The sequence below is a fragment of the Poecile atricapillus genome, chromosome 10, assembly GCF_030490865.1.
Source record: "Poecile atricapillus isolate bPoeAtr1 chromosome 10, bPoeAtr1.hap1, whole genome shotgun sequence".
In the NCBI taxonomy this organism is placed as follows: Eukaryota; Metazoa; Chordata; class Aves; order Passeriformes; family Paridae; genus Poecile; species Poecile atricapillus.
The window spans coordinates 7,652,364-7,722,194 of NC_081258.1; the positions used below are offsets into that span (position 1 = coordinate 7,652,364).

General features: G+C 45.3%; 4 protein-coding genes across 8 annotated transcripts in view; 1 reads left to right on the forward strand and 3 right to left on the reverse strand.

The window, feature by feature from the left end:
• Window positions 1–1,944: 1,944 nt before the first annotated feature.
• C10H19orf12 (chromosome 10 C19orf12 homolog) lies at window positions 1,945–11,718 on the forward strand. 3 transcript variants are annotated; one of them, XM_058846186.1, is made up of 5 exons: window positions 3,767–3,847; window positions 3,960–4,067; window positions 4,522–4,697; window positions 8,336–8,512; window positions 10,637–11,718. In XM_058846186.1, the coding sequence occupies exons 4-5, from the start codon at window positions 8,353–8,355 to the stop codon at window positions 10,897–10,899; spliced, it is 423 nt and encodes a 140-aa protein (XP_058702169.1). In that variant the 5' UTR covers window positions 3,767–3,847; window positions 3,960–4,067; window positions 4,522–4,697; window positions 8,336–8,352; the 3' UTR covers window positions 10,900–11,718. The 3 variants fall into 3 exon arrangements, with proteins under 3 accessions (XP_058702167.1, XP_058702169.1, XP_058702168.1); XM_058846184.1 differs by lacking the exons at window positions 3,767–3,847; window positions 4,522–4,697 and adding an exon at window positions 1,945–2,079; XM_058846185.1 differs by lacking the exon at window positions 4,522–4,697.
• Window positions 11,719–23,715: 11,997 nt separating this feature from the next.
• PLEKHF1 (pleckstrin homology and FYVE domain containing 1) lies at window positions 23,716–31,994 on the reverse strand. Of its 2 annotated transcripts, XM_058846165.1 has the most exons (3): window positions 31,888–31,994; window positions 31,435–31,628; window positions 23,716–27,205 (listed from the first exon to the last, which is right to left on the reverse strand). In XM_058846165.1, the coding sequence occupies exon 3, from the start codon at window positions 27,191–27,193 to the stop codon at window positions 26,372–26,374; it is 822 nt and encodes a 273-aa protein (XP_058702148.1). In that variant the 5' UTR covers window positions 27,194–27,205; window positions 31,435–31,628; window positions 31,888–31,994; the 3' UTR covers window positions 23,716–26,371. The 2 variants fall into 2 exon arrangements, with proteins under 2 accessions (XP_058702148.1, XP_058702149.1); XM_058846166.1 differs by lacking the exon at window positions 31,435–31,628 and having other exon boundaries at window positions 31,888–31,952.
• A 16,429-nt stretch (window positions 31,995–48,423) lies between these two features.
• POP4 (POP4 homolog, ribonuclease P/MRP subunit) lies at window positions 48,424–51,792 on the reverse strand. Of its 2 annotated transcripts, XM_058846264.1 has the most exons (7): window positions 51,754–51,775; window positions 51,336–51,388; window positions 50,688–50,911; window positions 49,962–50,039; window positions 49,680–49,741; window positions 49,236–49,337; window positions 48,424–48,808 (listed from the first exon to the last, which is right to left on the reverse strand). In XM_058846264.1, exons 1-7 carry the CDS (start codon window positions 51,758–51,760, stop codon window positions 48,672–48,674), a joined length of 663 nt encoding a protein of 220 aa, XP_058702247.1. In that variant the 5' UTR covers window positions 51,761–51,775; the 3' UTR covers window positions 48,424–48,671. The 2 variants fall into 2 exon arrangements, with proteins under 2 accessions (XP_058702247.1, XP_058702248.1); XM_058846265.1 differs by lacking the exon at window positions 51,336–51,388 and having other exon boundaries at window positions 51,754–51,792.
• Window positions 51,793–69,227: 17,435 nt separating this feature from the next.
• Window positions 69,228–69,831, reverse strand: part of VSTM2B (V-set and transmembrane domain containing 2B) — a 20,133-nt gene continuing 19,529 nt past the window's right edge. The window contains exon 5 of the mRNA XM_058845881.1: window positions 69,228–69,831. This exon is cut by the window's right edge and continues 105 nt beyond it. The gene's annotated coding sequence lies outside the window, so the exon portion shown is untranslated.

Here is a 69,831-nt window from a genome sequence, read left to right on the forward strand (position 1 = left end):
TATATACCCTACACAGTTATCTTACATTTTGATTCTAGTTATTTCTATCATACTAAAAACCAGACCTAATAAACACCTACTGATGATAACCTGTGTGCATTTTTAACTGGAGTAGTGAAGTTAGGTTTCAGTTTAGCATAGTGCATAGTATAAAAATTCCCTCCTTTGACGGTTGGCAGACTTCATTGCTTTTAATTTTGCCCCTTGGAAAGCTGCTTGCAGCTGGAATTTGGGGTGTTACTTTTTAAAATGTACATGGCATTTAGGTTCTTTGCTCATTTTAGAAATTACATTTGTATTTTACATCCAAATCGTAAAAATCAAGAGCATCAGTAGACCTGTAACATTTTGAGTTGTTACACAGAGAGTTATTTTATGTGATCATATAAAGCATGGGGAGGTTAAGAAGTCCCCAGTGTAGCCACAGGAAAGGGACAAAAATTGTGAATTATATTTCTCCTTCATTTTTTGTCTTGCATTTTCGATTTCTGAACAAGGAACAAATGTGAGATGGTTTATCTTAAATCAGAAATGAAACCATAATGATGTCTGTTTACAAAGACAGAAACCTCTGTTATTAAACCATTCTTGAGGAAATGGCAGCATTTTTAACATTTGGCAGTAACTTCTCCAAGACTGTACTGGTATTAGGAACCAGTGTGATATTTCAGGAGCCATATGTGACACAGCTGTTTTAATGCTCGTTTGATTGCTCCTGGTGCTCTATCAGACTAGCACGCTGCATTTTACTGAGCTGGGGACTGAAACAAACCTGGATGACAAGAATGCAAAAGTGTCTTGACATTAAATTCTCAGAGTAGGGCCAGGCATGTCTGTGGCAGGCAGCCCCTTTCCTCCTTTATCCCAGCTCAGATGGGATTGGGATGTTCTGTTCCACAGCCATGTTTCTAAAATCATAGCATCATAGAATGGTTTGGCTCAGGAGACCTTGAGGAACATCTTGTTCCGACCGCCTGCCATGGGCAGGGACACTTTCCACAATCCCAGGTTTCTCCAAGCTCTGTCCAACCTGGCCTTGAGCACTTCCAGAGATGGGGCAGCCTGTCCTTCCCTATTCCAGTGCCTCACCACAATCAGAGGATTTTTTCCTAATGAAAGCAATGACAGGGAGGTGTCTTTACAAACTTACTGTGGGCCTGCCGGTAGATAAAGCCAGATACTGATAGGTGAAAAAGCAATGAGGGAAAACAAAAATTCCAGAGGAATTCCACTAATTGACACAGGCTGCTGCTCATCCAAGGCCATGCTAAATTCCTGGACTTAGAGAAAAAGATCAGGATACACATTAGAAGGGGGTCAGTATTAGGCAGTTCAGGAAGTCTGTAGCTCACAAGTGTCTCAACCACTGGGGAAAGACAGGGGAAATGCAGCTGGGAAATTAGGATAAAAAGGAGGCTGCATCCTTTAGCAATTTGAGAGACCCCAAGGCCTCTCCCTTTATTCAAATAAAGCTACAGAACTTTATTTACTCCTCTGTCTCCTTTTTGGACATAAAACTCTGGCATCGTGAAGTAATTTCCTGACACTAATCTCTAATCTAAACCTGCACTCTCTCTGTCATTGTGAACCCATTCCCCCTTGTCCTATCACTACACGTTCTAGTAAATCGCCTTGCCCCATCTTTCTCTAAGCTCCCTTCATACCCTGGAAGTCCACAGTTAGGTCACCCCAAAGCTTCTCTTCTCCAGGCTGAACGCTGCCAATTCCCTCATCCTTTCCCCGGGGGAGAGGCGCTCCATCGCTCCGAGCAGCCCGGTGCCCGCTCCGGACAGAGGCCGTGTCCAGCCGGGTCTCTCCCGGCCGCGCTGCGGCTCCTGGGGCGGGCGGAGGCGGCGGCCCCGGGCGGCGGAGCAGGCGCGGAGGGCTCGCTGCGGAGGGCTGGCTGCCCAGGGCTGGCTGCCCAGGCCCCGCTGCCCAGACCCCGCTGCCCAGGCCCAGCGCCCCGTGGCACCCGGCGGAGCTGAGGGCGGGCCGGGCCGGGCCCTCCGCGGGGCCCCTCCTCCAGCGCCAGCGCTGCTTCCTGCCCGGCCGGCGGAGAGCCGGGCGCTGCCGGCGGAGGTAGGCGGGGGAGAGGGGAGGCAAAGCAGGGCTCGGCGGGGCGCTGGAGGGCTCTGTCGCTGAGCTCCGTCCGTGAGGGCTCCGCGCCGCCGGCCCGCGGGGCTCGCGTGCCGGGGAGCGAGCGGCGGGGGAGCCCCTGCGGCCGGGCCCGCGCCTCGGGCCGCGCTGCGGGCGCGGCTCTGATGCCCCCAAAGACTTCAGGCCCCGCTGGAGCCGATTCAGCTGCACAGAATCCCCGAGTCATTGTGCTGGGAAGGGAGCTCTGAGATCATCCAGGCCAACCCTCCCGCCCAGGCGGGGTCACCCCGAGCAGGTGACAGGAACGCGGCTAAGAGCGTTTCCAATGAACATCTCATTTCTCCAAGCCACACTGCGGCTGGAACAATGCTTCAGCAGTAGTAAACCTGAAATTGACAGGCAAATAAATAAAGAAATAGCTATAGTGTAATTAAATTTCGGCTATTTGAAAGGATTTATAATTACGTTTTATGCTCAGCCTATTCTAGTCATAACATTTTTAATAAATTTTAAAACATTCAGAACATGTTGATTAATTTTAATGAGATGAAATTTTATGTTTTTGCAATGAGTCAGGGAAAACATCTTTAATTTTCAGGCTTAGTTCAGATTTTGAAGATATCACTGCCGTGTGCTGCGCTAAGTACCTCTACAGGGGAACAGCTCTGCTATTTGTGTTTCTGAGTGTCAGCCCTTTCTCTTCCCTGAAAGTCTGATTATTGGCTTCAGTATCAGCTGGCTGATGAAAGTGACCTGTAACTTTTTGAATATAGCCTTCAAAATGGAGAAACTGGCTAGGAAATGGGGTGGGGGGTGTGTGTGAAATCACTCTTAGTTTATAATTAGAAGGACTGTGAATAGGTCTATAAAAATTCAAGGGCAGTTATGGCCAGTCTTTCACGGACGCTTTGCAATTTAGCAGACCAGGTAAGCAGGGTATCCTAAGTGCCTAGACAGGTTAGGTGCCAAATTTCCTTTTATCTCAGTGGCATGAGATCATTCCCTGCATTTTTAGGCATCTAAGAACCTTGTAAAATCAGCTTCTAGGTCCCTAGAAGTAGTTTGCTCATCTAATGAGTAAATATATTACCTCTTGTGTTAAATAAACCAATTAAGTGCTTTGATTATGTTACATGCTTTGATAAATACACAGAAGAAGAGCAATACTCTTAAGGTCTCAGTTCTTACAAAACAATATTAAAATGCTCTTTTATGCATTTCAATTGAATCCAGGTTGTCTAGCAAATACAAGACTTTCTTACCAGCTACTTGAAACTAAAATCTGAGTAAATATATAGTTAGTAACATATTATTACAGCAAATACTTGTAGATATAGTGAATCCTTATGGTTAGGAAAGAAGAGTATGAAATGGTGAGGTGAGAATGGCAGTAAGCATATTTTAGCCTTTATCCCACCAAGCAGGAGAAAGCCCTTTCTAAGCAAAATAAATGAAAGTTGCAAATGCAGAGCAGGTTCAAACCTGCTGTATTTACTGGTTACTGATGCCAATCATGATTTATATCAGACAGACCACCTGCTTTGTTGGTTTCAAGTACTAGACCAGGCTCTAAAGGTAGGATTTTCAGAAAGTGATGATTTAGGAGCCAGATGTTGCTCATGCTTGCAGGATGCGTATGGACCAGTGATGAGATAGTCTTCCTTTGCAGATGGGAATATCTTGAGTCCCTATCTGTCCACCAGCTGTTACTGAAATAATTGATGGACTTCTGGCCCATTTTATCAATCAGGTGACATCTTGCACACTGTTTCTTGTGAAGCCATATTCTTTAGTCTGTCTCAGTGTCTGAGTACCTTGTGTTTGGATTTGCTCCAGTGCTGTTCTCTTATTTCTTGTAAAAGGTTGCAGGACACACAGAGCTGTCATTGCATGGTTGAGACAGAAGAAATTGTCGCCTCACATTCTTGTTCATCACCATATAGTGTCCACCATGATACACACAGCTCCAGGTAAGAGGGCTTAACTCTATATCTTCACAGCCTGGTGGGTTTGGGATGTGCAGTGTGGGTGGGTTTTTGTGCTGTGTACATGCATGTGGCAGAGATGTTCACTCAGCTACCTCAGTGAGAAGCTGTAAGGAGCAGTGAGGACAGCTCAGTGGTGGGGCAGGCTGGGTGCTGGTGAGAGCGGCTCCTGTGTGGACATTTGGGAAGAGGCTCATCTTTCTCTAAGTGGGAGAGTGAGCTGAGGGATAGGAGGGTTTTTGCTTGTCTGAAGTCATCATTTGGTGAAGGCGGAAGTAGGGTGATGAGATGGGAATGTTAAACTGGAAAGAGCTGAAATGAGCTTTACACCATAGAGTTATCTGAGGACCCTCTTCTATTATTTGTATTAGCAGGACTTTCAATGGGTTGGGTACAGTGTAATTAATTCCTTTAATTATTCCTCTTAATTTTTCTTCAGCATTTTTCTTCTCAAGAAAACCTGCTGGTTGCAGGTTCAAAGTTGAGGTGTTATATCATGATTTTACCATTCCCTTTGGATGGAGAGAGCAGGAGCATTGCTCACTTTGTTCCCCTGCCCTTGGGGTGAAAGTGAGAGAGAGAGCATCACCTAAACTACAGAATCTAAGACTTGGGGTGAGTGTCTGGGGAGACCACAAAGACATAAGGAAAGCAGCCATTGAATTGCAACAGAATAAAAACATTGCACAGCAAAGCTTGGTTTCTCAGCAACTTCACGTTCTAGAACTCTTGGGTTTGTTTGTTTTTTTCCCTTGAGATGCTGAAGATTCTTGGTACCATGTGAAGTCAGTAGCAGCTGTGGGGACTTAGCACCTTTGAAAGCTGCGCATAATTTTATGGATGTTGACATTTCTATCCCATCATTAGACCAAATCCAGTATTTTACAATCCTGGTGTTTCCTAATGTCTGGGTGAATTCACTAGGGAACAGTTTGGTGCTAGAATCAAATTGCACATTAAGTTACTTGTCAGTTACAACATCAGAGTTTATGAACGTTTTTGGCTGACATGTGATTGTACCTCTAACACACAAAGTTTACAGTTCCTTCTGTGCTGTTCTGGGGTAGGATCCTTGCTCCTTTGTAGCACCACTGGCATTTTGCAACATGCCTATCTTCCTCTTCTGCTTGCTTGTGATTCTGATCAATGGGTTGATGTCAGATGCAACTTTGTGCACATTCTTGTAGTTGGCTTCTTACAGACCTTACCAGTCTGTGAGGTGTCAGAGGTTTGCAGCTGCTTTATAAGCCTTTTGTTTGTCTTCCTGAGTGAGCTGGCTGGCTGCTGACAGTCATTTAGTTGTTTTTTTTTCGTGTGGGCTGCTTATCCTAATAGCAGGTTAAACACTTTTGTGGTGTATCTGTGCTACAACTTGTTAGTGTATTGTCAGAATATCCTTTAATGGCCTGTGGTGTGTGGTTAAATAAATATCTGCTCACTGAAAATTGCCTGATTGATCATCTTGATTCTTAATTGGAACTTAATTGAATTTTTTCAAGGAATTCATAATTCTATGTGCCAAAAGTAGGAATCTGGGATTACTTTACATGTTAGGACATGGATTATGCTTCAGTGCTTCTACTAGTGGTCTGTATGTAGAAAAAGTCTTACAAACCCTTCTTTGTGCTGTCCCTCAGGTGTTCACTAATGTTCTCTGCAGGACCTAAATTATAGTGAATATGACAAGAATTTATAGAAATATTTGTTAGAGTTTGGAGAAAATGAGTGCTTCTTGTAAAGTCTTTGAGAGTTTTGGGTGTGATGCTCTCATCCAGAATTAAGCAGGAGCCACTCTGCTATGCCAAGCACCTTGTTCAGTCAAGCCAAAAAAGCCCAAATAAATGTTAATTTTGCGAGTAGAAATTTCCTTTGGGGAAATTGTGAGGGGAGTGAAATGGTCAGTAATTTAGTATGGAAAAACTACTTTCAGTTTCTTAAGTCCCAGAAAGTTTCTGCCTTATCTAGGCTGGTTAATGAGTTACCAATGAGCTTGCCACAAATTCATTCGCAGAACACCGGACAGCAGTGTGAGTACTACTTTCATTATGCTCTGGATATTTTTTAACTTTAAGTCAACTGCACTTTGAAGGTAGTTATTGCAGAGTGTTTTATTTGTCCAGAGAAGCCAGGGGTAGCTGGTCACCTTTGCCATGGCACCTTGAGTGTTGGCCGTGTGGAGGATGGTAATGCAGGTGGACTTTGGGCAGCCAGCTTCAACCCAGTGCAGGAAGCTTGTGCTTCAGCTGTGGGCATGTCTGCTCAAAAAACATCATTTGCCATCTCTTACAATTAAATTGCTTTATGAAATTGTATCAGTTTGAGGGGGAAAAGCTGATCTCTTACTATCAGTGAGAGCCCTGTGTTATCAGCTCTCCTACTTGCATTGTCCCACCCGTGCTGCAGAACCTTCATGCTCTGGAGAACTTATTGTGAGACATTCACTGAATTTAGCCCAGAGAAGAGATGGAAATTGATTTCAGCACATTGTGCTAGTCTGAGAACATGCCACAGAGGTGAAGCACAAGCACAAATCAGTTTCTGAGAGGAGGGAGTGAATCCTGCAGCACTTCAGACTGTTCAGGGCTAGTGTGAATGTCATTCTGGGTGGAAAGCTGCTCACCTTTTGTTAGAAAGGTAAAAACAAACACTTCATTGTCTCATTTTCCATTGTTCCCAGGCCTGGCATGGGAGCTGTACCAGTTGTGTATTTTGGGGTTTTTTCCCTACTGATCTAGGACAGACAGAGCATTTGTTCATTACTTGGAGCTCGAGCCCTATTGAATGAGATTATTTGTAGCTCTGGAAGCAGAGTGTGTCACTCTGCTGTCACTAGCCAGCATGCACTGCCATTCTGAGCCACTGCTGTGTCACCAGCCTGCCAAAAACCCAAAAGCAGCAGTGGTAAAATGATGAACTTGGATGTTTTCTTTAGACTGGCACAAAGATGAATGAAGAAGTGAGAGAAATCAACTATTTGATGAATTTCCTACTGTGCCTCTTTGCAGCTATGGAGCATATGTGGTCCCTTCCCAAAACCAAGACTTTTGTTCAGTGTCAGCAGTGCTTGGATCCTGCCGTGACATGGATGATTTGCAGTCAGCCATTTTAGTGCAAAAGAAAGCTTTCTCTGTTGCAGTAGTTAATTTTTAATATGAAAAATAGTGTGATACCACTCCACTTTTGCTTTGCACTGAGGAGATCTGTTCAGGAAAGACTCTAAAAGAGGTTGGTTTGGGCTGGGAAAGTATTGCATACACAATAAGGGATAAGAGGTTTTCTAGAGGCTGAAAAAAACCCAAATGCTCATCAGTTCTATAGTGCTGACATTACATGTACAATAAGAAACCTGCAACTTGTGCATATGTGATTTTATTTTTAATCCTATTGAATACTTTTTGTTTGTTTTTGATTATCCTTGGAAGCCCTTTCCTCAGCTGGGGTGCATAGTGGGAAGTATTTATGTAATGAGCAGCAGCAGCAAGTGAATGAGGTGAAGTTTTGGTCTCAGAGTGCTTGTTCTCTGGGACAGGTCTCTGTCCCTTGCTAAGAACATGTGACAGCATTTTACAAGCTGGGGTCCTGAGTCTCTGCTTCATCCTACATGAGACTCTTCTGGCATCTCTGCTCTGAGTCCTGACTGCCTTATCCATCCACCCCTACATTTCTGATGGCCTGACTCAAGGGCACCCTGAGCACTACATCTCCCACTACCAGGTCTCTCCTCCAAAACTTCCTCAGGGACTTCTTGGTTGCTACAGACAACTTCAGAAAACAGCATGAGTATTTAAACATGTAACAAAGCAGGGAGAAGAACTGATATGTGAAAATAATTAACTGATTTGTGGTAAAAATTAGGACAATAAGAAGGTACCTGGGAGATTTGTCAATTATGATCTACTAGTTGTGGTATAGTGAAGCTCTGTCTTTTTTCTGGAGCTTTGTGTGATGCTGAACACACATGAGAGCTGCTCAAGCCAAAAGCAATGTACTGAAGAATTTGATATTGTAGAATTTGATATTGAATTTGTCATAAACCTGCTTTTTTCTTATCTAACCTGAGATCTCATTGGCAGTTCCAATAACCTTCAGTAATTACTGTAAAGAGTTGTTTTCTGAGAATCGAAACAGAAAGCAAATACAATTTCCTGTGTTTGACCTTAAATACCAGGGTATTGTTCCACTCAAATTCATTTAGCAGCTGGGTTTAGTCTCAGTTGCAGCGGTCAAAAGATAAGTTACAACATCTTCTGCAGGACTTGGACTCGCCGAGATGCCGATCCGTATTGATGATGTGATGGCACTGCTCAGCCATGTTGCCAAGGTGAAGGGCATGAAAGCTGCTGTCAAACATTCTGGCCGAGGAGCTCTGCTGGCAGGAGGATCAGCCTTTTTGGGAGGGCTGCTGGGAGGCCCACCTGGAATTGCTGTCGGTAAGTGTGCTTTGCTTTGGGAACAAGAGGGTGGTTAAATCCCTGAGTGAAGAAATGAGGAAGTCTGAGTAGGAGGTGTGGGTTGAAGGAAAGGAGCATTCAGTATTGAGATTTCCTGCTGTGATGGGGGGGTAAAGGTGAATAAGCCTTAGCATGGGGCAGGATCATTTTCCAAATTGGTTTACTAAAAATTATGCTTATTGCTGTATTTTAAAAGCTCCTGATATCCACGTCCTGATGAACTTGGTTTTTATCTGCTAGTTTCATTATTCCCTGTCACTTTGCCTTTCTTCTTGTTACGGAAAGTTACAGGAAAGCCAAAGTCTAATAGTAAAGAATTGTCCCTCCTCTGGAATTAAGAGTTGTCTAGTTTGGAAGCTGCCTTGTCACTGAAGGCATGTGAGCCCTTGAATGTTGAGCAGTTGAATGTCCTGTGAGCAGTTGCAAGAATTTCACAGGCTTAGTGATTCTGGAGTGAATTGCAGTGTGTTTTCATCAGGTTGAGTTACAAAAACAAGCAAATAATTTGGGAGGAGTGATAGCAGAAAATGCAAAGTGCAGCTGTGTATTTACTCCTATTACAGGTACAAAACTTAATTAATAGCCAGAATAATATTTTGACAAATATATGACTGAAGTTACCAGGAACAGAGAAGGGAAATTTAGCTTTTGTAAAAACTTCATAAGCTTAAAATCTGAAGTAAAGGTAATAATGGAAGTAGCCTCATTCTTGAGTGAGATGAAGAGAAATACTGAAGTTATTCTTGGATGTATTTTCCCTTTTAAGTGTTTGTTTAAGCTTTCATAGTGTCTCCCAGTCTTGCTTGATGTTCTTTAGCCACTGAGGAAGGCACTGGAACAAGTATACTTATTACTTTATACTGAAAGTATACAATAATAAGCATATATAATAAGAGTAAAAAGTACTAACTGAACTAAAAGCCATGACTCAATTACTGTGCAACTAAATCATAACCCTCTCATTTGACTTTTAAACTTGGAAAAATAAATAAGCCAAATAACTTTAGGACAGTTAGAGAGACATTTACAATCAAGTGTACTTTCATTTGCTCAGACAGCCCGGATAGGTGTGGGACTGGGTGGCCAGGGTTCTCCCTCTTGCTGCTTTGCACCAGGAATGTGGATGAGTTACCTGCCATGTGCAGCATTGCTGGAGAAGCTTGCAGTCATCATGCTTCCCAAGGACTGCCTGCTCTGAGCACAGTGGACTGTGGGCTTGTTGCTTGGGGAAAAAAGTGTGATTGTATAACAAATCTTGTCTCGATGGACGAGGAGCTTAGACATCAATACTTCCAGTGGCTTTTGCATTAAGTGCCCCTAAATCAGTTATTGATGTTCTCATAAAAATCCCTTGAAGATGAATTCAGCCATCGTAGGCTTTCAAGTATTTTTGTGGTATCATGGGGAAAATTGCAAACTGAGTAAAAGCTGCAAATTAAAAATTTTTGTCTAATGAAAAACTGCATCCCTGTGAGTGCATAGGTGACTTTGTAGGAACAGTTGCTGGGGTGGCAGTTTTGGTGGCAGGGTCAGTTCTGCCAGCTCTATTGTGAGAGTCACTTCTTTGCCTTCCTTGCCTTCCTGTGCATGGGGTGTGCATGTGGCAGATGAAAGCCTGAACGTGTCTAATGGGTTGGGTCTCTGAGCACCTGCAGGGGTGGGCTTCATGTGTGTAGCAGGCTGCAATGTGTGACTCTTAAAGAAGCAGAAAGCTTTGATCAGTCTGGGAGTATCTGGTAAGAGATTATGACACTGATAAGGCCACTGATGTTCTGGTGTTTTCCTTGAGCAAGGTTTTATTTAGTAGTAGAGTTTACCCTAAGAGAGCATTCCAAGGAGTGTTTTGTTTCTGGTTTCTAGCCTGAAGCTATTAGTGTTGATTGTATAAAGGGTTTCTTTATGATTATTGTGGATGTAAAGAGCTTCTAAAATCCTTTTTGGTACTTTGGATATCATGTATAAATCTAGTTTAAGCAGACACATATACAACACTATGTTGATTTCTAATCAAGGTGGGAACATTGTTGGTGAAGGCTGTTGATAGAATTTCAGGCTTTAACATTAACTGGTAAAAAGTAATGATTGATTCATTGTCTTTCCTAGGAGGAGCAGTGGGTGGATTGCTTGGATGGGCAACTTCCGGACATTTCAAGTCAGTCCCTGAGATTTTAATGGAATTGCCTGCTGCTGAGAAGCAGAAACTCTGTGCTGAAGCCATGGCTGTTGTCAAGAACTTACACTGGACTGATGCTGCTCAGCTGATTGGTTTTGTAATGGCAAATCCTACTCTCACAGACAAGGTGTTAACAGTGCTGACCAATTACCTTACCAATGAGATAAAAGCACAAGTCAAGTATGGAGAATAATCCTCTGCAGAGCAGGATTTTTATACTGGAACAAATTTTACTTCGATAGTTGCAAATCTTCAACACAACAATTACTAGTTATCAGTACTAATTATAAATATATGCTGAACTAAGTAATTCTGGGGTGTTTGGTTTTGGTGTTTGGGTTTTTTTAATTTTTATCATTATCATTTTTTATTTGTGTGGTTTTATAAAGATAGTATTAGGTTACTGCATTATCCTGACACTGACTTGCTCTGTAATTTTGGATTGCTCTGCACTAGGACTGATTCAAAACACTGAAGGGAATCATTCTGCTCTTAGGCCAATGTGCCACTTGTGAAAATAATCAAATTTTTAGGAGACTTGGTTCTATTTGTTAAAGTGCTTTGACTTTTTTCCCCTGTGAATGATGGATAAGTTGCCAAAGTAGCTGGGGCACTTTGAAGAATTTTACCTCTTGTTTGTTTCAGCCCTGCAAAGGAAAGTTTTATCATGAAGTATGTTACTCTACTGTGAATTTCAAGGACTCAATCCATACTTTGTTAGTCACATTTTTGTTGTAATTCTTGAGTTATCTTTTTATGTAAGAAGTGAGCAAATACTTGAACAAGATTTCAAGTAACATGAAAACAAACTGTGAATACTGTCAATTCAATTTTCACCAAGGTCCTGTGCCCTAGAACCGGGAGAGGGTGGCAAGCATTAAAAAAACGTAGAGCTGAATCTTCCAGTTTTACATTAGCCCCAGGATTAAGGTTGCCATTTCAGCATTGTTTTCTTGATTGAGTCTGTACAGCTGGTCCTCTGTTTTCATTAAAGTATTCATAAGAAGCCTCATAGTGATCTGTGTGTTACTTTAAATTAAATGAATCCTTTAATAGCTCAGGCAGGCCTGTAGTGGGCACCCAGCAGTTGGCAGCAGCAGTGCTGCTGGGGTGGGGTGATGTGCCAGCACCAAATGCCATGGTGCTGAATGTCCCAGCCAGTTGTTCACACTGGGTTTCAAGGCACTTGTAAGACAAGTTTGTAGGTATAAAAATGTGCAGGTGTGCCTTCTTTTTATGTAAAGCCAAGAGAAACTGCTCTGACAAGTTCATTTTTTTTGCCTAAAATAAAGATCTATCTCTCTGTGTGTGATGATGTTTCTACAAGTTAAGGTTTAAATGGTAAAGCTTTAAATTCAGAAGCTGCTGTTGCATGCATTTGATCAATTTACATCTGCAGGTACCATTTGCCTTTGATAAATTCAGTGGAGTGCGGGGCAGTGACTATTCCCAGCATTTGATAACACCTTTTCAGTAATGTGAGAAGGAGGTGGAAATGAATGGTAAGTGGGCACTCCTAACCTTGTCAGAGTTTCGTAATGCCAAGCCTGAAATCAGTGGGGTTTCAGTTTCATTGGCAGATTATACATGCTGCAACTTTTAAAAGATTTTAAAAACTTTATTCATGTAAAAAAACTACTTTTATGAATCCAGTTACTTTTATTTGCAATTTTCTGGTTATTTCACAAATTAAATTGAGTCTTTCCAAAACAACAGTTTTGGAAAACACCATCAGCAGTGGCAGATGATTGAACAATCCAGTGGGATGGAGTTGACATCCTATGCTCAGGTGTTCAAACCCGGAATGAACAGAGTTGACAACTGATTGTAAAGCAGGCCATAGGAAAAAATGGGGATTCCACTTCATCTGTAATAGTATTTAGTATTTAAACAGACCTTTACAAGTTTCAGTGGTTTCAGACATCAATATCATGACCCCCATTTTACAAGTATTCCTAAATTTGGGCCCAAACATAGGTAGTGAATTGATTTTTATCACCTGTTTCAGTGTAATAGATGTGGATGGAGTTCAGATCATTTTACTGTGATCCTTTGCTCTCCTATGATACTCTAAGAGTATTCTTTGAAATGCTTTTTATTATACCCTTAGAAATTGTAAACCAATTAGAATGACGCTCTTTTAGCCTTCACTGTGGTATAAAAGGGGCGTGTGTCATATGGATTGCAACAGAACTTGCATCCAAGCAGTTCAAAGTTCTGTACAGACCAGTTGTAACTTATGCCAAGCCCCACTTGTGCTGAGCTGCTGGGAAGCTTTATGGCACAGAGGAGCATGCTCTTAGTCATTACAATAAATTTAACTTCTAGAGGTATTCAGATGACTGGAGTAGAGAAGAAGAACTAGAAGAAAGGAATTGAATTCCATTTGTTCTCTGTATATTTAACAGGTTTGATGATCTTAGAGCTCCTTGGAAGGTGGCAGGTACCTGTTTTCAAAGTGGCAGCGATAGGTCTGGAGACTGATCTGAAACATTTCACTACTGGCAATGGAAGAACAGAAATGAGCTCAAGTGCTCGTCTTGTGTGAGTTTGGACTTGAGAGAATTAGGAAATGACCACTCCTGATGGACGCCCTGATACTGAACTACTGAGGGAGAATGAGCATGGCAGCCACAAAGATGATGTTGTTTGTGTTTCAGTGCTTCATAACAGTTTATATTGCTGAATGCTGCAGGAAGAGCAAATTGCATCTTTAGTGCTCTGACTGCAGCCCCATGCTATTGTATTGAGGTCACCATGATTTTTGATCTGTAGCCTTAAGTGGGAATTTGGGCGAGTTAAAAACACCCTTCAGCAGATTTGATCATCTGAGGGAGAAGAGCAGCTGCACGAGAGTGTTTTAATATCCATCTGTTGCTGTTCTTTGGTAGAGACATGGCTGTCCACCACTGCATCCCTTGTTGGTGTTGGAAAGAGCCACAGGCGGGGGATGGCATCTTCTGAAATCCATTCCAGCTGCATAATGTCCAGGCTGAGTGTGAGGCACTGCCATTGCCTAGGAAACGAGGTAAGACAGTGCCAGCAGTTTTGGGAAGCAGCTGAAAGAGTCACTGTGGGGAGATGTACATATTTATATAAAGAAACCATCTGCGATGCTGATTATTAACCTGGTTTGGTTGTAGATGTGACAGAATCAAGCTAGGTTTTCACTGGCAGATGGTGTATTTTTAGTTAAAAATTCTTTTTATTTGTTTTTTCATTTTTTAGCTATCTGATTTCAAAATAGAAAGCGACATAAAGTGTTCTGTTAGCAAGGACAGGGAATAGATATGCTTCTTTAAAAGGCAGTCCTGAATTCAGATACAGATTAGTAATTGAGATGTGCCATCTAGTGGCAATTATATTAATTCTTAAACTCAGCCTCTCAAGGCTGCCTCTGTATCTGGATAACACAGTTAGTTACCTTTTTCTATGAAAAGTAAGATTGCATTATTTTTTTGCTCTTGCTCTGTCAAATTTCTAGCTTTAGTGAATTTGTATTAGACTAAAAATATCAGCCCAGCTACAGACTAGACTAGAATTTATATGCATTCCCTGCTGAATTTGGCTCTTTGGTGATTATCATATGTGAGCTGTAACAGCACAAATATTTACTGCAGCTGCATGTCACATTTAATTACAGTGAGAAAATACAGAATCAGACAGAGGAGGGCAGTTTACTTCTTGATTACTGAAGGACAAGTGGATTTTGTGAGCTGAGCAGCAGCCAGTTTGCAAAGGCAGACTGTCCACAATGGAACTGGCAAGCCAGTGAGGAGTTTGTTACCTGGAGGGCTGCATTTCCTTGTGTCCCACAAAGGAGGGTGGCTCTTGGCTCAGCCTGTTCACATCCTGTTTGTCACATCATCTCTCACCTCTTAGGCAGTATGAAAAGCAACAGGGATTAGCATTCCGTGGGCAGCTTTTCCCAGGACAGCCTCTCTCCGTGCGGGGCTGCACACCCTCACCTGCACAGGGCTTTGCTGGGCACAGCATTCCCAAAGGAGACGGTCTCCTCTCTCCCGAGGCTGCTGGCAGGAGCGGGTGCTGTGCAGCCATCTGTGTGGGGGCACACACGGTGTCCTTGTCCTTCCTTTCCAGGGTGCCTGCTGCCCTGCTCGTGCCTGCTGGCTCCGGCCAGGCTGGAGAGCTGCTCTGCTGCCTGACACCTTTGTGTCACCCCCAGGCTGGGGGCTCCATGTCCTCCTGCAGCAGTAGCTTGCTGGGTGGCTTGGGACACTCACCCAGCTTGCCCTGGGTGTGAGGGGGTGAGGACAGCACCCAGCTGCTGCTGGGGGCTGTGTGAGCTGGCTGATGGTAACAGTGGGGTGCGATATCGCCAGCGTGCTGCTAGCGTTTGTTTCTCAGCATCATCTCAGATGCTTCCAGCAGTGTGGTGTGTGGTACTATGTGCTGTAGCCTGGTTACAGGCTGCTGTGCCCTGGCAGAACTCTTGCCTTTCTCATAATTTATTGCCCCTCACAATTTATAGCTCCTGCCATATGTGCTCCAGCACGTGGGGCACAGGTGGGGTGGAACGTCTGCCATCACCTGCTCCCACCAACATTCACCTCTGTAGGGAGGAAACCCTGTGCTTCAGAGGGCTGGGTGGGCCAGGATAGCTGCTCTTTTGAGGTACAATTCTGTTTAGCACACATGGCATAAAGCTATTGAGACCCAGTGTGTGTCCACATTTCTTTCAGATGACACCCCTCTGATGATTGCAACCCAGAGGAGATGAGCATGCCTTTTCTCACTTTGGCTGGTTTACAGGAAATTAGGGCTACAGAACTCACTGAAAGATTATAGGAAGGGGATTGTAGTATTCAGAGTCATTAAGCAATTTGATTTTACACAGCCGTACTCTCATGGCATACCTGCTTGGAGGGTCTGACCAGGTTTACTTGTGCACTTGGTGGATGAGTCAAATCCTCACTTCATCTCCTGGTTCTTGATTGTCAATGATTAGCCAACTTTTTGGACAAATCTTCTCTTTCTTTTAGGGTATCTTTTATATCCTACTGCTACTGCCTTCCTCTGAGGCCCTTGGACTGGCATGTGTGTCTTGCTGAAACTCCTGCGACTGTGCTGCTGTCAGTGCAGGGCGTTGTTCAGGAGCTGCCTGTGCTGTGTTCTCACATGTGTGGGGCCCTCTGGGGCTGGACAGCAGGAGTGAATCCTCCATTTGATGGAATGGCATCCCTCACTATCCAGAGAGGCCTCTCTGGTAGTTGTTCTGGTGCTTTCACGTACACACACTTCCAGTCACTTGTTCCAGAATTAATATTCCTGTTAAAAATTGTGCAGATTCATGTGGATATTAAATGTTCCTGTTTTTTCCTCACAGAGCTGCAGCAGCTCCAGCAGTGCTCGCTGGTGACACGGGGCAGGCCCAGGGGTTTGATCCTGTGTGGCTGCAGTGGTAGGACCTGCTGAGCTCCATCTTCACCAGCGGTTTGGCAGCGCTGCTGCAGCCAGAGGATGTAAAAGCAATGCGATTTTCCCCCCAACTAAAAGCTCTTACAGAGAAAGCAATAGCTTACACTGTCTCTGCTTGATCAGCTGATGTATAACTCCAGACTAATTGAGTAGCAGCCTTTCAGCTGGGTTGGAAAGCTTTTAAAAAACCAAAGGCCTTTGCATTGAAGTGAACTAAAGCTATTAGCCCCTAATTAAAACATGAGGTTTCATCTTTACCTTTCTAGACATCACAGAAATCTATGTATTTTTCAGGCTGTAAGCCAGAAATCAAACATTCATCATGTAATTGCAGTAAGTGTGGGCTAATACTTCTCATTAAGTGTGATTTATGAATTCCAGAATCGCCTACGAGGTAAATATATAAAATTATTCTGAAGTCTGCAGAAATGAAGGTATTCATTTCTTTGGATGACTGTTCAGAAGGAAGAATTTAATGTGAACATTACAGCTTTCAACATTCAGTACAGACACTGCATCTGGACACCTGTACCTTTGCAGTTCCCTCCAAGTCACTGCTCATCTTTCACCCGAGCTCACCCTTCAGCTGTCAGCAGGGAAAGCAGTGTGGCTTTGAGGCAAGCCCATTCTGCCGGGCCTTAGAAGATCTATCACCTTCTCTGGCTCTTCTGCTTGTTTGCTGGGTGACCTTGAGTAACTCCTCATCTAGATCCTGAATGCGCTTTTTGTTAAACACTTTGTAATCTATCAGTAGGAAATGGTGTGTTACAGAAATGTGATAGCTCTGTTCTATAGCTAACCAATCTCTGATCCTGCAGTCAGGACACGAGCATCAAAGAAGGAATGTAATAAATGTTAGTAGAGGTTCACAGCAATCAGGACAAAGAAGAAACTGCTAAGTTTTGAAATGTAGCAACTTTTTTTGTGGCAGGGGAGTGAAAGATTTACACTGATGTTTGACCTTAACTAATTAGACCCTGTACAGGAGTGTCTAACAGGATACAAATGTTCTGTATTCCTTATTTCCTGCTCAGCTTCAGTAGGCAGGAGTGATTTAGGGTGAAATTAAATCTGTCCTATGCTCTGACATGCTGCTTTGGAGTAGAGCACTCTCAGATTACTTTGTGCATGTAATCTGCAGACAGAATGAAGGGTTTGTTATTTCTGTATCAGTCAGTGAGACATGATGAATAATCTTTGTAATTTGGGTTCATTCTAAACACAAAAGCTTTGAAGGTCTTATTTTTACCTCGCCCTGCTGCAGCTCCCTGAGCAGCTCCTTGTGCTGAGATATTAAGGCAAAATAATTGGAGAATCAGAATCAGCTCCTGAACATTTACAGAGATCTGAGTGTTTGCAGTGGGGGAGCCAGTGGAGGTGTGTGTTTAGCCTCAACTACACCACCCCAGGTGCTGGCATTCCCTCATAGCTGGAGGAGATCTGCCTCTCCTTGCAAAATGGGTAAAGCCTGGCCTGGCTGTAGGTAAACTCATTCTTCTGATATTGGTATAGATTCCCAAAATTAGTTTTTGTTCTCACCCAGCTAACTGTCCAATGGATATTTCCTCTCCATTTCTGTCCTCTCTCTGGCAGACAATTCTGCTTGATACTAGTGGAAGTTTTCTGCAAGAAAGAAGCCCAGGGCAGCTCTGATTTTTGATTGCTATCTGCATTTACCCAAACCTCTGTAGCTCTACAAATCCTACTTTTTTGGGGCAAAAATGAGGGGGCCATCTCACTTTTCTACCTTGCTCTTCCAGGTAAATTTTAAACCCTACATAACTAGTTTTACAAAATCCTAAGTTAAAAAATTTACTCCCTTTTAGAGCAGTGAAGAAGACCTGAATGTAATATTCGAACTTGAGAGAGACAGGGTGCAAGAGCAAATGCTCTTGCAGGGGATAGAGCAAAATGGGTCCGAAAATAATAGATTGAAGCAGAATACTTGCTGAAGTATCAGTGGGAATCATCTGCCTGCTCTGTGCCTGTCTGTGAGCCACAGTTCATACAGCAGACTTTGACCAAACTGCAGTTTATTAATGGCTTATGCAGGAACAAAGTCAGTAATAAAAGGCTAACTAGGGTGGTGGTGAGGATGGCTCCTGGATATGATTTTGCTGGCTTCCATAAAAGGGGCTTGCATGCTTTTTCCCAGCCATTCTCTCCAGGAATCTGTGTATAAAAATATTTGTTCCATAACCACAGCGAGCAGCCTCCCATCGCCTGGCAGCAGCCTGCATACTTGAGGCTTTTTGCTGTCTGAAGTTTAACTCTGCAGGAGCCTGTGCTGACTCTGAGTCTAATCCTAATTTCAGACTTTCATGTCCTCAACCCGGCCCCGAGAGGCTGGGGCTGCTGACAATGGCAGCAGCACATCCCTGGTGAGTATGGGGTGAAGATCAGCCTTCACATTGTGCCACTAATGATAAGTACCAGCAAGGATAATAAGGAACACTCTTGTAGTGCTTTAAGTCTTCAAAGTGCTCTGCTCTTACTAACTAATTAGGCTGCCTTGTGACAAAGGTATGTATTTGTGTTGTGCCTAATGTAATTGTGCTGTATTGTTACGCAATAGACCAAGATTGGATGGTGTCTGCAGATAGCAATCAGGAAATCAATTAACCAACTATTGGCTGCTCACACCCCAGCAACCGAGCCAGCTTCAAAGCTGCCCCATGTCCTTTGGTTAGCCTTGGCTTGATTTTGGGAGCCTCGGATATTCATGGAAAGCTGCACATGCCAAGTGTTCAGCAGCAGCTCCATTTCCAGCTGCATCATCCCTCAACCCTGCCCAGAGGATGCAGTCCCAGTGCTCCTGAGTTAAACCCAGGCGCTGCTGGGCTTAGCCAAAGAGCTCAGCTCTGTGCTGCTGGTGCTGTGTCCCAAGTAGAGATCATCCTGGTGTGTACAGGTCACAAAGGTCACGCTGTGCAGTGCCACCACGGCGAGGAACAGAGGGGATGCTCTATCTGCAAGGTTTCAAAACCTTACTGGGCAGCACAGGCACCTTCCCACAGCACCCCAGTGCCTGCCAGCAGCTGTAAACATTGCCATGAGCCTGCAGTCCTGGGTGTTGGGAAGTGGCACATAACCCTGGCTACAGAGTGCTGACCTATTTTCTCTCAGGAAACAGCTTGAGGTCACTGGACAGATTTCTGACAGTACAAGGTCAGTGCTCAGCAGTGAGTCAGGAGGCAAGAAGGTTAGGACAGATGGGAAAGGAAACCAAGAGGTAAATGCAGTTAGGTCATTGAACAAATCCAGGTAGCAGCCACATCTTGAAGGGTCTGTGCAGCCTGCTTGGTCCACTCATATTTGTTCTTTTGGAGCCAAAGAGGGCATTGCAGAGCTGTGAAGGATACAGAGAAGAATAACACTGTATGGGAGGACACCTGTGTAAAGAGAGATGAGCTGGTTTAAGCTGTTCGACCTGGAAAAGGCATTAATGGGGGGGAGATTTTGGCACAGCTGTGACTGGCACAGAGGTGAATAGGAGGAACAATTCTGTGGTATAGAAGGCAGGGTGCACCCCCTGAACTGGCAGAGATCAGGGGAAGTTCTTGTACACACAGTGTGATGGGGAATTGTGGAGATAATTGCCACAGGATGCTCGAAGTGCCAAAACAAAAATGTGTTCAGAAAGGGATTAGGCAGATTGAGAGTGAGGACTGGTCACACGAGGCCAGGACCAACCACTGCCTCCACAGGTTTCTGACAAGAGACTGAAGCAGCAGAAGCTCTGTAGGTGCCTGTTAGGTGCTGTCCCTCATGGCTTTGGGATAGGAGAACTCTGGCTCTGGGTTGGTAAGACTGCTTTCATGTTCTCCCAATTCCTGCAGTGGTGTGCCAACACGTGCTACTGTGAGTAAAATACAGTGTATGAACTGCCAAAGCAATCGTGTTCTGAAAAAAGCATGGCATTTTTTGTGCTGTACAAAAGGGGTTTCCTGTGCTAAGGAAGACCTGCCCGTTTGCCTTTGTGTCTTTTATTCTGCTCAGGAGTGGAGCCTTCCTCTCTCACTGCCTTCCCATGTACAAACAAGTGATTAAGCAGAGGACCTGACCTCTCCTTGTCCATCAGCTGCAACCAGTTGCTTCATGATCTCAGAACTGCAATATCATCTTAAAAATTAAAGCAAATGCCTTTATTACTTGCACCACAGAAAAAATGTCTTCAAGCCACCAGAACCCAAAGCACTAGACCATATTTTTAAAGAAGGAAATATTTATTCACACCCTTTTAAAGTAGAAGCTGTATAAAGATATGGTCGTGCTATTGCTTTGTTTTGCACAATCTTTTTCTCCCTATATATATATATATTTATTTATATATATTAAAAAGCTATTTCTTTTCCTCTGTCTTGCTGTCATTCCTAAACCTGCAGCCAGGAGCTCTCCAGCTCACAGAGGTGCCTGTTGTGCAGGGCTGGTACAGCTGGGAGGGAGGCTCTGTTTGCTGCAGCCTCCTCCCAGTGTAGCTGGATGAGCTGGCCCCAGGAAAATCCAGCCTCCAGAGGCAAATTCTGGTGGAGAGAATGAGCAGGAGGAGAAAGTTCCAGTGCTTTGAGTGGGAGGCAGAGCTGTATGGGAGGTGATGAGCTTCCAGACAGCTGTCAAAACCACATCTGTTCTGGAGCAGCCTCTCAAAGTCTGTGTCCAGGGTGCTGCATTGCTTATGCTTGGACAATGACCAGCTCCTCTGCCAGCTTCCAGCACAGGACCCTTCCCCCGTTTCCCAAGGGGAGCAGCATTTCCAGTGCTGGGCTCCCCTGTTCTTCATGCACTGCCCAGATGGCTCTCCTGGAGGGTGAGGGTGCTGAAATGGGGGAAGCTCTGTGGAGCTCTAACTTGTAAGGGCTCAACCAACAAACACATCCTTTCAGATCCCTTCTTTGACACAGCCATGGCTGCACCAGCTGCATTCCAGATCCTGTTTTTACAGAGGTAACACACCTCTAACTGCTGCATTATAGGGAGCAGCAGCAGTACTGTTAAGTCCTGAAGTAGCCAAGTGTGACAGTCTCCATTTGTCATCCCCCCCAGACTAACAGCTCCTTGCCAGTAGATTTGGTAGAGCCTCTCATCATTAAAGCTGTTTCCTTGCAGACAGATGGCTGCAGCGTGTGACATCCTGAGTGCCTGTGGGACCCAGCACAGACTGAGGGGCTTGCTCAGCCCGTGGGGGTTGTATCTGCCTCCAGCCTGGTGCTGGTGAATGAAGAAATGCAGCTGCAGCCTCACACGCCACGGGACGGATGTGCCTGACACCAGACTGTCTGCTGAGGGCTGGGGGAAGCATCTGCCCTGCTTGAGCCCCAGCAGAAAGCTGTGCTGCAGAGGCCCCAGCAGAGCAGTGTCACTGCTCCCCTGGGCTCTACAGACATCTGTACCCAGCAGAGTGCCGGGGAGAGCAGCTGGATCCTGCTGAGGCAGTGAAGGGCAGCCTTTCCCCAGAGAGGAGACAGCCCTGCAGCAGCTGTGCAGGGGAAGGTGCTGCAGCCCCAGCCCTGCAGCAGCTGTGCAGGGGAAGGTGCTGCAGCCCCAGCCCCAGAGGACTGGCACTGGTGCCTTGGGAGCAGGGCTGGCTCACAGGGTGTGCAAAGCCCTACGCTACCTAGGAAAGACTTCTGGACTATGAACAGCACCTGGCTCTTAGAGGCTGCTCAAACAGGAAACAGCTGTGCTCAAGGACATTTTGGGGAGGATCTAGAGACTCACGTTAGTTTGCCTGGAGCTTGCTGCCGAGCACTCATCAGGTCAGAGGCTCTGACAGAAGCCAGGAAGCTGTGACCTGGGTGCTGGTGGCTCTGGTTTGTGGCTTGGTTCTGGCTCTCACCCTGCTATTGAAGCTGTTTGAGCCACCTGAGGATGACTGTGAGGGGCACTCTGGAAATCCTTTTTACATGAAGCCACTAAGACTCTGGTTTTACCTTATATGTAATTCTTACGGTAAAAAAACACATGCCTTTTTTTTTTTCTTGTTGCCGTTAGAGAGAAAGAGACCTGTCTGGCCTTGAGTTAATGCTTTTTCCTTCTCAAATCCATTTTTTCCATAGGTTGTCACCAAAACACATTGTGTTTATGATTTAAAAAAAGGAGAGGCTGCCCAAGGCTCAGCAATCCCTTTCTGCAGGGGGCAGTCTGGGCAGCAGGATTACAGCTAGCAGGATGGCTGCTGGCAGCAGGTGCTCTGCCCCAGCGTGTGTGCAACAGAAGGTGCTGCACAATACAGCTTTGCTAAAGTGAAACCTTTTATCTAGCTGCCCTCCTCCTTTTTCTCTCCCCTTCCTACACTAACAGCCTGGGGAGGTTGTGTAACTCGCTCTGGGCTGTGAGCCTCTCCATAAGAGGTTCACAGAAAACCTGCTCATTGCTCCTTTCATTTCCAGCCCTTACTGGAATTCAAGTGAAATGCCAGCTTTGGTGTTGCTCAGGATTCACCAGCACTTCACACCACCTCCCTGCCTGCCTCCTCTCCTCCACCTGTGGCACAGGACCGCAGCACTGGCTGCATTTGGAGGCTTTGTGAGCAAGGACACAGGCAGGAGAGGCTCCCTCCCACACACCTGCATGGCACTGGGGCTGCTCCTGCCTGTAACATTTAGCAGACCTGGCTGGGTATTGGCCCTGCAGTGCTTTATTTACACCCTGGTGTGCAGCCTGTGCTCCTCTCTGGGTGCCCTGGACACCATCTCCAGCACACAGGCCTTGGGAAAGGGTTTCTTACAGCTGTGTTGTGTCCACCATGGATGGGACAGCAGTGTAACATCTCCTTCCTGCCAGCACCATTCTTAAAGGTCCATGGCCTGGAGCAGAAAGAGTGAGAAACAGAAGCCTGTACTTCTCACTGGAGTTTTACACTTCACAGCTCAGGAGCAGCTGGGACCATGTGTACTCCTCAGCTCCTCCTCCTCCTCATCAAAAATCCAGGCTGAGGAACATGAGAAATGCCTTGCAGCAGTAGGGAGCTGGAAGAGGCTGCGAGCTGTGGCAGAGCCAGAAATCCAGCTTGGATAGAAACTGAGTGTTTGAGAAACTGGGAGTGAGACTCAGTTGGAGCAGCTGGCTCACTTCTCCCTCCTGAGCCCCTGTGAAAGCTGAGTCAGCATTCTGTGGGAGCTGTGAGTGTCTGAGAACTGGTGTGCACCTGGGAACTGGAGCATGCCTGAGCTGTGCCTTGGGACAGCACAACACACAGCTTTCCTTGAACCTTTTTGATTCTTTCTGTTTATTTGCAAAGCAAATCTCCCCCTTACCTTCTCTTAAGCTTTCTTGGCCGGCTGCTGCACCAGTGCCATCCTCTTCCTCCCCTCCTACCCAGCTCTGGAGAGCAGAGAGGATGGTGTGCAGTGGGGACACCTTCACCCTGCTGTGCCTTTTGGGCTGTGACACCTTCAGGCAGGGGTTGAGGAAGGAGCCCCTTCTGGCCAATGATCCCCACACTTCATGCGTGGGAGTCCTTCAGGAGGAGGCTGTGACCCCACACACCCTCCAGCCTGCAGATATTTCCCAAGGTGAGCATTGGAGCTGCTGATCTTCCTGGCCACATGGAGCTGCAAACTGGAATGAATCTCTGGTAAGGCCTTTATTTAGCTAAAACAGAAAGAGCACAAACCATCAGGAAATGCCCTATTAATGCACTGGAGATAGAATCAGGCTGGAAAACTCCAGGCTGGGCTGTAACAGCACACAGCCTGTGATTTAAAACCCATATGTTCAGCAGGCCAGAAGCCAGGAGCCCCAGGCTCTAATCCCAGTGCTGAGCTCTGCAACAGAACTTCAGGAAGTGGAGGAGAGGCTTTGTTTAAATTTCCCCAAGTTTTCCTGGGCAGGATCCTTTTACCATAGGCATTAGAAGTTGAAGAATTGCTTGGTTTCTTGGGGCTTCCAGTTGGTGGAAGGTGTGTGCATTTCCCCAAAAGCCATCAGCAGCATGCACCAAGAAAAAGGGCTGGGTTGCTTTTGGTGGTGTTTTTGTTTTTTCCTAATTTTTTTTCCCCTGCTGTGATTAAGAAAAGCTCTTGCTCATCAAGAAGGCATTCTTTAGAAGCATGTCTTTCCTCATTAGAGCATAAAAGCAGTTCATAGGTCTTTTGGGGCTGGCAATAGTAAGACCTTCAAACACAAAGTAAGCTGATCTCTAACAGAACTGAGGATTAGGTTCAAAACTGCAATACATTTCTGACTGGATGCAGATTCAGCAGCTGGGCTATTTTTGGCTTGTGAAGCATTCTAATGGCTGTTTATTTTTAAGGTCATTTTCTGTTTGCATAGCATGTACACCCTTCTGGTGGGTGGGAGGCATTGTAAAAACAATCACTGCTGTGCAGAGTTAGGAACTAAGACGGGAGAGGGATGGAAAAAACAGAACTCAGTGTACTTATTGCTTTAAAGCCCAAAAACATCTGCTTAGGTCATAAGGTTTGCTGGCCCACTCTGAGCTGTGTCCCCACCGGAAAAATACCGTTCCAATTAATACAGACTACTGCAGGGGATTGCTGAAGACTTGGGAAAAGTCTGTCAGACGACAACATGGTATAAATAGAAAGGAAGCATCAGATTCGATGCCCTTACCTTCAAGCAATAAATAGAAACCAGAGCAGTCTCCCCACAGCTGAGGAGTCACAACTTGTGCTGGGCTGGCCAGGCCTGCATCCCAGCTCTTGTTAAAACTTCTGTTCAATAATAACACTCTTTATTGCCCTGCTTTCCTGGCTCCTTCCTCTTGGCCATATCTTTATTCACACACAGTCAAGTGATACAAATTCACTGGAACAGTAGCAGTTTATAAAAGACAGTAAGAATAATTATCTTGAACTGAAATTAAGAGAAAAACAACAAAACATGGCCATCTGTCAAGCAATGCACTGATTGTTAACAGGTCATGGTAAGGAAATATTTTAGAACATTGGCAGTGTATTCCCAGCCATGTTGCTTTTCCAGACCACAAAATACACAATACAAAAATATACTAAAAGTAATAAGGGAGTTTGTAGAAATGTCTGCTGCAAAACTATTGCTGTTGTCTGATTTCCTCTATATTTACTCCCACGCTACATGATGATAGAATACTTGAATAAGCACAGTTTATTTCTATCTGAATTTGAACTTTAAAGTTGATCTCAAGTAAACTGTAAAGTCTTTGGCTCCCATCCTTGAAGTACAAAAAGGACCTTAACTTTGGACTTGTGAGACTGGTAAGGCAGGAGGTGAGCCCACAAAGTGAGAATCCAATGCCTTAGGCAGCTTCCCAGGAGGGAAGGGGAAGTTGAAATGCTGTACTTCACAGGATCTTAATTTGGGCCTTTTTCCTGGATTTTTAAAGACTTTTAACAAGTCTTCCCTGGTCTGTCCTTTTACCTGATAGGCTTGAGTTTTTCAAGTTTCTAGTATTCTGGTATAACTGCCTGTGTTTGAGATCTGGGCTCTGCACTTTAGTTGAGTGAACTGCAGTACCTCTCTCCCTCTATTTCACTGCTCAGTGTAATTCTCCCTGTCCCTTTCCCCTGTCCTTCCTCTTCCTGGCTCTGTGCCACTGGCATGGCCTCTTTCCATGTGAGAGAGCTGGATGCTCCAGTGCTTTGCTCACACTGAGCCTCACACAAGCTCCCTGCATTCAAAGTACCACTCTCTTAGTGTTTCCAACCTTGAGAGACGCAGGTGAAGACAGGGAAGCCGGTGCTGGCCTTACTGTGCAGGGATGAGCAGCTATTCCCTCAGGCTGGCACGCTTGCAGTGAGGATCTCAGAATGCTCATGGAAAGCAGCATCCAGAGTGGCCCTTGCTGTGACAGGAACACACCGTGAGCAGGCAGATGTGTTCAACTCCGGGATTTCTTGCTTCTTTTTCTCCCAAGAGCCAATGTCAAGACATTTCAAACAAGAAGTTCACATTGCTGAGTTTCAGCAGGGAGGAAGAATAAGGCACCGAAGGTGAGCTCATTTGGCCAAGACTGATCCACAGGGTGCTGCCCCAGTCCTCAGTGCTCTCCACTGAGCTGCCCTCTCTGTGCTCACATGGTATGAGATGTTCTCAGAGGGGTAACCTCATCTCTGCTCTGACACCACACACAGGGGCCAAGATCCACCTTCCTAGGCATGGCCTTCAGAGAAAGCTTCGAGAAGGACACGCATGGGAGGGCCTTCAGAGAAAACATTGAGAAGGACACACATTGGAGGCCAGGGGTTGTCTTCCCAGTGTCTGAACGGCACCAGCTCCCAGGGAGGTCAGCTGTGGAAAGACGACCAGGATACTTCTGAGGTATAGAACTCCGTGTCTGCTGGCCACTGCTCGGCTTTCTCGTCGTCAGACTTGTCGCTGTCATCGCCACTGGAGGGCTCGTAGCCCTGGATGGCGGAGCGGATCGGCTCCGTCTGCCTCCCATCCGCCTCTGCCTCCTTCTTCTTCTCCGCCAGCAGCTGCCTGTAGCACAGGTTGCAGACCCTCAGGGGCTTGGGGGACAGCCGGGGCATCAGGAACCTGTGCCTGGAGCAGTCTGCGCACACGACGAAGCCGCACTTGCGGCAGTGATGCCTGCGGGTGAGCGTGGAGAACTTGGTGTGCGTGCAGCGCATGCAGATGTCCGTCGCCTTGTCTGGGATCCAGGGAGCCGCGTGCTCCCTGCAGGGCTGCCGGCCCGTCTTCGTCAGCAGGTGCTTGATGCACTCCTCCAGATGGCTGATCCACTCCTTCCTCTCCGTCAGGGAGGCTGCGGAAACCACAAAGGACTTCTTGGAGGTTTTAATCATCCAGCGGTTCTTCATCTGCAAGGTGTCTGGCAGCGTCTCCAAAGTGACATCTTCAAGGGGGATGATGTGCTGGGAATTGTACTTCCTTTTGTTGATGATTATGCTGCCGTAGACGAGGATGTCGTTGAAAAGGAAAAATATGCGAGGCTTTGGTTTCTTGCGGCATTCTTTGGTTAAAATCCCTTCTCCCAGAAGGACCCTGCCTGGCAAGGCTAAGGGCTGTCCAGAAGCCCCAAAGCAGTTTTCCACAGCAGCAATGCGCTGGCTGTTGATCTCCGTGTTTGCAAGATGGTCCACCATCTCCAGCTCACTCTGAGGAGAGGAAAACAAAGAGGGAAGTGGTGAAACTGCAGGCATCTGCACCAGGGTGAAGGTGAGCAGCCAGTGTAGGCACGGGTGGGAAGCTCCTAATGCTACCTGAGGCTACAGGTAATCTCACGAGCACTCCCGCTGCTAAATAAAATCTTCAAACTTCATTTTGCAACAGCCCAGGCTATACTGGAATGGCTGAATTTGCAGCAATGGAAGCCCTTGAAGGCAGAGCCAGGTCTTCCTGGTTCTGCTTTTTTCCAGTCTACCTGTGCACCCTTGGAAAAGAAAGCTGCTTTCAGGTCTGAGCCTGATTTTATGTAGATCCATAGATCTGCATAGAGGGGTCTTGAGAGGAAACCTCCCATTTCTGACTGCACACCTGCTCTCTCAAGGATCGGTTACAGACACACACTCCCCACAGTTCCATTTTGGGCCAGAGCTGAGGCATGAACAAAAGAAAACTCTGTGATATCGCTTGTTCCTGCTGGTCTTCCATGGACGAGAAAAAGGGTAAAAAAAAGAAATTAAAAAAGCCCTCACAAGGTGAATAAACCCACACAAGCTAAGCCTTTCCTCCATTATCCCAGGACTGATGGTGTTTCCAATGCAGGACACATCATTCTGAAAACTGTGAGCTCTGCTGAAGGGGAAGTGGAATGCAGCACACTCATCTCTCCCACACCTCTGCACCCTCCTTCTCACACAATCTGGGGGTTTGATAGTGTGTTGTGTTTTTGGTCTAACAGGAAACCCAGGTAAAGGTAACTCTGAAATGAAAGCAGCTGCTTGCTCTTGGCAGTCTGCAGTAAGGAAGGTGCTCCCTGTAAATGGATTTTTTTGTTGCCCCTTGCAGGCTGGAGGGTGCTGCCCCAAGGCCAGCTGGCCATGGGAATGTGAGTCATTTCCTCCTGCAGCGAGGTAGCTCAGCCATCACGAGGCAGCTCGGAGACCACAGGGGCATGTGTTGTTACCCTGGTTGCTGCTAATGGCTCATCGAACCACTGATGCAGAGCTGGAGGGAAGGGATAGAGGAGGATGGCAATATGCCTGCTCCTGTGTGTGGGGGACATTCTACCCTTGGACATTCTACCCTTGCTCCTCACTGCCAATCACCCCTTTGCTGTGCTGAAGGGAAACCACAGAGCTGCTGCTGAAGGCTGCTGCACCCCGTGTACCTCTCACCTGGCACACGTGGCACACAGACCGGACAATTCCTCTGAGTTCTTTCCCTAGGGTGAAAAGGCACAAGGCCAATACACAGGTTTAGCCATGGGAGACCTAAATGAGGCAACCTACCCTGCAGGAAGAGCTTTCACTGAGAGGCTGAGTGCTCCTGAAGAGCTGCCTTCCCTAGGGTCCCCCTGGAGCTGGAGGGAAGGATGTGCATCCTCAGGGCCTCAAAGCACCGGAATGCACGGGATGGAGCTGGGCAGTGCTGGGCACATCCACTCACGTGGCTGGGCAGTTTACATTCACTGACTGCTCCAGCCTGGCTGCAGCAGCAGGGGCTGAAATCACACCCCAACCAACCTGCCATGGCGCAGACATGCAGCACCTGGGCAAAGCTGTCATCAGAGGGGAGGGACCCTCCATTCCCTCTGTGGATCCATCAGCCCGAGTGGGTCTGTGCATGGAGAGCCCTGCTGCTGCAATAGGCACCATGTGTAACACCCTCTCCCTCTTAAATACACAAATTAGGCTGAAGAACAAACTGGTAGGGCAAACTGTTGTCCACAACTGTGCACCAAACTCCCTGACGAGGGTTGCCCAGACTCTCACCTATCCTGGCATGTGGTCTCTCCACAAATCCCTGCATGAGGAGTTTCTGTGTGAAAGAGCAAGATGAGTACATAAATACAAAAGGGAAAACTCAAATTACAGCTTGGGATCCTTGGTGTGCAAAGACTGTGAATATACTGTAATAATATACTGTCAGCTTTTGGCACTAGCAACACCGAATGGGATAAACCAAAACAGTCCCACCACTTTCCTTTCCTCACGCTTCTGGGTCACAGAGCTCTTAGCCAAGCTCTTTTACTTTATGTAGTTTAGAGGCATGGCCCAACTTCTCAAGAACTGATGGTACTTGAATGACTATTTCTAGGGATCTCTGCACACCAGATTCCAGTGGAAATGAAAATATTTTGTCAGATATAAAGACCTTTCCTGCACAGAGCCAGGAAACCAAAACTCATTTTCAAAGAGGAGTGTAAGCTCTGCTGCTGTGAAAGCTTTAGCTGTTGCATTGACCTGGGTCCCTGCACAAGAAAGCTCTTGGACTTATTGCATGGAGCAAAGGAGAAGGGACTGGACACAATCCTGTAGTATGAAAAAAAAATGAAGGTGAGCTCTCATTACACATCAGACTTCCACCTGCAGGTATGTCCTTACTCCTTCACCCTCTAATTTGCTACCTAGTTAAAATACCATGAGTTAGCCTAAGAAAAGCCAACTCTGTCATGGGAAAATCTTCTCTGCTGAGACTAAAATTGTTGGCTGCTCTAGCCCAAGGTATTTCTTGAAGGAGTTTTCCTGGGATGCAAAAGCAGAATGTTTTCGTTCCATCTCTCTCCCCCCTCAGGCATAAGTGACTGGAGAACAACACATATAATAAAAAGAAAAAAAAATAAAAATAATAGGAGTGGGATTTACAGTGCCTACTTTTAGGCTTGGACAACTCACCCTATCCCTCTGTGTGCTCCCTGTTCAGGTGTGGGGGACAGAAACAGCCATCTGAGGGGCTGACCCATCACATCCCACCACAAGCCAGATCCATCCTGCCCCAAGTTCCACACAGCGCTCGGCCTGACTGGCCACATAAAACACAATTTCATGTTACTGCTGTGACTCACTGCAAATAATCCACAGTTTGGCTTTGGAACGTAAGCACTTTGGGAATCTGGTAAATAAAGATAGCTGCTGAGTGTTACTATGGTCTCCTTTCCTGGGAGATGAGAGCCTCTCCCTTTGGAACAAAGTGAGGATATGAAGGTTAATCTATTTTATTCATTTTGGTAAACGATTTTTTTTCCTGTTTGCTCAAGTTTGCTGTGTCAGGTCAGCTGGGTCACAGTGCTTATTACCAAGTGCTACATATGTCTGTGTACCACATGCAGCAGCAGCAGCTTACCCAGCTGAAGTTAGGGGGGCAAGATGTGTTTTTCTGGCATGCTGCTTTTCACAGAAATTTTTGGCATGGCAAATTCTGGGGTTGTTTTTTTCATCAAGATCTGCTGGTTCTGCATGTGATCAAATACTATGCAGTGAATATGACTATGACTGATGTTCAAAGGCAAAAAAAAAATACAGCTTGGCACTCCACTCCAGAAGTAAGCACGCCACAACACTTAACAATGAGCGCTTGTTCACTTGTGATTATAAACAGCCATGTTGATGCCTGCCAGGCACACCATTTCAACTTAAGCTCACGGGTCAGCAAGTCAGGGGTATGTTTTTCAAGTCTGTATGTATCTAAGGCTTAGGTGTACTGATGTAGCGAGCTGTTCTACCTGATCCTTCCGTTCCTGCCGTCAGGCAGAACTGACAGCCTCGGTAGCCATGCATACCTCATGCATACCACGCATGGGATGGTCCACGACACCGAGATCGGACTGCTGAGGGCTGCCAGCAGAAAATGCCCCGAGCCTCATCTCTCTGCAGCTTTCCCTGACTCCCTCTTTCTGCTTTGCTCTGAGAAATCTCTCCTGGAGTTAGGGCTGGCAAAAGCTCTTGCTCACCAAGGTCAGCAAGTAGGACGCAGCTGCCCGAGCAGGCATTTAGAGCAAGAACAAAGTTCCTCTCCTTTTCCTGCCCGAGGGCATTTCAGCTTGCTTCTCCCTCTCTCCCGGCATGCTGTAACTGCAGGGCTACGGAGGGCTCTGGCAATCTCCTTCCTGCCACGCTTATGAGCAACCCAATTCAGCACGTGTACATTTTGGGACCGGCTGTCACATCAGGCCCTTAAGAATGCCGCCAATGCCAGTGGGACACGGCCTGAGTTACCAAGCTTCTCGTCACTGCTGCTCCGCTCACGGCCAGAGGCAGGGGAAGGCCGGGCAGCGGCTCTTGGGGAGCTCCGACTGATGCTACCAAACGCAGCTGCTGGCAGCCTGAGCTCACTTGTGGCTCTTGCAAGTGCCAGCCCGGCTCAGAGGCGCCCGAACAGCAGAGGAAGGGAAGGAAGGGAGGGAGGAAGGGGGAAAACCACGAAATTCAAGGCAGAGCCTTACCCTGCACTCATCCGAGGCGCTCCGCCGCTCACCGGAGCCGTGACCAGCGGCAGGCACGGGCTGGCTGCTGAGGGGGGAACCACCGGGGGAAGCGACAATTCCCTGTCCGTCCCTGAGCCCGGCAGCTCACGGGGCTCTCTGGAACAGGCGCCCGGCCCGAGCGGGGTCCCGCAGCGAGAGCAGCGGCCGGGCTCCTGCTACACGGGCACAGTCGGTAACTTAGAGAGTCCCACTAAAAACCCCAACAACATCCGCCCCTCAAAAACCCCAACACACCCCGCCCCTTACAAACCCCAACACAGCCGGGGCTCAGCACACCCCGCCGGACCCCACCCCACCGCTCTGTCCCACGGCGGGCGGAGCGGAGCCTCCAGAGCGCTCCTGTCCCCCAGCTCCGGCCCGGAGGAGGAAAAGCCCGGCCCGTCCCCCCTGCCCAGCCCCGCTCCCCCGTACCTGCGGCCCCGGCAGCGCTCCCGCGGCCGCGCCGGGCGGCTCCGCTCCGCTCCGGGGCTGGGCCCGCTCGCTCCCCGCCCACCGACACCGCGGCCAATGGAGCCCGCGGGCCGGGCCGGGCTGGGCCGGGCCGGGATGGGCTGGGCTGGGCTGGGAGTGCCCCAAGGCCGGGCTGTGAGTGCCCCACGGCCGGGCTGTGAGTGCCCCACGGCTGGGTGTGAGTGCCCCACGGGTGTGTGAGTGCCCCACGGGTGTGTGAGTGCCCCACGGCTGGGCTGTGAGTGCCCCACGGCTGTGTGAGTGCCCTGCTGACAGCCCGCAGCCTCCTGCGCGCTCTCCGCTTGGCCCCGCAAGCAGAACTCGGTGTATTTAGTTTGCTCGCAGTTTTAGGGTTCAAGTTTCATCATCCGCTAATCGCAGTAAATTCCGTCAGGCAGAATGGTAGACGTGGGTGACGTTGTATGAAGATTGTTTCAGTGATAAAATACCCCCAGTGTTTTACAGTTAAGGAGAGGGATATAAATAGAGCTACACATCACACTGGTCCAAAACAGAAACCAGACCTCTTCCCAAGCTTTGGATCACATCTTCTAGCCACTTTTGTGATTACAATTACAGACATTCATGTAGAGAACAAGCTATTAACACCGAAATTGGCGTTGCAGGGAAATCTTTTGCATTCCTCTCTCCCACGCACTCATCCCCCCCGCCTGACAGTGCCAGGAGGGTGCTGGGGGTGCTGAGGCTGTGAGTCCCCCAGAGCTGCTGAAGGTGCTGCAGGGGAGCCGAGCTCTGGCCCTTGCCAGGTGCAGTCACACAACCCCAGGCCTGGGCTGATCTATAATTCAGGTGCTTGCTCACTTTCTGAAATGGCTTTTCTATTTTTAATGGGAAGTGATGGACCTGTCAAGGTATTAGAAATATTTTTTTTTCCAGGTTTTCATTTTCTTTGGTAATAATAATGTGGGCTGTGAGGCTCATGGTGCGCTTTAGAGCTAAAGTGCTTGGCAATCATGGGAGTTTCCACAAGACCTTACTTCTTTACACCTTCTGTTGGAGTCAGACGAGCAGATAAATGAGGTCATGGACTAAGTTCAGTGCAGTACGTGGCTGCCCAGCAGTGTATGAGGGAGGGTTGCAGAGAGGTACAGTACAGAGGTCACTGACAAACCCCTGAAAACCTGGGACAAAGCTCAGCACAGAGGGGAGGCTGCTGGGCTGATAATCCAGGTTATCACTGGGGCTTTAGTGTGGGGGTCTTTTCAGTCCTCCTGCCTTTTCTGTGGGACTGAGCAGTCTGTCGGTGGAAGGAGCGTGGTCTGCCTTTGCACACTGGTTCTCACAGCTGGGAGCTGGTTTGTGTTGAGCTGGAGTACCAGCTCAACATCCTGCCTGCCTTGGGAGCCCTGCCCAGCTTAGAAATTAACTCTCTACAGAATGCTGTTTTTTTGGGGTTTTTTTTTGGTTTTTTTTTAAAACAAGATCTAACTGTAAATATCTGTAAACTATAAATAGACAAAGCACTGAACTAAATATGCCAGAGTTTGTCTTAGCTGGCAGAGTAATTCAGATCTAACCAGCCACTGATTATTACTCTGAAACTGGTTTTTTTTCCTTCTTATTCTGATTATTCTGAATTATTCTGAATTTGCTCTCATGTTATCCTAATCATAGTCTTTATTACTGAGACATAATACTTTAGTTTATTTTACTTGTTGTTTCTCAGTATGCTCACCTGTCCAACACATCAGCCAAAGACAGCATTGGGTTGGCCAAACCACCTGGGATTTGAAGGTTTTTTCCTTTGTCCCTCTTCAGTCAGAGGTGGAGGAGTGCTCAGGCAACTGTTGCACAAGGCAAGGGGAGCCCCAAGATACATTTTGGGCTTACAGTCAGTATTAAGCAGTTGCAATTGAGAGCTGACTTTCTGTTGGTATTTTGTTTGTTTGTTTTGGAAGCTCTTGCACGCTTCTTTGAATTCCTTACTGAGGTACAAACTGGGAGTTTCACCAGTAACCATAAGAGTTATTTGATAGGCAGTCTGAGGAGCTCTGTTTTTCCTGGCTGGGAACCAGGTTGGGACCACTTGAAAAAGCTGCAGCCAAAATTACCAGCTTTTAATGCAACCAGAGCAAGGTGAAGAGACTTTATCTGATTGCCTCTGGCATTTTCTCCAAAGCCACTTGTTTCTCAGTAGCAGAAATATCTTGCCCAATTGGGATGCAATAATTTCAAAGCAAGTAAGGGAAACTGCAGCTGCTCAGCTGAGTCAGCCAAAGGTAAGCTCTGCAGGGGAGAAAATGTTTTTTTATTATCTTCTAGTGGCAAAATTACTACAACAGCCTGCAGGAAAAGATTAGATTATAATAGTAACAAAAACATCTGTTAAATTCTCAGCTCAGTGTATGTTTAGTGCATGTTTGAAAAAGAAGAAAAAACAACCCAGGCTTTTGATAAAATTCTTTTGAATAAAACTCAATATTTAGATTCAGTTTGGGATGTTAGGAACCCACTGTGATCATAAGATAGACAGTGGTTTTAACTAATTGACTACATGGGGCATTTAATCAGTGGACGAGACAGCTTTTAGCAATGGAGATTTTATTGAATTGAGCCTGGCATACTGTGACCTAATGAAGGAATAAGGCAACTTGTGTTCATCATACAGGTTACTGGTAGGGAGGAGTGACCTCTGTCCTGAGTGAGAGTGTGCTGTGTGGGGAGAATGAATTTGTCTCATCTGGCTCCCAGGGGATTCAGCTAATCAGCCTCTTCTAGAAATGTTTGACTTGCCATGATTGATTTGTGTCTCTGAAGCCCAACCAGCTTCATCTGCCTGCTTTAGAAACGAGTTGTTCCAAGTCTGACAGTGCAGAAATCACATCCCTGCTGAGCTCTGTCAGTACAGGCTGGAACTTCAGCGTGCCAGTTTCCAAATTCTCACTAGTCCACATGCCTTAAAACTGCTGCCCAGCAAACCTGTTTCAGAGGATACTTGTGCCTTTAGGGCATCTCTAAATCCTTGTGCAGGAAATTGCCCACTTCTTGAGTGGCTCTGGGAACCTGCAAAATGATTGTCCAAGTGATGAAAGTATTCCTGAAAGAAACCTTTGCTTGCACCTCTGCCTTTTGCATAAAGCAATAATCAATATGCTTTTGTTTTTTAGAGGCATTGCTGCGCTTTGCATGTGTTCAGCACGTCATTCTCATGCTCTTGAAGTGCAGCATAAATCCCAATAACTGTGGGGGTTTGTACCCTTCTCACAGGGAGCTCCACTCTTGGAGAGTTCCATTTGGTCACACGGTGCTTGGTCACCACCCAGAGCAGTGGGTTATTTGCTATTGTCTCAGCAGCAGCAGCAGGCTCTGGCTCAGCATGAGTCACTTGGGAGCAGAGGAGCATCCCCCAGAGCTCCTGACTCACAGCCCCATGTGCCTCCCCACAGGGCCATGTCCCAGCTCACGAGTCTCAGTGATCTCACAAAAGCTCTTGTGTGCAAGGGTGACAAAACCTCTCACGTTTGCAGATTCTAAAGTTACAAGTTTGTCTTGGTATTTGCTGCACCGTTCCCTGCTCAACCTCAGCCCTGCTCCCAGGTGACATGAGTACAGTGCTGTGGAGCTGGAGCTTCAGTGCTGAATAACCAATAATGATCAATAATTTCTGAGTGGATCGAGTGGGCTGCTCGTGACGAGTCTCCAGGTTGCAGCCAAGAACTGCCCAGTGCAGGCACTCACAACAGGGGAAACTCAGAAGCTGGAGCTCTCCTGAGGAGCAGGATGGGTGAGCACACACTGATAAGCAAGCAGGAGCTCTGACATGCTGCCAGCCCCAGTTTCTGAGTAGTGTTCCCCAGCAGTGGCAACAGGCTCGAGTTGAAATACAAAAGGTGAAGGTGAGGAAAAGCTGAGGTAAGAGAATATAAAATGCCAGAACTGTGAGAAAGGTCCAGTGTTCAGTGCAGAGACGTTGTAATATTAGAACTAAATGTATGAAATTAATGTTGGAAAAAAGAGGTGTGTCTAGAAAAGCTACTGAATGCATTTTTCAGTGTGCTGTGAGAGTGCTGCACCTTCTGAGCCCAGCCTTCCTTCCAGAAGGCACCATTCACTGCACGTTCTTCTGAACTCTTTTCCTGCTGTTGCTATTCTGTCTGAGCAGTGATCTCATAGTCAGTGTGCTTCTATTGCACAAGACAAATCATGGTGAGCAAATAACTGGTGAGCAAGTGTTTCAAAGACTAAACTGAGGTAGATTAGCCATTTCAAATATTGAAATAGGGAAAAAGCATGGGGAACAAGTGTGTGATAATCACTGGTTAATGCAAAAAGATGTAAATGACTGATTGACTGATTAGTCATAGACAAATAAGAATGTCATTCCTGAACTCTGCTTTGCCTGTTATATAGCTGCTATTTATGTGAAGAACATACTTTGGTCTCTTTCCTTTGTGTGTGTGTTGCTCAGAAAGGAAAAACCTCTTTATAAGGGATCTTGCCCAACATCAGTGTCTTTTGTGCAGGAAAGCATCTGCTGCCATTGCCTGGGGAAGTTTCATGCACTGAGTGCATGTGCGGGGAGCTCTGTGAAAGGGGAACAAAAAAAGGAAATCTTTGTTTCCTTTTGTTACCTTCAAATATAAGGGAACACAGCTGGGTGGTGTGGTTTTTTCCAAGGTGTTCTGCTGACATCCTGCCAACCAAGAGAGCAAACCTCAGCTTGGCTGAGATCCCCATCCACTGACATGCTGGATCTTTAAGTGGAGAGTCCTGAACGAGGAACTGGGGATTTATTCTGAGAAAGAAGAGGTTTATTGGCTTTTAGAGACTGTGCTGCTGCCTGGGCTGTGCAGGATGTATAAGATGTGGCACAGAGGAAGGATCACACCTTAATTTGTGAAGTGTAAAAATTGTTGCCTGGTTGAGAAACCAGAGGGATGTTGTGTAATAGGTGGTGTGTGGTTGCTGTTGGGGGACATCTGAAGGAGGAGCTGAGGATTCTGCTCTGTACTTCAGCTCAAGCTCTGCAAAAGTTGTCCATGTCCAGGTGGTACCAGTCTTCTTTTTGGGAGAGTTTTGCAAGAGTTAACGTTTTCCTGAGATTTCTCTCCTGCTGGTGTACTGACATACAGGATGCTTTGGTTTTATTTTTCTTTTTCCTTTTGTTTTGTTTTTGCTTTATCTGTTCCCAGAATGACATTTTCATCTCTAACCTCACCCCTGAAGAGCAGCTGGGGGGAGGCAGGGGAAGGCACTGCAGGTTGGCTCTGTACCATTTGGGTTGTTTGATTTCATTATCTTGGGAGCCCTCACAAACGCCTCAGGCCATGCACCTCCTCATGGACCCAACTTGGGAGAATCTCTTGCCGCTACTGCATGCATTAGCCTTCATTAATACAATTAGCATAATAGCGATTAGGATTCATTATTCCCAACAAAAAGATAAAGCCGGTAATACAAATCTCTGAATCAAATTCCTCAGCGCCTTGTCTTGGGATTGCTTTATTTTGGAGTTGTTTGCTGTTTATATCCTTCCATCTTCTAGAAAAAAAAGAAAGCCACTTAATTGTAAAACTGTTTGGGTCAAAGCAATGCCCCGAGATGATCTTTCACGCATGCTAAATAGGTGAAGTGATCTATGGGACCCTCACAGCTCACACAGCCACTCAACAGTGGAAACTGCAAACTTCATCTTCTTCAAGCACAAAAGCTACTTAGTTTCCCCATGTTGAAGACTTTTTATAATAGCAATAAGACAACTCTAGAGAGAGCCATCTAATATTAACTCCAGGGAGTAATCATCTAATCACAATCTGGGGGTGATTTGAAGCACTCATCTGGACCAAATGCCTCACAACACCCCAGGAGTGGTTTTATTGCATGATAGCAGTACCCCATTGAGCCTTATTGCTTAATTAAAAACAAATTCCCAAGTAATTTTTTTGCCTTTCCATAAAAACACAGTAGTACATAGCATGTATAAAACATCCATTAAATGATGGTAGATGCAAATTTACGTTGTGAGATACAATCCGTTTCTTTACCACTTGGGGTTGAAGTTAAATGTAAAACCATTTCCTATAATCTGTGCACTGCTGTGTTTAGAGAGGAATAAATATGGGAAAGAGAGGTTCATTGTAGGATGCCTTGTTTTTATTAAGTGATATGTTTGGTCCTTTTCAAAGGAATTCAAATTCTCATCCATCTTGCAGACAGAGGAGTCAGTCATCATTGTGGCCTTTTCTGCTTCATCCTGGAGCTTTCCTCAGCTTGTCCCATCTCAGGGCAGCACTTCACAGGAATGCTGTCCTCGTGTCTGGGATTGCCATGTCTGTCTGAGCAGAGAGAGCAGCTGCTGCTGTGTCTGGGATCATGCAGCACACTGAGCAGCAGTGCCCACGTGTCCTTTGTGGGTTCTGGCAGGGATTAAGCCTGCTAGGTGCACAGTTTATTCACCTTTGGTGGTGCTGACCTCAGGCTGCACTGGCTGTGGCTGAGATGTCTCCAAGCCCTGCAGTTTCACTGGGAAAACTGCTACAGCTGTGCAAGGCACCCCGCTCTGCTAGCAACCCAGACTGCACATGGGAAGAGTGTGCAAGTCCTTTCAGTTTCTGTGGAGGAATGCCTGGGCTCCCTTGCACCTCTGCAGAGTGCTTTCATAGCCCCAAGGACTCTGAGTGTTGCTTACACGTGAAAAGAATAGATGAATGTGTCCTTACAAACAGAGCGTGAGAATCTGCTTGCAGATAGGAGCAGGGACTAACAGATAGGGAAGAGAGGGAAGAAACCATCAGTTCTAGAAAATGCTACTAATTGACACAGACTGCTGCTCAGCCAAGGCCGTGTTAGATTCCTGATCTTACAGAAGAAGAACAAAGGCTTAATACAGCTATGAATAGTGTTTTGTTATAAAAGAAAAAAATAAAGGGGGGTGTGAATTACAGGGGGGCATGGAGGAGACTGTTCAGGAAGTCTGTACCTTCAGAGTACCTCAGCCAGTGGGGTGAGGATGAGGGTGATGTGGCCAGGAATTCAGGATAAAGAGGGGGCAGCATCCCCCAACAATTTGAGAGACCCCCATGGGAAATGCCCCGTGGCCTCTCCTTTTATCCAAATAAAGTTACAGGGCTCCTCTGTCTCCTTTTTCAACACAAACCTCTGGTGTTGTGTGTTTTTCCACACGTATGTTAAAGGCAGAGGAAGCAAATCCAACTTTTTAAATGTTTATCTGAAAATTATACAGGGATTGATGGAGCCACTGCTCAGAAGTCCTGGCAGCCAAAGCTGTAATTGAGCTTTCAGCCACAGCACTGAAATAAATGGGGGCAAAAAGGGTTGATATTATATTTCCCTCAGATTTGTTGTTCAGGTTGCCTTTAATGGAGATACTCTTGCAAGAAGAATTTTTAAAATAAAAGCTCATAATTAATAGTAACTATTCCTCTGGTTGTTCCAGATGCTGGAGCCTTCCTGTGGTATCTGCAAGTTCAGGATAGAGGATGACACTTGTGTCAGTCTCTCCTGTTGTGGCCCCACTCACATCCTTCTGCTTTTCCCTATCAAATGGTTGTTCCCCAAGGAAGCAATGTGTGAGTATCTACTGCTGATAGGTTGCAGCGTTTGGGGTTGTAGAGGCAGCCTGCTTTCTCCTGTACTTAGATTTTGTAAAAAATAATGTTGAGGGCTCTTTTCTGTGAACACTTTGGTACAATGCTTCGCTGACTTCATTTTTAATGTGCTATTAGAGAGATGTTAAATGTTGTGGTGGAGGATTTGTTATAAAGAAGTTAGAGCATTGTACTGAGAAAATGGATGAGAGTAAACTGCTGCCTGCTTCTGCTGCCTGAGAGCAGTCTGAAAGAGCAGCTAACAGAATAATTAGACCTGTGTATTTAAAACAGTCCTGTACTAACCTGGGACATTGCCAGGTCAGAAAAGGATGTGAAAGGATCTGACAGTGTTCTTGAACAATAAACATTTTTACTGAAAGATCTCTGCTGGCATTATTAGGAGTACCATTATCTTGCTTTGATCTGACTCTCTAGGACTGGCTGCTCATACAGCTGACACAGAGCAAGCAGCCAACAAAGGAAAGCCCTAATGGACTTTAATACCTTCAGTGAAGGGTTTCTCTTCCCATCAGATGTGTGTCATTTTACAAAGGCTCCTTTCATCTCAGTGTGCCTGGTGGGGATGGCTGGCAGCAGTGGGACCAGCACAGCCCTCTGCTAAGGCAGGGTTTGGCAGAGCTCTCATTGTCCAGCCCTGTCTGGCTCAGGGTGGAGCTGCCAGGGGTCAGCAGCACTCCCAGCCTGTGGAGCAGCAGCCACTGGCCCTGCTTCAGAACCTACTGCAAAAAAACCCAGACAGACAGTGGGAGATGCCCTACCATGGCTGGCTTTTGTTTTGTGGTGGGTTTTTTTTGTTGTTTGTTTGTTTTTGTTTAGGTTTTTTTAAGGTGGTTTTTTTGTTGTTGTTGTTATTTTTTTTGGTTGGTTTGGTTTCTTGGTTTTTTTTGGTTTTTTTTGTTTTTTTTTTGTTTTGCAAGCAGGTTTTGAAGCAGAAGCAGGGGTTTATTGGCCTGCTGGGGTGGGCCAAAGCACACCTTGGTCATGTGAAATCCCTGCTTTACTCTGACTGCAGCAGGGCTGAAGAGCTAGCAGAGCACAGACCTAGCCAGTTCTGTCACCTGAGCACACACAACTAAGCTTTAGGACACAGAATAAAAATGACATCTGCCTTTATTTGGCCTTTTTGAGATGAGGAGTCAGGAGTCTTATGTTGATGGTTCTGGGATATTTATGACTCTGTTTAAGAGTATACCCTTCCTCTGAGGAAATGAAGAGTGTGATATTTTAGCTATTGGAAATGGCTGGCTTAGTTTGGTTCTATTTCCCGATTTCATTTTGACATGGAAGGCAATTGAGAAAATATATTTGCAGCAAGGAAAATGGAGTTGTTATGGAAACATCTGAGCGAGGCAGCTGACACGGGGTAAGGCAGGCACAGATTCGCTGTACACACAGACACACTAAAACAGCAAGTTCATGTAAGGTAAGGGAGCAGTTTCTAGGCACTGTCTGCTTCATGGGTGGGCTTTCTGGCACAAGAGGAAAAAAAAACACTTTAAACTGTGAGCATGTGGCTCCATCTTCTGGTACCAAAGAAAACGTGTTGCTCTGGATGTAGACAGAGGTGAGATTTCTGCATCCTTTTTATGTTAGCTTTTTCTAAAGCAACAACAAACCCAGCAGTAACGACAATAATAATAATTTTAAATACCTGTGCCCTAGAGCCTAGGCACGAGTTATTAATGTAGATTTCCTGAAGCTACAAACCATTCTGCTGGAAGAAAACTGCTTTTTGAAACATTCTCCTAGATGTTTAGCCCCCAAGTGGCTTGTCTTCTAAAGCATGACACTGCTCTTGATCCTTTCACCTGTGTGAAGACAGTGTTTGCTCGGTGATGAAGCCTCGTGTAGCTGCTGTTCCTGTCTCCTGTTCCTGGCTGTAGGATGGATTTCTTTGTTTCCCTCTGCAACAACATCTTTGGCAAAGCAGCTAAAATTCCTGATGCATCCTCATGGAAATGCTAGCTGGGTAGAAGCAGGAATGAATGGCTCTTGGAGGTAGACTGCCAGAAGTCAAAAGAAAATAAAGCTGTTTTATTACTTCACCAAGCAGTGAATGTTGTTACAGCGCATATTGCGCATGCTTAATTGAGCTTGATTACTCAATCTGTTCACCTTAGTAACTCATTTTGCTTTAATCAGAAGTAAGTCATTGTTCAAAACCAGGGTCATTTGCTGGGTAAGCCTTGGGTTTTCTAAATAATCCTAAAGAATTGCCTCAGCTTTGCTGCTTTAGAACAACACCCAACACAACAAATCAGAACAAAAGGTAATCATCTTATTGAGGTGCTGTCCTAAAGCCGTTGTTTGGAAGTCACTGCAAATAGGAGGCACTGCTCTGTAAACACAAAATTAAAACTGTGGAGCATGTGCTTGCTTCGTTTACTTCTGTGTACATATGTATGTTCTTCTTTTCCCCCCTAGATAGTGAGCCTAGGATAAAAGAACCCCAAATTCTTTGTATAAAGCACTAGTTTTCAGCCCAAATTACCTCATGGCTGAACTGTGACAGTGAAGGTGAGGGAATATAAAGTGCTTGTGCTACTCTAAGATCACTAACATGAGTGATAAGTTACTTGCATGCAGCATTTATCTGTGGGGAGGGTGTGTAGAGACCTGCTTGGAATGAGTGTATTCCTGTATGGCAGGGAATCATATCACAAAAATCATTCCTAAGGTAAGCACTAGCCACGGCTTCCCATCACAGCCTCAGCAGCAAGACTGGAGGTAAAACCAGCCTTTAGTCTTCACTGTGGTGCTCTAAGGCCCCACACAGAGGGAAGTGTTTTAAATGGCCACAGGCTGTGCTGATAAAATACAATTGCAACCTCCACAGCTGGTATTTAGCTTTTCTAACCTGTCCCTGAGGCTGGGGTACACTGGACTTCCCCTTGGCACTACCTCATGTTCTCTCTTGAGGCTGCTTCCAGTTCCTACAATCTTTTTTCCCCGCTCTCTTTATTTAAGCTTGAGTTTCATCCTGTTTCATTGGTGAAACCAAGCTCTAATATCTAGGGTCTGTGTCTCTCTCCATATCCTGTGGATTATTCAGAAGGGATCTACTCACTTTTCTGAGACATGTTATGAGGCTAGCACCTTTCACTGACACCACCACTAAATAAATACTACAGACCTCTTTTATTAGGAAGTGCAAATCCTACCCAGAGTGTGTTTGATAAATCAGATCTTTTGCAGACATCTGGAGATTGTGTTTGCAAATCCCCAGCCAGCTTATTTTGTAGTCATTGTTACCATAATTCAGGTTAATGTTGTTGCCACTTTTTACTTGCTAAAACACATGTGGTGCTTTATTGCTTAAGAAAAAAAAAAAAAAGTGGCTGCCTCGGAACAGAAGTTCTTTTAAAACCCTTCCTGAAAGTTTGCTGTTTGGAGAAACAAATGTCAAATCAATTGTCCTACCTTTGAATTGCCATTCTGAAAATGCAAACTGTGAAAAGAGATTACTTGGGTTCTGCAATGGGGAGAGTGTAAGAGTCTAGATTGAGAATTATGTACCAATGGAGACCTAAAATAACAAGTGGAACAAGTAAACTTTTAGCTTTTCCTGTAAAGATTTGCTTAAAAAATATTAGATCCCAAGCGAGACTGCTCATGCCAAGTTTTAAATCTCATTTGAATTTTTATAGCTGTTATAATCTCTGATATATAACCTTGGAAATAGGGTCTCGTAACAGAAATGCCGAGTCCCTTGACTATTGCCTCGCAAAAAAGAGTTGCTGTAATAGGCTGCAGTTCTGAGACAAGTTTGCAAGGCTGGCTTATGTCTGCATATCATCATTTAAATGGGTCTAAGCTGGGCTCTTCACATTATTTGAGGTAATTTGTGTGTAGGTGATCAGGCGCGTGCAGCTGCTCCAGTAACGCCTGCCTTCCGAGGACAGCAGCTCAATCCAGCACATCCTTATCCACCGAAATGGTGCCACAGGGAGAGGCTTGGAGCTTGGACATGCTGTTAGGAAAAGTAAAGAATAGCTAATTTTCTGTTTTGATGTCCTTATTCTTCTGCATTTCTGCACAGAAGAAATGGAAGCTCCCAAGGAGCCAAAAGGATTCCGCATGCCAGCGCTCTCTTCCCACTCATTATCATATGCTTGCAATCAAACTCTAATTTTTGAAATAAAAAACCTGCAGGATTCTTTATTGGGACTATTAAACCTTCAATCTTCATTATTTAGGATGGCTACTTACCTTTTACTCAATGAAGCCATAATGCAACTGCTCCTATAAAAACTATTGAAATGGCTACTGTGGCACTGAGTAGATTTTCCTCGGTGTAAAATAATCTTCTGTGAGTAAGACATAACTATCATTCACATTAATTAGGCAGCCATATAATGGGGTGTTCAATAGCTATTACATCATTTAAATTCTTCAGTGAGCACCTCAGCCACCCAAGAACTATCCAGCTGAACATTTCTGAGTCCATAATTTTGAAATAATCCTGTAGAGGAAGAATATGCATGGCAGAGTGTTGCAGACAATTTCACCAAGAAAAAAATTAATTTTATTCAGATTTATGGAATTATTTTAACATTTACAAGAAGTGCATAATCCTATTCTTCCCTCCCTCCCAGAATAATGGTGCTATAAAGTGGAGTCTATTCTGGGGCCGTACTGTGTGTACACCAGAGGATGTCCAAGGAGCTTGTAGTCAGATGGCAGCTGGACACACAGACACACAACCAGCACATTTCCCTACACATTCTGTTATAAACCTGGGGCCCTGGAGCCACAAGGCTCAGCTGAGAAGCCCTGACCCATGGAAAAGTGAGTGCAGTCATGCTTGGGGTTTTGGTTTTGAAGTGTTCTGCCTTCAACAACCATATAAGCCCTTAAGCATTTATATTCAGTTTGGCCTATTGATTTGAAATTTTGAGGTGAAGCCAAAGCCCTTTGATTTGAAAATTATCATTAGTGTTCTAACTATGTTATCACATATTTTTGTACCTTTCAAGATTAGTTCTTCGGTCAAAAGTATGTACATATGCCATGAGAGTAGGATCTTATCCTGAGACTTGAAGGAAATGAGGCTGAATTTATTAACAATACAGCAGGAAGAGGTTTCTATTAACAGGCCTGTATGCAGTTTTTTAACATGCTGTTCAGATGCTTGTAGAAGGGGATGGTTATTAGAGGATTGGTCAGTGGATGAAAGTATATGAAAATAATATGTTTTAAATCAGTGTGGTTTAGCAATATGGGAATGATTCCCAACAGAATGAAAAAAAGGAATAGCCTAAAAATAGGCTGGGGAGTAGGGCAGGATAGACAGGAAAGTTTAGGCTGTGCCTTTTCCTATCAGTTATGTTATTTTAGCTAATTGTATAGTCATTTTTTTTTCCTCTTCTCAATGGTTATAAGGTACCTTATCTGACTGACAGTGGAAAACAGCAGAGAGCTCTCTTCACAGGGAGAGCTCCTAATTCAGTATTAAATGTTGTTGGGTTCTCTGTAGTTTTCCATAATCCCTATCCAACAGGCAGAGGGAGGTGTCAAAACCCATCTGCAGGCAGAGTGTCAGGTGCTGTTTGTTCTGCAGCCCAGGAGGTTTGTGTTTGCCAGAGGTAACTGCTCCTCTCAGCAGCAGATCCTCTGTTTTATAAAGCCTCTATTTTTCACGTTTGCTCATTGATTAAATTAAACCAATACACCGAGGGAAATTTCTGCCTTACCAAAATAATACATTTTCATCACACTGTAGGGACTTAGAACTGGAGTTGCCACAGGAATGACAGAATTAAGGATGGGGAATATGAGCCAAAGGCAGGTCAGACCTCTGGGAAATCCCATGGAATCAGCTGTTGCTGAATAATTGGACTTGGTATGTGGGACCATGGGCTGGTGAATGCTGACAGGCCTGATCAGGTTTTGGTTTATCTAAGAGCAGGAGGAAGGGGAGCATTTGTTATGGGGAATGGGCACATGGAACTGTTCTGGTAAGGGGCTGAGGGATTGCCCTGTTCACACAAAATTAGGGCCACCCTGGTTTTGAGAAAATACTGCTGCTGTTTCCTGAAAGCATGATCAGGATCTGAATTTTGTGCTCTCTCTTACAAGTCTGTAAAACACTGGATGAATTGAATACATAGAGTTAACGCCAGCTACTTGCTGCTGTTATTTCAGTGATTTAATATGAGTTTGTCAGAGCCACAGTTTTTTGGGGTTTCCTCTATTGCAGTTATTATTCATTCTTTAGAGGAAATCCCCCTCAAAGAGAATTTTCCATGTGTTTTCTTGGATGTGAATTAGCTTCAATTTCAAACATTTTCTACAATGAATTATTTTGAGGTTTCCAACAGAAATTATGGGATTTTTGTTTTCCTATTCTTGCTTAAGTGCTCAAAATTCAGTAACTGAATTGCTTACAATTGTTTTAGTTCATATTAGCTATAAATACACATCCACAGTAATGGAGAACCAGAAGTGTGTGTAAGGTAGTGAGACATTGCTCACTGCTGTTCATTATTCCCTGGTTAGTGAGACTTTAGGTGTAAAAATCATTACAAAAAACATGTCTCTGCTGAGTGCAATCCGGACTTGAACATGTGAAGGATGAAGCATATTAGAGACAGCTGTGATTAGTTCTCCAATTTTCCAATATTGAATCCATTAAGTATTTACTGTCTCAGCTAATGAGATGGGGAATGGCTGTGAATGGGCAGGGGAGGGCTGCTGAGCTGTCATTTTCACGTTCCCCAATCTCTAAGGGAGCTCCTCGACAAGCACTGGGGAGTTGATGTGTTCTAGGGAAAGTGAGCACAGAGCCCTCCCAGGTGGGGCTTGGTTGATTTGCTGGGGGGTGGGCAGTGACCCCAGCTCTGCAGGGTGCTTCAGCTGCAGGGAGCTATGGGGCTGTTTGGAACACCTGGAGGCATTGCAAAAATCTCACTGATTTACCAGCTGCAGTAAAGGATCCTGAATGCCTGGGCTCTTCAGCTCTTGTTATTCTTCATTTGTCACCTGTCTCTGTGCCGCTAGCCTGGGATTACTCTGGAGAGCCCTTTGACATCTCCCGGGCACTCTTCACTGTAAATATTGAGAGCCTTGCTCTTACCGAGCCACTGCCAGGCAGTGTTTGTTTTTGTGGTTGCTGAAATAGTTTAAAAAATGCAAGTGCCAGTAGCTATGGGAAGTTGTATCGTGTTCATCTCTGTGTCCATATGGTAGAACATGTTCTGTCCTTCACAGCACAATGAGACATGATTGTGCCTAATTCCAATTTGTATGGCATCCCCATTAATGTCTCTTTCAGCCCTCCATTAAAGGCCCTTAATGTTAATTAACCAGACTATGCCAATAAAGTTCTATTAGCTTCCCCCTATTAATTTAATATTATAGGCATTTAACAGATGTCTTAATTAGATGTTACACTGAAGGCTATGAGCAAAATTAAAACTAGGTCAGTGTCCTGAAAGGAAAGTTTCTGCTATGATTTATGGCTTCTACAGCTTTGTTTGTTTTATCTTCTGACCTCTTTCAGGAAACCAAGAGTTTAATTTTAGAGAACGTTGAAAGGAGTAATGGATGTAAGCTAGAATAATAACTTATGACTAACAACTTTAACACATATTGTTCTTACTTCACAGATAAAAATTCTTATTGGTGTGAAATGACTATTTCCCCATATAAAATATCTGTCCCTGGCAAGAACACTGTTTTCCCCATCTCAAGGGCAATACTTCATAGAATTGCAACAAGGATTTTTATTTCTATAGCAACTACTTCTATTTCCTGATTCCAAAGGATCTGTTCTTGAACACCAGTACTGTCCACACTGAGTTCATCCATTCAGGGGTGGTGATGGTGGTTTGAAGGTGTCTGAGGGCTCGTGCCAGGGAGGGACAGCTCTCCTGTGTCCTCTCCCAGGTCTGGAAAGGAAGTGTGAGCTTTGGAAGCCAGGAAAGTGTTGTGGAGGTGGCGATGGGCTCTGGCTCTGCTGCCTTGTGTGCCCTCCAGTGCAGGTAAAAGCTCTGACTGCCCTCCCAGCCCGTTACTCAGCTTTGGGGCGTGACTGTCTGAGGAACAGCTGCGTCCTCTTTAAAGAAATGACCCTGCTTGGCTACAAATGCTTGAATGGTGACAGGGGAAAAAATTTCCTTTGTACAGGTTTTTCATTTGATAGTGAAATTGATGAAAAGCTCTTGAAAATTACCCTTAAAGCTACCATAGAAGCACTTTTGTAACAAAAAAATGTGAAGGAATCTAAATACAGGGGTCACTTCCACCTCCCAAACATGTCAAACCTGCCCAGTCAATGAGGGATTGTGATCTGGTCAATCAAAAATGAAGTGTACAGTAAAAAGGGGGCTGAGGACAGACAAAGCACAATAGCTCTGTGGACAGAGGTTAAATATTCATAAAGCAATTCTGTGGGTAATTGAAATACAAGATTGAATGGGGGTCACTTCCATCTGTGAATTTCTAGCTTCAAGTGCTTCCCTCTTAGGGGCTGTGCTGTGTTCCCTGCACTGTGCCATGACAACGTGTTCTGATACAGAAATCTGACAGCCTGAAAGCAGCAGGGTGTGGGTGAGCTCTGGCTGCAGGAGGCTTGCTGTGGTTACAGTACACATTATTGTACACAGTTAACTGGGGTTATATTGTACACACCTAGGACCTGTAACAGTATCAAGCCCAGCAGGGAGATACTCTAGGTAAAACCTGACAGCTGAAACCATTTATTTGTATGTGTCTGTAGCAGGCTGAGGTGCTGATGTTGGCCCAGGCACAACGATTGCAAAGAGCAGTTGTCAGCACCTGCAAGCACACAACAGGCAGCTAAAGCCCAATGCATACAGAAGGCAACAACATTTATTACAGAGTTACAAAATGTAATTTTCACTGTACAAATTTACAATTATAAACTGAAACAGAAGTTAGGTAGTAAATATTAATCATGTAACTTTAATAAAAGCTAGAATATTATATACAAATAAAAAACCCACATACAACCAATTTCAACAGTCAGTGAGACTGCTTAAAGACAGCAGATACTGCTCATTCTTCAGCAAAAAGAAATGCTTTCTAAATATTTCACATGGCTGTTGCTTTGTCCATCTACCAGAAAATCTGCTCTTTGAACTGCAGGAAAACAGCAGATGTTTCTGTGAATGCTTCTGACTTTCCCTGAAATCACAGGTCAATAGATCCTTTCAGCTTGAATTTTTTTGCAGAGCGCTCACTTGCTCGGAGCAGGAACTTGCTGCCGTAGATGTAGGAAATGAATCCATCAAGCTCCAAGCTAAATACGTTGTTAAGTTTGGGAACAACTGAAATGCAAAAGGACACAAGTGAACAAAGTGTGCTAATATTAGTCCCTGTTATGGAAATACACTGACATACCCAGGCATGTTTATTCACCTGTAGATTTGAGCCTTGACACACTTCAAGGTTTTTATACTTTATCAAGAGAAGAAAAATAACCCAAGCCTCCACATTTAACTGGAATTACCAAAGTTAGTCCTTGTGCAGGAGCATACAGTTAAGTGTTGCACTTTTAAAAAATTGCTCGTCTCTAATGAGATGTGTTTTTGGTAAGATATTGGGCTGTTGAGTGGTGACTTCTGCCACTCTATGCAAAGAGCCAAAAGCACTCTTATAAACCAATGTACTCAGAGGCACAAAATGAAGAGTGTGCTCAAAAATGGTTTTACGATTCAATTCATGAAAAGAACTGAAAAATAATGCTTTATATACCTTTTAATTTGTCCTCCTTAGTGATAATTTTGAAGATGTGTTTAAATTCCTGTAGAATTATTCCCGTTATCCCAACATAAGAAGGGCACTTTGATTTTGTAACTGAAAGAACAGAAGTACGTATTAGAAAATTTCAGATGCATGTTATTTGCTGTTCTCCTGTTGCCTCATGATTTTACACATTTTCAAACATAAACATTTAAATATTCTGAAATAATGCAGTTACAGTAATCAGTGGAAAAATGTGCAGTTAACCCTTGCAACCAACAACATGATTTTCAAGAGAAGTTATAAAGTAATTAGCATTTGTAAGGAGAAAAATACAATCTCAGCTACGTGATTCTAGAGTTACTGATATTGAAAGGCATTTAGAAATAAGCACCTGAACTAGAGGGGCATCTGCTGTATTTCAGATGATGTTCTACAAGCAAACAAACAGAATACCTGTAACAATGGCTCCATGGAGATCAGCTTTGAGCAGCTTGCTCTGAATCACATGGGGTTGGCTTGAAGAAGAGAACGGGATCAGAGGAGGGGGAAAAATTATATGAACTGTCAGATTTACAAAATGTTACCATGACTGTCATAATCATGATAATTCTGTGATTCTGTGAAATGGCAGCAATATGCTTATCAGTTAGCTACAGCATTTCAAGCAATAACTCAATAAAACTGGAAATATCTGCTGTATAAAATCCAGACTAAATTTAAAATATGTCAACGTACGCATCGGGTTTGAGTCCATGGCACAGGTCTCTGATGTATTGTTTCCAGAGCTCGTGGAGGGGGAGGAAGATGGCATATCTGCAGTAAAAAAAAAGAGAAATGAAAAGTATTATACAAAATTTAGTTATAAAAAAGTCCATTGGTTGATTACTGAAGTAGTCTGTATTTCCACAGAGTTAAGACTGACATTTTTAAGCTACCCTGCAAGGTGACCCACTCCAAACAGCTGGTTTACTTTATAAAACAAGCACGAAGCATGCTCCTCTCTACCAGCCCAACACAGTGATGTGCTTTACAGCATCAGGCTAACACTGAAGAGATTTCTCCATTTTTCTCCACTCTTTTATCTCCCTGCTTACTCTGTTAGCAAAGCAGGGATGACAGCAAATTAGCTAACTCTGGTAGCAAATTCAGCATGATAAACTCAAGTAACCTTATGCAGAATTTTGATTCTCTGGTCACAGACAGTCCAACTTTAAAAACTGAAACCAGAGGGAATCGTCTGGGTTTGATTTCTTGCCATATTTATGTACACAAAATGAACTCAACAGAAATTAATCTTTCACCAATGCAAACAAGAGAACTCTTTTCTCATGCTGAAATGCCACTAGTGTTTCAGACTGACTACACACTGGAGGGTTCCTATCCACATGCACGTGCTGCTGCTTTTACACACTTTTGGTGTAGCTCTACTTTACTACACTAAGAAGACATCTCAAGTCTTACCTTTGCTGTTCAGGTTCAATTTCAAACAGACGCAGCTCTTGCCTCTGCTTGGCAGTAAAACCTTTTGTCTTCTTCCTCTTTTGTTTGGTCTTTCTTTTGGGATAATGCTCCAGAACGACAGCTTTCCGAGTTAACATATCCTGGATGGCTTCATCTTTCATTCTGGGCATGCTACGCTTCAGGAAGGCATGGACAAATGTCTTGTCTTTTTCTGAGCCCTGGGGCTAACGACATGTGAAAGGACACTTGAAAGTAGCACGTGTTCATTAAATTAGAACTTGCTGCTGACCAGTGGCTTCGTCAAGTCGGCAAAATCTCCGTGGGAATGGGAGATCTTCCGTTCAGTGCCAGTGGAGGGAGATGTTCTCACGCCGAAGCCCCTGCGTGCAGTGCCGAGCGCGGGCACACCCCGGCCCTCCCTCCCGACCCGCTCTCGGAATCACGCTTTGGAGGAAAAGCCCTTTTTCTGCATTTCGTTCAAAACGCCGAGTTCCGAGCGGGATATACAGGAGAAACCCGGGGACCCAACCCACCCCCGGCCCGTCGGTGCCTGACGGGGTTTAGAAGACCGGGTCGGAGTGGGAATGGCCAGGTAGCCCCGGCACGGCGTTCCGGGGCCCTGCGGGCCGGGCCGGGGCTGCTCCGTACCTGCAGGAGCAGCTCCCCGCTCTCCTCGGGCGGCAGCCGGCGGTACAGCTGCTCTGCAAGGCACGGCGGCGCGGGGGTCAGCCGGAGCTCACCCTGATCCCTCACCCTCCATGTCCCTGCATCCCTCACCCTCCATCTCCCTGCATCCCTCACCCTCCATGTCCCTGCATCCCTCACTCTCCACCCGTGCCTCATCCTCCACCGCTCCCCCCTCATCCCTCACCTCTCACTGCTCCCCCCTCATACCTCGCCCTCCACCGCTCGTCCCTTATCCCTCCACCGCTCGCCTTATCCCTCCACCGCTCGCCCCCTATCCCTCGCCCTCCCCTTCTCCCCCCTCATCCCTCACCATTCCCCCCTCATCCCTCACCTCCCTCTGTCCCCGTCCCTCTCTCTCCCCTGTCCCCAGTCCCCTCACCCTCCATGGCGTCGCAGGGATCCGGCGCGTGCCGATGACGTGTCGGGCACGCGTGCGCAGAGTGGCGCTCCCGGCTTGGCCACAAGGCGGCGCCGCCGGCCGCGGCAGCTGGTGGATCCCGTGAGGGAAGCTGTTGTAATAATTGGTTATTTGCTGCTCTTGTGCTAATAAATACTCTGAACTAAGCAACAGGTATTTCATTTACTATCATGGGGGTGTTTCTTTTAAAGAAGCCCTGTCAAACATACGTTCTGTAACACAGCCGCCTCATTTTCCGTGGTCATCCGCCGCTGCAGTAAGGTGACAGACACGCGGGGTACACAGGGCTGGTGTTGGATAGTGACATGTCCGTGTCCTTCCCATGGCACCAGCAGGGTCTGGACACTCGTCATGGGCAGCCTGGCCGTGTCAATGCTCACTCCTCTCACCCTGCAGTCACTCCCGCCACAGATGCTGGGATAGACATTTGCACCTTTCCGTCCTGTAGTCTCCTCACCTCCCGCTTTTGCTGCCTCATTTCTTCTGGAGACCTCTCTCCCGAGATTTATCAGTGTGGTGCTGCAGCCAGCCACTGCCCAAGCTCCAGGGGCCGTGGCAGGCACAGGTCCTCTCTGACTCTACTGAAGTTCATCCCATCCCACTTCTCCTGGTGGGAGATAGATGTTCTTTCCTATTCCCATCCTGTCCTCCAGGGCCTCTCCAGCCACAGCTGTGGCTGCTGCTGCAGGCAGTGTCTGTTCTCTGTGGTTATCAGTGTGTCAGGTCTGTTCCTGGAACTGCACACCCAGCAACACGAGATCTGTGGTTAAAATCAGCCCTCATGTTTCTAGCAATCAAGGTCGAGACATATGAAGATGCCACTCTCTGTGAGATTTACGTCCTCTGACACATCAGGGCCTCTTTCCTGCCAGGACAGGACAAAGTCCTGCTCACTTAGAACACGGAAGTGTCTTGAAACCAGAGTGGCCAATTCCTTTTCCTGCCAGCCCAGTCACATCTCCTGCAGTCCTATGCTCAGGCATGATTTTTCTCCAAATACAGAAAAGATTTATATTCTTGTCACATGGCGATATTGGCTTAGCAGATAATTAAGCACTGCTTGGTAAAGGATATTTGGGAAGGGAGTTACGGAGGCAGGGTATAGGAATCATGATGATTTTGTGGAGTACTGCTGTGGGGCACAGAGGTACTAAAGTGATCCCTAACAGGGAATGAAATAGTAGATCTCTCTGGAAGTGTGTAAAGGAGAAAGGGCCAGTCTCTGCAGAGTATTAAGCATGAACAGCAGCTGGTTTGTATCACAGACCTCCTGACAGTTAAGTACGTTACCACAGCAAGTAGATCTCTTGGTTTTACAATGCATGGACTCCTTGAGTTGTCATTGCTACTACGAGAAGATCAATTTTCATGAATGGAGTACCAGGATAAGCGCTATGGGTCTTTAGGGCCGTATGAGTGCTCCTTCACTGGATTTATGCTGCAATTCTTAGGGCACTTCAGGGATTAATAGTCAAATCAGTGTTGGCGGTGCTGGTGTTGTAAATCCAATGATCCAGGCTAAACTGGTGCCTGGGGAAACCAGTCTCTTCCAACAGCTCTACATCTTCATTTCCCAATTTATCTTCAGATATAATGTCTGAGGGAGTGAGATCAGCACGTTAGTGTGTGTCCCAGCAAGAAGGCTCTGCATCAGAAGCTGAGACTCACATCAAATAAATATGAAAAAGAATAGGTGAAGAAACTGAGAAACCACAGAATAGGCAAAGGCAGTTTGTAGATAAGAAAAAAAAGGCTCAGAGAAATGAGGAAAGACGGGCAAGATGTGAATGTAAAGTGATGTGGAAATATGCCAGCAAATAATGGTAATGCATGTTTCGGGATATGCAGCACCCTTAGTGTCTTAGAATTTTGAAGCTTTTTACTTAAAGTAAATCACCTTGGAATAGACTTGTAGTGATAAAATTCCCTGATATATATTATTAATACCATGCTATAGGTGCCAGCATTGGTGTTTCTTATCCAATTAGATCTATATGGCTTTATTTATTGCTCTCCAAAAATAATAACCCATTCACGCCTATGCAAACCCCTTTCACGGGCACAATCTAGCTGTGTTCCCTAGGGGAGGATATTGCTGTACCTCTTGGGGCTGCTGAACTGCAGGGATGGGCAAGAACCTGTGTGCAGGCCAGGCTGGGGAACTGCAGTGTCCTGGGAAAGCTGTGTGGCTGTCGAGCAATTACAGAATGAGCTTTATTGTGATGGTCACGGAAAGCTAAAACTTGAGATGTGAAGTGACCGAAGACAGTATAATTAAAGATGTTTGTGTGACACAAGAATAGCAGATTAAAAAAAAAAAAAGAAAAAATAGTAATTATGAACTGAAGCGAGAGATGAGCGTGAAGTTAACTGGTGTGTGCAAAAAGTCACTGGGCTGTAATCACTGTTATACTTTTGCTGACAGTGATGCAGGAAATAAATACTGTAATTCTCTAGAAGGACTGTCTCAGCAAGCATTTGAGCTCTCAAGATCAATATTGTTTATTCCACTTGGCCAAATTGTATTAGCAGCTGAATTTGGTCCCTAGGGACATCTGTACTGGTGAAAATAATTTCCATTTAAAGCCCTCTGATCTGATTTCCTCTATCCAGATAATGCAATTCCCACCCCCTTCCAATGGCTGTGCTGAAGCAGCGTCCATCTAGTCTGTGTCAGCCCTGCCACCATCCCACCAGCTCCTGCCTGCACCCAGCCTTGGCATCCTGCTCCTGACATCTCCTTTGGGCCTGGGGGGAGCTCTGTGCCGGCAGTTTTAGGGCCAGTGCCTGACCATACCCAACACAACTGTTCCCTCCCAGCACTGGCTGTGCTACCAGGACCTTCCCAGGGAGTCAGTACTTGGGGTTCCCTGGAAAAACCCATCTAGGAAATGTTTGGGGCTGGTGGGTGAGATCTGCCGTGTCCAGCCCGGGGGGTACATGGAGAGATTGACACAGGTAGCCTGAATCTTCATCTCCTGTCAGTGCAGGTATGCCAGAGGAAGGTTTGCAGTATTTGTGTGTGTGAGCCCGAACTCTTGCATTAGGGGCTTGGCTGACTGCTTTTAGATTTCTGTGGCTGACTGATGAGCAGCATCTTTTGAAGTACCATGTATCCCTCAAATGTTTATTTTCCGTATATTTTTCCATTATTTTTTCTGTTTTTCAGCTCGCCCTTAACTCATGTCTTGTCATCGTGTTCTGCCCCCGCCCCAAGCTGCTAAACTGTCCTTCCCAGCTGAAGGGTCATTATTTCCTTACAGCTCTGGCTCCTTCTCATCTCGAATTGCAGCTGCCGCTCCAGGGCACAGACAAAAGACGGGCTTGTCTGCGCCTGACAGAAACAAGAAAGCGCTGGGAAGCATAGTCCAAATAGATCTCAGTGGAACAGAAATCACAAGCAAATAATAATCCAAAAATGTTTTCAGACAATCCCGATGATTTAATAGGTGGGTTTTAAAAAACAAACTGAAACAAGGCGCGTTTTTGGCAGGCTGTGCCCTGTCCCCACAGCTGCTCGCACTAGAGGGCAGCCCGAGACTGTCTGTACAGCGCTGTTGGAATTCAGCTCACTGTCAAGAGAAAAAAAAAAATAAAAACGTTTACAAATTGTGTCCCCGTATGGAAGAAATGTGCCCTTTTTCAGCTTGATTTAGCATACAGAACTCCAGTTCCTCCATATACCAACCTTTACTACATCACAGTGTCAGTGAAAGAGGATTGTGAAGGAATTCAATTTCACCACATGTTAAGGAAGCCACTTTTTAAACACCAATAAATTCTTCTATCAAAATATAAAGTTATATCTATCTTAAAATATTTAAAATAAGGGCAACCCTAGAATACCTGGAGATAACTACTGGAAACTACAAATACCCCGCCTTGGCGCACGGAGCAGCACTAAAATAGCAACACTTGCTTCCCAAAACAGTAAGGAGCAGTCAGAAAAGCTGAGGCTTTAGCAGCTGATGTTTGGTCTCCCTGCATGCTGGGATCACATATGATCCAAACACACATCAGCATGACAGGCACCACTTCTGCTCCTGAACAGCTTGTATTTACTAATTAATACCAGCATTCCACATTCATGTATTATTCCATGACAGTCTGTCTCAGTCTTACTTTTGTTATGCTTTGAGTCTCATTTAGAACATGTTGAATATTCTATTTTAAAATGTAGTTAACATTGGCACATGTGTGATAGGGAGGTATGATGCAAAAATGAGTATTAAGAATAGTAAATTAGAAAGTAATAATAATTATTGGAGTTATAGTAGATTGACTACTTTAATGTATTTCATTTGGTTTTAGTTAAACTACATAAAATTAACGTAATTCATTAAAAGTTGAGAATAATACAGGTGTATTGAAAATAAAAGGTGTATGTTAAAATAATTTGTGTTTCCCTGAAGCATCTTTTGCTGTGTTTCCCAGCAGGTGCTCAGGCCAGAGGCAGACGGAGGGCACCCTGCAGCTCGGGGGGCTCTGGCTGGGACCGTGGGCACTGCCTGTGACACCCCGAGCCGACAGAGTGACACTGTGACACTCCTGCAGGGCAGTGTCCACAGCACAGCCACCTCCTGCACAGCTCCCAGCCAGCAGCTGCTTCCTGCCAAACAGCCCCGTGCCTGGAGTTACTGTGAAATCCCAGGGAGGCTGAGAAGGTTCATTGATTGAACAGATAGGAATTTTTCATTTTTCCTCTATAATGAGGCATCCTTCTCAAAAGCATCACTCTCAGCAAAGCCCTGTTCCTGCCAGACTCTTTGGAAGCAGCGTGCTGAGGCTGTCAGGAGTGAGCCATTCCTTTTAACGCAGCAGGTCTGCTTGTGCACCTCCAAAGGATGCAGCTGCAAAATACACACTGGAAAGGCTCCTCTGCAGCACTCAGCTTCAGCTCCTGCTGCTTTGAACGCGGCTGTCACAGCATGCCAGCTCACAAGAGTCCTCCCCAGGGGACCCCTGTGTCTCAGGTACAGTGACCCAGAGAAAAACAAGTGGGAGCTATTTGTCTGTTGAAACTGGGCTGAATGACCCCTGTTGGCACAGTCAGCACCTGAACCAGCAGTGTCCTGAGCTGCTGCTGAGGTGATCTGAGGGGAGAGCTGTGATTCCTGGCTGATACAGACTGCTGCACACACAGGGTGCTGCTAACCCATAACGCTGCCTGGGACCATGCTGGTCATGCATGGAGACAGCATTGCTTTTATAATATAGAATTATAATATAATGTTCCTGGTTATCTGCATTGGTGTTTTATCAGCTGATTATAGAGGCATCAGTGACTGTATAAAGTGTGACCCAAACCATCAAGGGAAATTCAGCTAATTCCCCCACTGGACTGCAGTGGAGGGCACTGAGCCGTGCTCAGGACTCTTGGAGTTTCCATCCATGGGAGTGTAAAAAGCAGTCACAGCACTTAAGGGCTTGGACTCCCACTGCAGGCAGGGTCCTTATGAGCAGTGGTCAGCTCCTTGCACAGAGCTGGCGATGAGGCTTTCAGCTCCCTGTCTGTAATCCCATTTCTTCGGGACTGCCGGAGTGTGGTGGGGCAGTGAGGGGGTTAATGCTGCAGCAGTCCTTTGATAATTGAAAAAGAAAAAAGCCCATCCAAAGCTAACAAAAACAACCCCCTGTTTGAGGTCAGTGCTCTAGTAAGTGCCTTTTAAAGAAACAATAACCCGGTGCAATAGAAAATATTCTGTCCCTCTCTTCAGTAGAAATCTGATAAACCACGGAGAGAGGCAGGTGTCCAAGGAGATAAAAGTAATAAATGTGGCTGCAGTTCGGGAGTGAGTTAGACTGTCAGGCTGGTAATTAAATGAAAGCCCTCTCAGGAAATGCTGGAAGCTAATAGATACTCATGGAGATGCCAATTCATTTGCCTCAGCAATATATGTTAATTTTAGCATGGGATTAATTTATACATTTTGCAGTGGGACGAAATGGCAAGGATGGGAGGGGGAGAGCTTTCATCCTGCCAGTGGTAGAGATTATTAAGCACCTTATACTTGTTAAAAACAGAGCAGTGTATGAAAATGGGAGAGAGAAAATGTTTAATTTAAGAGTACATTCTCTAAACAGAATTAACTAATCACAGGCTTATACCTGACCCAGAGCACTCTTGCAGACAGCTGCCAGGGGCTCCTTGGCTTTGCCACAGCTCAGTAAGTACAGAGCCCTAGTTAGCAGGTAGTGCAAGTCGCTCTGTGTTGCTGTGGTTTAAAGGATTTCTGAGTTACGAGAGTGTGAAATGAGGAGTGCTGCACAGGTGGGTCCCACTACAGGAAGAATAGTGGTTATTTGGGACTACAGCTAACTCAAGGATGGATGCTCTGGCAGGTGTACAGAGGAGCTGCAGGAAAGAACAGATTTGTATGTAAAGACACACTGGTAATCACTGAGAGAGCTGGTAATCACCAAGGGAGCTGGTAATCACCAAGAGCTGGTAATCATCTTCAGCAGAGCTGGTAGTCACCACAGAGCTGTGTGTGTGCCATGCAGGCTTGGGGCAGTGAGCAAATCACTGCTAAATCATCATCAGATCAGGACCCTGTCAGCTTTAGCCCTGTGGCACATGCTGACCACAGAGCTGCCCAGCTCCTTCTGCTCAGTGGTTGTCCTGTTGTGGAAGAAAGCTAACGCTGAAGGCAGGCAGACACTGAAGTAGGGGAGATGTTCTCCTGCAGCGGAGGGCAGTGAGGGGCCTGTGACCCTGCTGTGCCCTCAGGAGGTGGCTGTTTGTGGGTTACTGTCCCTCCTGAGGTCATTTTTGAACCTTGCATCACTTCAGTGCCGTTTGTCACAGGCACTGAGCTCTCATGTGCCATCCCTGCAGCTCTCAGGTGCCCAGCTGAGGACAGACGCTGCTCCCAGTGCACGCCCAGGCCCGTGGTGAGTCTGGAGCTGCCCGTGCTGGTGTCTGCCAGGACCCTCTGCAGCTCCAGGTGCTGCTGGGGACACCAAATGAGGCCCTGATTTACACATCCAAGTGTGGCATTAAGGGCTTGACTACGGCTATCTCAGCGCTGAGACACACACAGCAGCACAGCAGGCTTCTTTCTAAAAAAAGCCCTCTGATCTGTAAAATTATCAGCATTGAGGCAGCAGAAGCAAAGCAGATTTTCCTTTATTTTCTTCTGCCTTAGAGGAGGAATACTCACTTGCCCTTCAGTATGATTACAGCCCATTTACCAACACTTCTTTTTTTTTTTTGAATTTCAGACCTACATTTTGGAACAGTCACAAGGAAGAAGTGTTTCTTTTCAGAGCCTGGAGCAGTCAGCACAAGGGTAAAGTTTATTTAACAAAAAGAATAGTTCCAGCTGAATACATATTGTGAAATTACAGTATCATTTAAAGCAAAATAGAAATGGTTGCCGGTCAGGGTCAGGGAAGGAAGATAATGACATCTGCTGCAAAGTGCATCCAACAACTGTCTTCAAATTTTAAAGTTTTTTTAATAGGATGTTTTTTCCTTTTCTTTGTGTAATTAGGCAAAAAAAAAAAAATAGAACTAAAAAAAATGTACTAGATGCTGAAAGCAAGGTTGAGGCTTGCTCAGGGATTGCAAATAGAAGCATTATAAGTGGTGTCTCAAATTCTGATTTCAGAGTTATGGGCTCTGTCTTTCCAGGATGGAGGTCTGTGCTCCTCCTGCCCACACACGTGTCCTGAGGGATGTCCTCCCTGCCTGGCTGGCCAGGGCAGGACCCTGAGGGACCCCACAGGGGCTGGCCCTGGCTGCACACTCCTGTTTAACAGCCATTGTCCTGATGCCACAGAAGTCACATTTTTGTTCCAGACTGCAGCTGTCAAAATCCACACTCTTCATGGGAAGGAGTTTCCTACTTTTGACAATGGTATTTCAGTTGGTTCTTGCCACTCTTGCTCCACAGTCTGGCTGCTGTGTCTCCTCCCAGGCACTGCTGTAGTGTCCTGCCCCTGATCCAAGGGCTCTCAGTGTTTCCATAACACTGGCAGGTGGGCTGGGAACAAACCCAGGGATATCCTGCAGGTCCTACCAGCATCAGCCCTGTGTGTTTGCCTGCGTGAGCTGCGGGAGACATGCAGGAGTCAGGAGAGCTCAGATCATTGCAGGAGGGGCTCCTGTGCCAAGGAGATGTTCTTAATCCTATGCCCCGAGGACTGATTTACAAGGATTTTAAGGGACTCTGTGGGCCGTGCTTTAATGTGTCTTGACACTACTGAATTGAAATGAGCCCTTCCATAACCCTGACATTTAAACACAGATGTTGTGTGTTGTCCTCTTATAAATTGAAACAAACAAAAAAAAAAAGAAGCAATAATAATTTCTCTCATTGTCATGCATGTGAAAATCAGCTGAGACATTTTTGATGCTCACACAGATATACAGAGTCAGTTCTGGGGATAGGACACGGGGATGTTCCAGTGTAGATCCATTCCCTGCAACTCAGATTGTGCTCTTGCTGGGAGGCACCGAGACATTCCCGGTCTTTGGGCAGAGGTGATGGCTGAGCAAAGCAGCTGGAGCCCTCGTTCTCCCCGGAGCCTCTCCAGGTGTGGCACAACAGCTCCGCTCCCAGGTGCTGCTGCTGCTGCCACGGCTGTGCTTTAACACCGCCTGAGCCTCCCACATGGCAGCGTGATTTACTAAACCACTAAGATATTGGGTCAGCCTTGTAAATCATTTTAATTATTTCACTAAACAGGTTGTGGAAATAGATCAATAGAAAATATGGCATTTAGGCTTACAGTGCTGTGCATTCATTATGGGAAAGGAATTATATTAACTGATTTAGGAGCTAATAATAACTGAAAATAACAATTTAATGGAAGCCTTCCAATCCTGTACTTTCAAAACAGGATACAGCTATACGCAGTCTACTCATTTTAATCTCAGTCAAGTATACAGAGCAATCTTTTGACTTCAGAGAAATGTCAGTCAAGTACAAGTACTTGCAGACTTTCAGCATCCCATAAATTACATTATAATAAAACCAAAACAAAGAAACTGTCAACAACCATTTTTACATATTGGCAGGGTCACACGAACCAGACACATGAAAAATAAGAAAATACATTGCAATCTAACAAAGTGAAAGAGTTGCACAGTAGGGGCTGTTTTCCTCTTGCAGTTTGTATTTCTGCGAGACCATAGTTTGTGCTGCAGAGCTTGAAGGACACTTCTCTAAGATATTGGGGTTTTACTCAAACATCTGAATAGTAAATACATGCTATATTTCTGTGAATATACACTGTATATGTGATTTATATATGCAATGAGACAGGGAGGAAAACAAACCAGAAAAACCTAATCTCACCTGTGCAGCAAAAGCCAGGTCTCAGCATTCAGTAGTTGGGGTCAGCATTGCTCTGTTACAATTATTTCACTGTAGCTGTACTTAATTTGGTATGCTGTGTCCTGGTTTTCTTAATGCATGCATGACAGTCACCTGTGCTGTTAAAATATTTCCTCCTGAAATAAGCTGTACATTGTGACTCTTTAATGTCTTATTGGCCATCGAGTCACTGCTGAAGCCAGCAGCAGGACTGTGGGCAGAATCCCAGCTGCAATCTGATAGTGCCCCTGTGTCAGGCTGGTTCCAAAGCCTGCAGCCTCCTGATAGGCACTTGTCACACCAGCTATCTCCACTCTGCTTTGCAGGCACAGTTAAGCTTTTCTTTAAGCCCTCAGGCTAGATAGCTTTGGAATTATGCACTTCATCACACCCCAATTAGCCAGGGATGCATGACAAAACCCGTTATCTGTTCGTTTAGGTGGGAAAACACCTTATTTTGCTTCTTGGTTCAGCACGTGAAGAAAAAAACCACATACCCTTTTTCTCTACCGAGAAAATCTTGCTTTAGAGCAGAGTGAAACTTCGAGCTATGTCAAATCATGCTGTTCCTGCTTATTTACCTGTGTCCTTGAGCTCCATCCGGCTGTTTTGGGAATGCTAAGTGGTGCTAAAATAAACATAAATGGCTTCAGTGTGAGCACAGAACTTGCTGAGCCCATTGGCTGTGCAGCAGGTGTGTGTCGCTGTCCTGAGCCCCCAGAGCAGGTGACATTCCCCGGACAGATGGTCCCCAAGGCTCCCCACCCCTCACCATTTCACAGTTGCACTCCCGGCTGTAAACAACAAACTGGACGGGTGTTTTTCCCAAGCCCAGTAAATGCCAGCAGCAACAGATGAGCACTGAATGAAGGGAAATGTGCTGGGTCATCTTCATGGCCCTGAACGTGAGCAGGGCTTTCTCTGGTGCTGCTGTGCTCCAAAAAACCTGCTGTGGCAAGGTTTGAATTACCCCGGGTAATGAGCCTAAACTGGGTTGACTTTTCCATACACATTTACAAGCAGGTTGACAAACACTTTCTGAACCAGCAAAGCTCCTCATATTTGCTTTTGAGATGTTTTTCTTTAGTGAAATTCTTTAGTGTAGCATAAATAGTGTAAGACCTCTTTGGTCATTAAATAATTAACTCAGGTTCATAAAGGGGAGCTGATGTTCTTAAAAAATATTGCAAAATGTTCAACTACTTGCATTTGACACTGTGGCAAGGTGGATTTAGTTCCTTTTATTCAGTCTTGTTATTAAGTCATGTTACAGCTCCCATTCTGACAGGAGCCTGGTGTGGTTGCTGACTGCTCTGTGCTGGGGCAGGGAGGGCAGGTATCACCTTCTGTCTCTCTCTAGTGCAAGGTGGCCACAGCCACAGATTCCTCCAGGACTGAAGCACTAATAGGTATTCAGTTCTGGTCTTCCTGTCTTGTCAAACCGTGCTTGCTTCTCTGCAGACTGAAATGCCAGGGTTATTAATTATTAAAGGATGTCATAAGGAGTCTGGCTGTGTGGTTCTTGGCTAGCTTGGGTGCAAAGACATTATCAGTGACTTAACCATAAACGGAGGTTCATTCTAACCAGGATTGCAATTAGCACCTTGCTGTGCATTTAACTAACTTGTGACTTTCATACTACTATACTATAAAAGTTGAAATTATATCCAGGCACTCTGTAAATGGATTACACTATTATCATTATTTGTAGCACTGAATGATTGTAGTTTTACTGTCTTGCACTGAATTAGCATAAATGAATAACAAACATGAGTGTATTTGGTAAAGACCATAAACTAACTGATGTTTCCTTAATCAAACTGTAAATTTTCACTGTCTCATTTGATTCTGTTGCCTGTAGCTTTCTCTTGTGCACTTTCTCAAGTGCTGCATTCCCCTCAGGGTACGAGGTATCACTGAGAGACATGGTTCAGCTCAGATCATCACTCAGTACAGTTCTTCCTTGGCCTGGCTTGGATTTAGATGTGCACATCATGTGTTTGTCCGAAGGTTTATCAGCATTCCCAAGCAAGTGCAGCACGGGAGCTCAAAGCACTGCTTGGCTCAGTCAGAGTGAGACACACTGGGTAGGCACTGCTGGCTTCCCAGGGCTCTGTCAATTCAGTATAGCACTGGGGGGTGTTTCAGCAGCATCTTAATTCCTGCCACAGACACAGGACGACTTTATCTAGGCAAAACAGGCTTTTAAATCTTGGGGCACTTGAGGGTCCCTTCAGGAAGCGTTGGGTGGCTTCTCCTTGTGCTCCCACTGTCCCTGTCTGCTCAGAGCAGCGGGAGCAGCAGTGACTGTCCTGCCAGAACACAGAGTGTGAGGCTGAGCTGTGCCCTAGCACACTGGGCAGGAGCTTTCCTGAGCTGCACTGGCTGTGGCTCTGGCAGCCTGGTAATACAGCCCCTGCCATCCTGCTTTCAGTGCTTTGCAGAGGATCCCAGAAAAGAAAGACAAATGAAGAGTCCTCACCGTGCTGGTGATGCTGGGTAGGCTCCAGAGAACTGACTCTGATTCTCAGAGCACAGACTGACCCCCAGCCCAGGGCTGCCTGATGCCACGAGACAGCACGTTCATTCCCAAGGGGGAATTGAGTTCTCAGATCCTTGGCTAAGATCTGACCAAGCTGCTCCTCTCTGGGTCACAGCCACCACCACATTGCTCTCCTGGGGGAAGGATGAGGCAAAGCCAAGAGGGTGTCAGAGTCCTGGCACCAACCTTCCTCACACCCAGCCTAAGAGCACAGAACCTCTCCCTGTGGGGCTGGTGACACATCTGTAAAACTGCAAAGACATTTGGTTTATGACATACTGACAGGTATCCATCACTTGGATCAACTCTGACAACTCTGGAAGCACTGAAATTCAACAGTCCAGAATAGTAAGTAAATAAATTACAGCATAGGCATTAAAAAGAGGCTCTGCCATGGGAATTTAGAGCTAAGTCTCATGTTTAACGTAGACTGTTAATACAGACAGACTGTCTGTCGAAGAAAAAAGTAAATTAAAACCTATTATAAAAACACAACACTTGGAAATCAGAAATATGCTACTAATTTTTGCCAAACAATTTACTTTGACTGCCAGCCGAAATATCAACACCTGCCTAGGTACTAAGTCGATCAGCCTAAAACCCAAAATGAGCCATAATACTCAGTGGATTGTCAGAGTAAATTCAAAGCCTGAAAAATACTTAGTAATGAAGAATTCCTATTTTAGTTTATTAAAAGAAAGCAATTACTTCAGATTTCCAAGCAAAATTAGAAGAAAATAAAAAAAATAAGAGCCCATTCCTTTGTCATCTGTGTTTTTCATCCTGTATAATACTCCCAAAGAGTTGCTTCCTATTTCAAGGATAATACTAACACAGAGATGAATGAAATTTTTTTAAAGATCTTGTCATGGAATAGAAAAAAAATAATACCCCTTTTCCCATCTTCCCCAGAGTAAATCCCAAAAATTTCCTGTTAGAAAAGTATAATTTTCAGTTGAACTGTAAACACTTAGAATTATTTATGAAGATCTTGGTAATTTAGTTTGTATTACACTACAGATAATTTTCCATATGAGATTTAAGAAACAGTTCAATAATAACAGGAAAGGAAATCTATACACAACAAATAGGGAAATCCATTAACTAACTCTACATCACAGTCCTCTTCGATTCAACTCTTAATGTAACTCTGTTTTACTTGGAATGTCCATAATTGCTATAATTAGGAGGCGGGCAGCCACCAGAGGAGAAACAGGAGATTTCAATCCACTCATTGGCATTAGCATGGACCTTAAAAAAAGCCACCTTGTTCAGTGCTAAATTTTGGATTGTCGTTTTTATGGATCTGAAGCACATATCTTCCCTGACTGGCTTCATTTATAATATTATCCATCTCTACTCAGCAGAGGTTGCTGTGTTTTATAAACATGGTCTAAACTCAGCAACAAACTGCACATCCTGCCCTTCCTCGCTCCTCCCCATCCCTGTCACACACAGCTGCTGCTGTGCTGGGGCACGACAGGCTGATGCAGGGGTTCCTTAGGGCCTGCCTTGCTGAGGTTCTTCAAGCCTTCATCTTGCTCCTGTTCATTTTCCTGTGGAATAATTGTAGCTGCTCCTGCATGAACAAAACCCAAACCTGGTCCCCGTGTGCCCACAGCAAAGCCCCCATTTGCCAAGCAGCCCCCACTGCAGCACAGGCCCTGCAGCACTGCACAGGAACGCCACAAAAGCCCAGAAACAGCAGAAAAGAAAGAATCCCCCATCTTTCCTCTGCTGTGAGTGGATGTTTTACTATTTAAGCCCATTAGCAGCAGTGATTCACGTATGTTGGTATTTTAGCGCTCTCCCAAGGCTTGCAGCACTGGTTTTCCCTGACCTGGAGGCGCAGAGCCCCGGGGTGATGCAGGTGGTGTCCCACAGATGCAGAGCTCAGGGGGCTGCAGGGGCACAGCTCCCTGGGCAGGGCTGGCAGAGCCCTCCCCCTGCCCAGTGACACCAGCCAGACACGCTTGCTGCACATTAATATTCTCACAACAACCCCCCTCCAATCAGTCTTTGCTAAAAGCATTAATTAAGACTTTAACATTTCTGATCCCATCAATTTTCTGTTCTCTTCTTATTAAATAGATGTACTAGGGGAGTTTGAATAATAACTGCCCAAAGTTTGGGGATAATGAATAAATGAACTTTGCCAGCCTCTGGCTAAGCATGAAATTTGCTGTAGAGTAACAAATGCAACAGAGGCAGCTCATACATTAACCAACCTAGTTTTGACACTCAAGTTTGGGAGCACATTATTTACTTACTTACTAATTCTAAGAGAGACTAGGCTCCAAAATGTTTCATGCAGGAAATGACAAATGCCATGTTGAGACAGTCTTTCTGCACTCTCCATCACAGCATGAAGCTGCTCACTCACCCATCTTCTCTTCAGTGGGTCTGGCCCTCTTGCCACGCATAGCGAGGCTTTCAGTACTGCAGGCTCCATTTTCCTCGGGAACTTTGCCAGGAAAGGAGCACACCACAAACTGGGTAATTTTGGTTTTTACTCCCTTGGTCTTGGCACTTTCAAGGTCACCTGTGTGCTGTCAAACTGCTTTTGTTCCATGTATTTTTACATGTGCATGGCTCCAGCACCAGCTCTGTTACCCTGTTGTAAATCCATTCGTTTTTGTGGAAATCCATTAACTCGCAGTGAATTTATGGCAGTATAACTGTGAGCGAGCTGCAGCTGATGGCGCAGACTGGAAATATTACAAGGAAAAGTGCAAAGTTCTATTGATTTTCTCTCAGGAGAAATGTGTGTTTCCTTATGATTATATTACAGATGACTCAGCTCTGGCCCCCAACAGCCATCCCTCATGTTTCCCTGCTCGCTGGCTGTGTGAGGAGCCTGTGCTGTCCCCAGTGCAGGGAGCCAGTGCTGGGGGACTCTGTGCCCGGCTCCATGCAGCACCACAGGAGCCACACCACCCTCCCACGGCTCTGCAGCACAGCCACTTACTCCTAATCGATTCTGACAGCAGACACCACGAGGAATGCTGAGATTTATGAAAGAGCAAGATTTGCCACTAGCCTCTGTCCATTAAGGGTACGGCAAAACCTCGCTTTGCCCTTTGTAAATACAATCAGCAGAAGTGAGGCAGTTGCCCTTTTCAGAAGAAAGAGCACTCTCAAAGGACAGATGTTTTAGCAAAAGTTCTCAACACGCTCACAAGCAATAAGGCTCCAAATTCTTTACAATTTTTCTTCAAAACGTTTCTCATTCCTTTAAGTGCTTTTTAAAGACTAAATACTGCACTGAAAGCTGCAGTCTCTTCTTTAGCCACGTATTTTCCCTGCACTACAGGAATATGGGGCCAATTACAGGCTGTGTAGTTTGCAAAAAAAAGCTGGCCTGAATGTGGAAACCATGACCCCAAAACCTGAAGGACTCATTTTGCACATTTTTAAAAGCAGACATAAAGTGAAGGTGAAGGTAAAGGTAAAGCAAGGCAATCTCACTTGTTGAAGTTATCCTGTTTGCTGGGAATGAGTTCTCTCTGCATCTGTACAGATCTTCTCTGGAAAGCAAAGATGCCTGTTGCTCTTGCTAGAAGAGATTTTTCATCAAATCCCCAGGTTTAGTATTTCTGAAGTTTTATGGTGAATTGGAATATAAGAGTTGTTATTCCTATTGTGGCACACTTAATTCTGATCTCAGAAAGGATAAAAAAGTTATTTTTAGTTGCAGATTTAATATTTTTTCACCTTTAATGTGATTAAAGTCTAAAAGACCTTGGTAATTCTACTCCTGTCATTGCACACAAAACTTTCTGCCACATCCCTTTGCAGGTAACAGGCTACAAAAGGAAGGGAAGGACAAGCTCAAGATGATTGATGTATTTCCTCCAAACCACACAGTCTGTAATTCAAGAGACAATGTGCTCAGTACGTGATGGAACAGAAGTATCAGAGCAAAACAGATACCTGTTTACTTGCACACCAGCTGGGGTAGGGCTGAAGTTGAAATAGAAGCATAACTACTCTTAGGTAAAAATGCTTCACTGCTTCAAGCCTCAGCTATTTACTTGCATCAATTTAGGCAGATTTTCTTCTTCCTCTTGTGGAAAAATTTTAGTTCTCTCTCTTAGAAGGAAGTTGAGGCCCTGAGAAATATTCTCTGCCCTTGAGAAAACAGCAGCAGTGATGAAGAGTTGGCCAGAGGACCCCCAGTCCAAACACAGGCAGGTTTCACTTGTGTGACCAGCCCTTGGTGGAAGGGTTAGAACTCTCCTGACATTGCAGGCTCCACGCACACCTCTGCTGGAGTAACTGTCCTTGAGCAAATTCCCAGACAGGAGTGCTGGTATTTGTTTAGACACGGTCCAACACGCAAAGCTTTTTTCCACCTATCTTTTCCTTCCAGGTTTAGAAGCCCTCCCGTGTGCACATGGAAGCCAAGGACTGGGATCTTCAATGTCTCGTGTGGCTCTGATGCACTTCCAGGCTCACAGTCACCACCTCCTCTGAGTTCTTCCAAAGAGCAGTTTAGCTTCTTGTGGGGAGATTAGGGATTGTTCCCCAATCCATGGGATCCTACAGCTGGCAGTAATGGGATGAACATTACTGTGAAGATTTTATCCCCTTTGGATCCCCAAGGTGAGTCTGCCCCAGTGCAAGAGGCTTTTACCACCACAGTGTAGTGGTAGTGTACATAGTACATGTATCAAACATATCAAACCTGCTTGGTCTCAAACCCAGTGAGTGCAAGTGGCACAAATCCCTGGCTGTCACTGGCAGCCCTAGGAAAAGGAAATCCTGAGCATGAAAATGGAAAATGAAAAGGGAAAATGACAATCCCTTCCTGTCCTCCTTCTAGAACAGGACTTGGGCACGAGGTGAGGCAGTGTCCTGTGTTTGCTCTGAGCTCCTGCAGGCACAGTCCTGCTGCCACTGGAGCTGTCACTCTGACTCTCCCGCAAGGAAGCTCCTCTGAAATGCCACACAAATGACAGCAGAAGAGTCATGGTCGGGCATAGGAAATTTCAAGGTATTTCACTAATTCAGCTAGTGAAGGTCATGTTTCTTTACCAAGTCATCTTACTGGCTCACTTGAAAAACAAGCATTTTTCAACAGAAAAAAAATAACTATTTACTGTAAAAAAGCTTCTTTAGAGAAAGCTCACCTGGATAAGAAAAGTGACACAATTATGTGTTTTTAAAAATCCAAATCTTGGAACTAGGGAACACAACAACATTCCAGGATGATTTATTTTGATTTCCCACTGCTTGATTCACCTTTTTTCAGAGGCCTGGGGAAAAGCAAAGCACTTTGCATTGAATGCCACACACTATCACACTGTCCATCTACCAGATCTTGCCCTGAGTGCCCAGAGGTAACTGGTGGCACCAAGGAAAAGGCAGCTGCAGCCTGGGACTGGCTGCCTGCACCTTCTGCTGTGGGCTGTGGCATCAGGGGAGGGTGTCTGAAAAATAAGTGATTTCATTTTTATTTTGTTTGTGCTGCATCATTCCTCAAGTCTCTGCACTGTGACAAGGGAGGGAAGGCACACAGCCATCAAGCCTTCTCGGGGACATGCAGGACACAGGGAAAGGCACACACATCTGTAAAAACTTTATTTCAAAATCTTTTTATTCAACTGTTATTCAGCAATATACAATACAGTTTATAAACAAATGTCTTACCTTGTTTCCAATCTTCATTTAAAAATAAATATTATTGACAGTGAATATTAATTATGGTAAGATGTACCTTTTTAATGTCTCCAAAAGAAATAATTTAATTAAAAAAGAAAAAGGAAATCCAAAAAAAACTAAACACAATAATCTACTAAAAATATTTCCTTTCTTAGGAAGGGTTTGACCCAACATCTTTACATATTGTCATAAAGATAACTGCTCAACAGTTCGTGCAAAATGAAGAGTCAGAGGAAAGGTTTAGAAAAGAAAAAATATTACATTAAAATAGAGGAATCATAAGTGCCATGCACAGAGCAGGGCTTTACACCATAGAGTCTGGAAATTAGATGCATTATTCTATGTTGTTTACTTTTCTGTGGCATCCCCAAAAATATGTTTTTCCCCCCATGTAGAATTTATCATGCTTCTTTCAGTCTCTTTCTGTCCATCTTTAAAACGGTAGGGATTTCTTTGTCAGGGGCTTTGTTTGTTATTAAATAGGTTCCTTTCTGTTTGGCTGAGGAAGAG

Coding starts and splice junctions, on each gene's coding strand:
- C10H19orf12 (XM_058846184.1), top strand. Junction 8,513..10,636: donor CCCACCTGGAATTGCTGTCG/GTAAGTGTGCTT, acceptor TGTCTTTCCTAG/GAGGAGCAGTGGGTGGATTG.
- PLEKHF1 (XM_058846165.1), bottom strand. CDS start 27,193: ATGGTGGACCATCTTGCAAACACGGAGATCAACAGCCAGCGCATTGCT.
- POP4 (XM_058846264.1), bottom strand. Junction 50,040..50,687: donor ATTGAACCTGAACAGCAAAG/GTAAGACTTGAG, acceptor TTTTTACTGCAG/ATATGCCATCTTCCTCCCCC. Junction 48,809..49,235: donor TAAGGAGGACAAATTAAAAG/GTATATAAAGCA, acceptor TTTGCATTTCAG/TTGTTCCCAAACTTAACAAC.